General features: G+C 42.3%; 1 protein-coding gene across 1 annotated transcript; it reads right to left on the reverse strand.

Annotated features, from left to right (window-relative positions):
• Positions 1–8,214: 8,214 nt before the first annotated feature.
• On the reverse strand, positions 8,215–50,833 carry LOC129702605 (male-specific lethal 3 homolog). The gene is given in 13 exon segments (XM_055644410.1): positions 8,215–8,795; positions 9,114–9,198; positions 10,635–10,734; positions 14,603–14,703; positions 15,319–15,584; positions 23,006–23,161; positions 24,011–24,160; positions 26,126–26,268; positions 26,825–26,952; positions 33,564–33,664; positions 34,676–34,771; positions 48,144–48,226; positions 50,648–50,833. Coding segments are annotated over 13 exon segments (1,608 nt in total). The 5' UTR covers positions 50,747–50,833; the 3' UTR covers positions 8,215–8,695.
• Positions 50,834–72,089: the final 21,256 nt, after the last annotated feature.

Here is a 72,089-nt window from a genome sequence, read left to right on the forward strand (position 1 = left end):
AAAGCGAAATTATGTCTTTAAAACCACAGGATTCGAGACACTTACTAAAATTCCCCTTCAAAATTGCAACAGAAAAATTCAAGTATCTGGGTATTCAAATTACGAGAATACACAAATCATTATTTAGTGCCAATTTTATACCACTATTAAATAAACTGAATGATACGATTAAATTTTGGAAAACGCTTCCACTCTCATTGATAGGTAGAATTAACGCTATAAAAATGACTTTCTTACCACAATTATTATATTTGTTTCAAGCGATCCCAATATATATTCCAAAATATTTTTTCAAAAAGCTAGATTCCACTATCACTAATTTTATATGGGACTACAGAACACATAGAATTCAACGAAAACATTTGTGCAAATCTAAAGAAGTTGGGGGTTTATCATTACCTAACTTTATGTGTTACTACTGGGCAGTGCATATTAAGAACATAATGTACTGGCTGGATAGTTCCACTCAGCAGTTTGAGTGGATAAGAATGGAGAAAGAGGAGTGCTATCCGCACGATATAGGAACGATCCTGCTCTCACCGATAAAATGGAATAGTATAATATATAAGAACCCAATTATTCACAATATAATAAGAATTTGGAAACAAATAAAAGTATCCTTGAAATTAAATAATTTATCAGTACTAACCCCGCATTCAAACCTTCTTTCATCGACAACACATATCAACAATGGAATAGACTGGGGATTAGGAAAGTAGCGGATATGTATGAAGTGGGCAAACTGTTATCATTTCAACAATTAAAATTAAAATTTAAATTGAAGGATAATCAATATTTTAAATATATACAGGTATGTGACTTTATGAAGAAATATACACATAGATTTCAAACTATATTTTTAGACCCTTTAGAAGAAGCAATGAATATTAAGGCTGATTCACAAAAAATATCATACTTTTATAATAATATATTAAATAGAGAATCACCCTCAACAGAAGCACTAAGGGAAGATTTGGGAACATGAGCTAATGATAAAGATCTCGAAGGATAGATGGGAAAAGTATTTGATGAATACACATAACTGTTCTATTAATGCAAGACATAATTTAATTCAATTCAAATGATTACATATACTATATTATTCAAAAACAAGATTGGATAAATTTTATCCAAACGTCTCTCCCAGATGCGATAAATGTTTGTTTCAAAACGCTAATATAACACATTCATTTGTAGGATGTACAAAGTTGAATAAATTTTGGAGTGATATATTTGATATATTTACAAAGCTTTTCAAGTCAAGAATAGAACCCAAAACGGAATGGATTATATTTGGAATAATAGGAGAAGATACCAATTTAAATAAAGACCAAAATGTTTTTTTTAATTATGGGTTAACAATTGGAAAGAAATTGATACTTAAATTTTGGAAAAATACAACCATACCAACTGTTAAAATGTGGATTAGGAATATGATGGACATAGCACGCCTTGAAGAAATGAGACTCCGACTAATAGATAAATATGACCAATTCTTAAGGAGTTGGTCTCCTTTCATCGACTTTTTGGAATCATGTGATGCAGTGGTACCGTAAAGATTGCTGATTTCAGTTCATGATGCGGATAGATCTACATCTCCGAATACAGATTTGAAAAATTCTCTTTTAAGGGGCCTTCTCTTCTATTTCTACTTTCCAATTTTTCTTTTTCTTTTTTATTTTTTATATACACACTTCAAGTTTTTCTACTCTCTACCATCTATTTTTCCATTTTTTCCTCTTTCTATTGTTTTCTTTTTCTTGTCTTGCTTACTTCCTTCTCATAACATAAAACTAGAGGTTGTACATAGAATGGATTACTGTATTACATAGTTGGCACCTAAAATTAGGTTCCACTGTACTGTTTTGTACTGTATTAACTTCTAATAAAATAAAAATTAATAAAAAAACATCCAAAAAATTGTTCCAAGATTATGTCAAACACCTCCATTCAAAGACAGTAAGTTACCCAATCAAATAGACACAGCCAGTTACATTTTCAGCATTGTTCATTGGAAACAAAAAATCTGATACGCCACAAATCTGAATGAATGAATGCATGATTGAATGAATGAATGAATACGTTTATTGTCATTGCATAATACTGTGCAACAAAATTCCATTGCATCTCCTCAGGTTAAAAAATACAAACACGACAACCATTGACACATATGTACACTTATTAGTAAAAATAATAAATAAGTATTTAAAAAGAATTTTAAAAGAATGTTGCATTTCTTGGAATTACATTTTGCTTCCCCAGTGTTCTCTGTTGGAATTAAGCTCTTTTATCGCACATGGGTGGAAACTATTTTTTAGTCTACCGGTGCGAGCCTTCAGAGACCTGAATCGCCTCCCAGAGGGTAGCAGCGTGAAAAGGTGGTTGGCAGGGTGGGATGTGTCCAGCTTGATGTTTGTGGCCCAGCGCAAGCATCGGGCCCTGTATATATCATCCAAGGAGGGCAGTTGAGCGTTTGTAATGCTCTGTGCAGTTTTTATAACTCTCTGCAGCGCCCTCCTCTCAGCCACAGTACAGCTAGCAAACCACACCAGGATTCCATAGGAGAGGATACTTTCCACGGCGCATCGGTAGAAGGACAACAGCAGCGGCTGTGAGACGTTTGCTCTCCGCAGAGACCTCAGGAAATACAGCTGCTGCTGTGACTTCTTCACGAGAGTGACGGTGTTCATTTGCCATTTGAGGTCCTGGGAGATGTTTATTCCCAGGAACTTAAAGCCAGTGACTCTCCACCATTTCTCCTTTGATGTATAAGGGGGCAGGTTCCTCTCTGCTCTTCCTCCTGAAGTCAACGACCAGTTCTTTTGTCTTTGACGGGTTGAGTACCAGGTTGTTTTTGGTTCACCAGACAGTCAGTTTTTGGGCTTCATCCCTGTAGGCAGACTCGTCGTTGTTGTTTATCAGTCCCATCACAGTCGTGTCGTCCGCAAACTTGATGATCCTGTTTGTACTGTGTGTTGGTGTACAGTCATAAGTGTATATTGTATACAAGATGGGACTCAGCACACAACCTTGTGGCGCTCCTGTGCTGAGCATCAGGACTGGGGAGTAATTGGACCCCATCCTGACAGTCTGTGGGCGGTCTGTTAAAAAGTCCTTAATCCATCCGTATGTGTTTGCATTAACACCCAGATCAGACAGTTTGTCCACCATTCTGCTGGGGATGATGGTATTAAATGCAGAACTAAAATCTACAAATAACATCCTCACATATGAGCCAGGGCGCTCCAGATGTGTCAGTGCAGAATGTAGAGCTATGTTGATGGCATCCTCCGTTGACCTATTAGCTCTATATGCAAACTGATGCTGATCCAGGGTGGATGGGAGTGAGGACTTAATGTGGGCCAGGACCAGCCGTTCAAAACACTTCATCACCATTGAAGTGAGAGCAACAGGTCTATAGTCATTCAAGCTGGTAATAGATGTTTTATTGGGTACAGGCACGATTAGCAGTCTTGAAGCATTTAGGGACAGTGCACATTGACAGAGAGAGGTTAAAGATGTCACTAAAAACCTCCGCCAACTGGTCTGCACAGTCTCGCAATACTCTCCCTGGGATGCCATCTGGGCCAGCAGCCTTCCTGGGGTTGACCTTGCGGAGTGTTCTTCTGACGTCCTCCGTACTCACAGTGAGTGCCAGGTCGTCAGTGCTGGGTGCGGCTGCAGATGCAGGCTCGCCTCATTCAGCTCAAAACGGGTAAGTTGCTGAATGCCCTGCCAGCCACGCCGAGGGTCCCTCTCGTTAAAATACCCCTCTAACCTTCTTCCATAGGCTGTCTTTGCCTCTTTAATGGCTCTCTTTAGTTTAGATCTGGCAGTGCTGTACAGTTCATCACTGCCAGATCTAAAGGCTGAGTTGCGTTCCCTCAGCAGCTTCCTGACATCCCTGGTCATCCATGGTTTGTTGTTTGGATAGCACCTGGCCTCCCTGTCGACATTGACGTTGTTGATACAGTTCTGTATATAGGATGTGGATGTGTATTCTTGTATGTCCTGGTTTGCAAAAAGGTCCCACTGGGTGCGCCCAAAACAGTCCTGAAGTTGGGTGGCAGTGCCCTCGGGCCAACTCTTTATGTTTCTCACACTGGGCTTGGTTCTCATAATTAGAGGTCTGTATGCTGGGGTGAGAAAGAGTGATAGATGGTCAGACTGGCCGAGGTGAGGGAGAGAGGAGGCTTTGTATCCATCCTTAATGTTGCTGTATACGTGATCCAGTGTATTTTGACCTCTCGTCGGACACGTGACATGCTGGTGGAATTTAGGGAGGACAGTTTTTAGATTAGCCTGATTGAAGTCTCCAGCCACGATGAAAATCCCATCAGGGTGCGCAGTCTGTAATTTGTTGATTGATGCTAGCAGGGTGTTCAGTGCTAGCTTGACGTTAGCGCTTGGTGGAATATAAACAGCCAGAATAACGACAGCTGTGAACTCCTGCTGCAGATAGAAGGGTCGACATTTCAATGTAATAAACTCCATGTTTGGTGAACAATGTCTCTCGACAACGTTTACATTTGTACACCATTTGTCATAGGAGTAAATACATAGGCCCCCTCCTCTGCTCTTACTGCTCCTGTCGGCCCGGTGTGCTGTGCGACCTACCAGACTGATGGCCTCGTCCGGGATCCCAGCGTGAAGCAAGGTCTCAGTTACCACCATAATCGAACAGGTTTGCACAATTTTATTTCCTTCATTGATCAGCTCCAGCTCGTCCATCCTGTTGCTGAGCGATCGGGCGTTCGTCAAAAAGATGCTGGGTAGCGCCGGTCTGTAAGGAGCTTCCTTTAGCCTAGCATGAATGCTTGCTCGACAACCGCGCTTCTGCCGCCTCCGTCTGCGCCGCCTCCCGCACCGTCCGTTCGGTATGGTGATCCACTCGGACTCCGCTGGGCGGGTGATTTCTGGCGGGATATAATCGTTGTGGGAGCTTCTTACGGACTCTAGTTCGCTACACAGCGTCCCAATCCTTAGAAGGTCCTGCCGGTTGTATGTCGAGTCGCAGGTCCACAGACAGACGGACAGAACAGACAAAAACAACAACATCCACACGGGGGAGAGCAAAGCCGCTGCATTCAAGTGCGCCGCCATTTTCCAATACAGCCATTAATTAAATTGCATTCATTAAAAATGCAGATTTTCTTTTTAAAAGTTAATGAAATCATATTGAAATCTTTTCCTGATCACAAAAGGACTAGCTTTTATGTGATAAAGATCATGATATTATACCACAGCCATTTTAATTACTAAATGTTCAATAAAGTCAACTGCAGATTCCAGATTTTGTATAACTACACATTATCAACTGACAGTTGATGAAATAGTTCATTTAAATTTCACAACAACCTACAAGCTTTCAAAAGACAAGGTAATAATGCATTAAATATCTAAGGGAAATACATTAATTATTGATAGAATGCACTTACTTATAGAATTAGTGTAACTAATTGATAAATCAGCTCTGATTCCTGAGGTTGAAAGTTCAGTATCAACTCAGCACATCAGATACCCCTTTCCCAACCTCAAATGATGGCATTAGCATCAAACAAGACAAGCCAATGATTAGTTAAGAGTTTTATAATTCTGCTAATGAAACCAAATGTGTACTCACACAGCATGGAAATGGGCCTTTCAGCCCAACTTGCCCACGCCGACAAACATGCCCCATCTACATTAGTCCCATCTGCCTACGTTTGCCCCACATCCTTCTAAACCCAACATCCATGTACATGTCTAAATGTTGCTTAAACATTGTGATAGTACTTGCCTCAACTACCTCCTCCGCAACTTAGTTCATATACCAACCACCCTTTGTGTAAATAGGTTGCCCCTCAGGTACCTCTTAAATTTTCCTCTCCCCCACCCCCCTCCCTCCCTCACATTGTGTTGGCATTTGAATTTTACCACAATTAGCATCACTATGAAAATTAAATTCAGCAAATAAGAGATAGGAACAAGGATTTTTTTTAAAGAAGCACACAGAGGAATAGCAGTGGGAAGCAATGGTTATCAGAAATATCACAGTCCCAAATATGGTTGCAACCTATTCAAGGAACTTCGAATGTGTTAACAATATAAATACAAACAAAATGCCCATCTCCCGTTATGACAATCAGGTAACAGTAGATATAAAAAACATCTTGCTTGCCATTCTTCCTCAGTGTTTTTCATAAGCTAAGGGGCTTTGGCTTTGTGGGTGGGTAGGGATGAGGGAAACACACTGGCCATAGACAGGTAGACGAGGGAAGATGGAAGGACGTTACCAGAAATTAAAAAGCAAAATATAACCAATCTCACTTAGCCCTGTACCTCATCATGGTTGCAATATACTCCTACCTTTCACATAGTGCCTCATATAAATGCTTCAAGCTCTGACATTTTATCCCTAAAACTGACTGGTGCTCTAGCTTTGTGAGTTGCTCCTTGAAGTCCATCTGTTGCAGGTATCTTTTTGAAGATAAGTTGGTGACAACTTCCTCTCAAGTGCCCCGAGACAGTTTCACTATGTGAAAGACAGATACAAAAGCAGACACTGTAATCAGCAATGCCCTTCACTATCCAATATTACTTTTAGAATGAGTATTAGAATATTTTTATTTTTTAATATTTGCAATTAAAGGGACAAGGTTCTGTGGGACATAGGAAAGAAGTTGACCTACTCTTAAGTGAGTAGTATTTACCAACAACCCGATAAGTGACCTTCTTTACTCCAAGTGTTGGAATGAATCCAAATACACAACAAATGCACGGTATGTTATGCAGATTTAACTGTTCCTTCTATACAACCATGTAAAAAGCAGAAGAATGAGGGGGAAAAGGAAAGATGCATCAGGCATGATTGAATGGCGGAGTAGAATCGATAGGCCAAATGGCCTAATTCTGCTCCTATATAAAGCAATTAATCTTTTATTTTCTCTGTTATTGTGACTTCAGACATCAATATGGGATTTCATATTTTCCAATGGTTTTTTAATAGAGACAGCAATGAATAAAATAAAAATAAAAAGATCTTTGCATGGATTCAAGTGGATGCTTTAAAAGAAAAAAAAAAACAGAATTTGAGAAATGCTGGCAAGGATGATCTTTATTGTCCCTCCCTGATTACCCTTCGAGCAAGCGGTGAGAACCAAGTGGCTTGCTTGGATATTTTGGAAGGCATTTTAACTAATCAACCATAAGGGAGTGGCTTGGATTCATATTTTGGTCAGATCTGGCAAGAACAGCAGATTTCAGTGATTTCCTTCTCAGAAAAACACTAGTAAAACAGTTAGGTTCTCACTGACAATCTGGTCACTTTTCTAATCATCAGTACAAAGATCAGTTATTTCAAGTTCCAGTTTATTTACTGAATTTATGAGAGGGATGTGAACTGATGATGCAAGCCTCCAAATTATTAAGCAAAAAACTATTGGTACTGAAAATAAAACTATTTTGACACTCACCATTAACCAACTATTTACACAAACCCGGCAATGATCCCATCTTTTTTGTTATTCTCTTCTCATTCTCATGAACTCTCCCCAGATTCTACCATTCACCCATACACGAGAGGCGATTTACACAGGATATGGGAGAAAACTAGAACACCTGGATGAAACCAGAATAGTCACAGGGCGAACATCCAAACTCCAAAAGCAAGTTTGAATCTCCGTACTGCAAGAAAATGGTTCAGAGCTGTACCACTGTGCCATACCTATATATCAGTATTTTCGAACTAATATTTTAGCAACAACATTTATTGCACATATAACTGCCAGATTAGGCTTGGTCTCGAACCATCTGTTAGTATTATGATTTACAATACGATCAACCAAGTACTGCACAGGGATAAATTACAGATGTTTTAATTAGAAGTCGAACATGGTCATCAAATTTCCTGCCAAATATCATACATCATATAGCCTGAAGTGCTATATTGTCATCGTGGGTGGAAAACCTTCCCTGGAATATTCAGTGAGAAGTAACAAGAACCACCTTTCACCTTGCTAAATCAGTTTCACTTCAATAATCACGAATCACAATGATGCAACCTGTACACTTGCCAGAGTGAGACAAAGGAGATGTGGTTCTAAAGAATACATTTAGAACTTTTGTGACAACAGCACAGTTGAAAGAAAAATACAAATAGTGGTCTACCATAGAAGAGCACTCAAACAGTAATTCAAATTTGAATAGCAACATAACCAACATTAAAATAAAATATTACCACACAGCAAAGATTTATTTCTAATCAGTAAAGGAAACATTCCTGCAAATAATACATTGTTTTCAATGCAACGTTTTAGAATCTCACATTAAAATGTAGTTCCTTATTACTTTCAGACGGACATCAAAACAATTTTGTGCAGAAATGAATCAAGCCTTGTTCAATAAAGGCAGCTTGTATTTCAGAATGCATTTAGTCTGTTTGCAGGAGACTTCAATTTGCAGTCATTTGATTCATCAAAGGAGAACTGGATGACATGCACAATGTCAAGCAGAGATGAAAGCCAAATTGGCAAGTTCAAAAAAAAGTGGTCCATCTCCACATTGTAATGTCAACAGATTTCCAGTAGGCAGCACCACGTAAGAGAACATAAGCCCTCTTTTTGTTCTTAGCTGCTGAAGATCATTTACTTTCTTTAATCTGTAACCACAAGGCTAAAAGTGACTACGAAGGTTAATTCACAGTTCTGTTAATGCTTCAGTAGATAGCCTGAGGACGTTTGGTACAATAGTAAGCTTCTGACGCAGCTACATAAGCAGATTCAGGGAAAAAATCCTCTTGGTATTCAGCCAAAAACCTAGATATAAAGATACAAAGTAAGCATCAAATCATTAAAATGTCGAGTTTTAACAAGGCTGAACAAATACTGAAAGATCTTTATTATTACTACTATAAACATAAACCTTCTAGTGTCAATATTTTATTTGCATGTCTGCGACAGGATCCGAGACAGTCCTAACATTACATCTTGCACAAAGATCATGATGCCATTCTCCACTTGTGATTCCACCTGTATCTTGGACCATGTTTTAACTAAAGTTGGTCGATTCCTAATATGGTGCAGTTAATTAATGCAAGCTCTGTAAAATTCTACGAGCACATTTTAAAATCTTACCGAAGAAACAACTTGAGATGCTTCACCAAGACTTTCAGGTTCCTGTCAGTAATTAACATCTTGCCCAACAGCTCTGGCAGCTTCACTATACAAAACAGAAGACGATAGAATCAATTTAATAAAGAAACAAGGTCTAAACATATTCATACTACTTCATTTTCCAGAACTTGCTGGGAAGACCAACAAATCAACACCTTTTATTTATTTTCACATATGTTGTGGCGGGGATTGGCAGGAGTCCAGCCAAAAACTAGTCGGACACAAGTTGTGTGCACTAGACGTGTTTATTCTTCTCCAATACTACTCCTCACCCGCCCAGAGCTCCCGGAGATTCTTCCGAACCGAGCAAGCCCCCGGGGCGCGGTATTGTATCTACGCGTTCAGGCCGCCTCGTGCGATGTCCTGTGCGGTTCGGTGCCTCTGGTTCTGGGGGGGGGGTGGTCATGTGGCGGCACCCTATAGCAACCCAAGGTCACGACAAACCATTGGCACTAGAGGGCGGCGTCTTGGTGGGGGAGGCGCGAGTCATGGGGTCGGTATCCGAGTTGTTATTTAAGGCCGGGCAACACCCATGTCAGGTGAGGAGTAGGGAGCTGTATGCAGAAGAATAAACACATCTAGTGCACACAACTTGTGTCCAACTAGTTTTTGGCTGTACTCCTGCCAGTCCCCGCCACAATGTATTCATAATTCCATATCCTGATACGATTTGTAATATTTACTGAAGTGCTCAGGCAACAACTGCCGCAACAGAATACCAGCAACCGAGGTTCAGTCCCGATCTCCAGTATGGTCTTAGTGGAGTTTGCATATTCTCCGTGTGATCACATGAATCCAAGAGTTCTGGTTTTCTCCTAAAAGATGTGGGTTGGCAGGTGAATTGGCTATTCATAAATTATAGGCACATAAGTGAAGCAGGGTAGATTTACAGTAAATGAAAGGGATTGCATTTACTGGGTATCCTTTCAGTTTGTTTGGATCACACTTAGTCAGCAAACTAATCTCTAGGCATCATGATGCTGCAATGACTGCTGGGCTTGATGGCATTTTATTGTATGCGAGCAATGCTTCCTAGAACATTGCTGTAAGATGCTGCAATTTTTATACAATGTTTTAATCAGTATAATTGGTTTTCAATGTTAAGTTGAATGCATTTTTAGGTTGGTATGGTTCTTTATTTATCACATGTACCGAGGTACAGTGAAATTCATTTTTGTATTGGTTAGTTATAAGCTGAATGTACTTTATAGAAAAGGCATTTCTATTGCAAAGTGATGACACCTTCAATTACTCTTTGAAAGGACCACTTAATCAATATTATTATTCTGCTGTTTCCCACAACTATCTAAAATTTTACGAGATTAGAGGTTTCATGTCATTTTTTAATTTAATTCCTTACATTGATTGCATTCTATTCTGAAATTTAAATATAGATTATTTTTCCACTTTGAACAAACATATATTGAAGTTTAATACATTTTTTCATCCAATTTCACTGAATATAAAATCTGTAAATCGTACCAAACAGTCGCAAAAGATGCTGAGCTCCATAGATGTAAGAGGGCGCAGGAGGTTGTTCAGTTAATGGGTAATTATCTGGCATCATTTTCCAAGATAATACCTATTAAACCCAATATGAAAAAAAAAAAATCACAATCACATGCTTTTGCTGATTCAATTTATTTTTTAAATTACAAAACCACGTCACTTTTCATTCCTGCAATTGTAATGTAGTCACTGGCGGTTTTCTTTTCTGTTCAATCATCCACAGGATATGGTCCTCACAGACAAGGTTGACATTTATTGACCTTCCCAATTGCCTCTGAACAGAGCAAACAAACGTGACTGTGGAAGGGTATCGACCCGAAACGTCACCCATTCCTTCTCTCCAGAGATGCTGCCTAATCCGCTTAGATACTCCAGCATTTTGTGTCTGCCTCTGAACAGAGATGGCACTTAGAAGATAAATGCAAAAGGGATGTGGTCACATTTGGCAAGCTGGATAAAGATGTCAGATTTATTTTCCTGCAGCACATCAGTGAACCAGATGGGCTTGCAAAGGCTGTCAGTGCTGGAGTAACTCAGCAGGTTAACTCAGCAGATAGTAGCAGCTTCATGTTTTACACTGAAACTAGCCTTCATTTTTAATTGCAAATTTAAATTGCTTTAATGTAAATTCCTCATGTGCAATGGTGGAACTGAAACTCACATCTCTAAATCATTTATATTAACCACAGGCTGCTGAGTCCAGTAAACTAAACACTACACCACTCTGTACATCATACTTTATGCCCAAATGATTCATAATTAATTATGTTCAAGGTTCAGTTCACTTAGTCCTAAACATCAATGCATTGCCATATGTAACCTAGCATAAGAGTTTGGTCTTTAATGCAGAGAAAATAAACTTTAAAAATATTGTAACAGTATTGGGGACTGTTCTGATGGGATGGCCGTCACTTGAATTGAATTTCACATGCAGGTAGACTGCGAAAATTAGGTTGTTACTGGATTCCGAGAGGGAATTTGTCGAGTGTCTGCAAGACAGTTTCTTAGAGTAGCAAGAATGGGATATTGGGCCGCTGGAAAATTATGCAGAATTGATAATGGGGAATAAAGAAATGGCAGATGAATTGAATAAGTTGTTTGCATCAGCCTTCACAGTGGAAGACATCAGTAACATGCTTGAAATTCGGGGGAGTCAGGTGGTGGAAGTTATTGGAATGCCTATGGAGAAGGTGCTTGGGATGCTTAAAGGCCTGAAGGTGGAAAAGTGGGAAGATGGGCTGATTGCTTGGGTACTGAAAGAGGTGGCTTTAGAGATTGTGGAGGCATTGGCTGTAATCTTTCAAGAATCACTAGAGTGAGGAGTGGTTCCAGACGATTAGAAAATTGTAAATATAACTTTGCTGTTCAAGAGGGAGTGAAGCAGAAGAGTGAAAAACAATAGTTGGTAAGATTTTAGAGTCCATTATAAAGCATGAGGTTTGAGTACTTATAAGTACACAATAAAATAGGTCGAAGTCAGCATGATTTTGTGAAAGGGAGATCTTGCCTGACGAACCTTTAACTTGGAATATTCTTGATTAGTACGGGTGTCAAGGGTTATGGGGAGAAGGCAGGAGAATATGGTTGAGAGGAAAAGATCGATCAGTCATGATTGAATGAGTAAACTTGATGGGCCAAATGGCCTAATTCTGCTGCTAGACCTTAAGTAACATTTTCAAATAGTTGTTCTTCTGCAGAAAAACTAAATAGCAATACTATCCAGAAGGACTTAGAAACATAGAAATTGTGTTCAATTCTGCAATTTCCCCAACTCCAACAGACATACTTAAAAACAAATACAGGTGCACAACCTTTTATCCGAAAGCCTTGGGACCAGCCACTTCTCGGATCTCGGAATTTTTCGGATTTCCGAATGGAAGATTTTTAGCGTAGATTAGGTAGGTAGCACAGGCGGAGCTGGGGAGTCTGGAGCAGCTGCCTCCTCCCCGGAGACTGGGGAATCATTGTAAATCATTGCTTAAATGTTAGTCAGTTCGTTTGGAGGGATTTTATGTGGTGGGGGGGGGGGGGGGGGGGGGGGGGGTGAAGGGGGAAACTTTAATTCTTAGTCCCCTACCTGGTCGGAGAGGCGGGGAGCAGGCAATGCCTTACCGGGTCGCCGTGCAGTAAGCTCCGGAGCACTGTGGCCGCCGACTCCCAACATCGCGGAGCTGGGGCTGCGGGCGGCCGGCCGCGGGCGGCGCTGGATTTGGAGCACCGCGCAGCCAGGGGTAGAGTTGCCAGGGTCGGAGCTACAACCGGCGCCGCCCGCGGCCAGACGCCCGCAGCCCCAGCTCCGCGATGTTGGGAGTCGGCGGCCACAGCGCTCCGGAGCTTACTGCACGGCGACCAGGTAAGGCATTGCCCGCTCCCCGCCTCTCCGACCAGGTAGGGGACTAAGAATTAAAGTTTTCCCCTTCACCCCCCCCCCCCCCCCCTTCACATAAAAGCCCTCCAAACTAACTGACTAACATTTAAGCAATGATTTACAGAGGTTTAAGTGTCTCCCCAGTCTCCGGGGAGGAGGCAGCCGCTACAGTAGTACAGACCTGGGTTGACCGTGGGTCGTTTCGGGTCAGGTTTGGCGCCAAACGCGAGCTTTGGTGTGCAGACGACATCCTGGGAAAAATGTCCGGTTTTCGGAGCTTTTCGGTTTCCGGAACTCCGGATAAAAGGTTGTGCACCTGTAGCACCAAAATGTATGAAAATTATATGAAATGCTAGCTTTAGCTAATTTATACTTGCAGCCACATCTCTCCATTCAAATGGAAGAAGGTTAAATAAATTCTACGCAGGGAGCATAAAAATGTAAGAGATCTGTTGCAACCTTTTCTCTCACCAAACATGAAGAGTCCAGTATCAAAACAGAATCTTCAAAATATATCACAAAAATGTTGACCTTGTTGATCATACAGAAATTCCTATTAGCACCTAACTGGCAATACTTCCCTGAAAATGCTGAGTTACACTTTATAAATAAAAATAGAGACATCACAAAATCCAAATTTCAGTATCACAACACACTTACATTTCTGGTGCATGTAACCAGGTTTCAACACGTTCTTAATTCCCAAAGAATCCATTACAAAATTATTGTCACTGTCCACTAATGGCTCCATGCCTTTTTACTCCCTGAACACTGAACCTTCATCCAGCTACAATTCCTCCAAACCCTCTCTGCTCTTCAGACTCAAGGCCCACTTCTTATCCTACCTTCTGTCCCACAAAAAATATAGTTGTGATTAAAATTTAAACCATCTCAGGCTATAATTCAGAATCATCTTCATAACAAAGTTCCTCTTCCAGGGTTTAACCTCAAAGTTCTATTCATGTACTCAACATATCTGTGGATTGGTGTTTTTCCAAAAATACTTGAGTACACCCGGAAGGCAAATCTTCTCTCTTATCTCTATAGCAGATCCTTGTTAGTTGCAGATAAACGTTCCGGAATTTGACTTTTAAACAAAGCATCTTAGTGTAAGCTTATGATATTGTTGGCTTCTGGTAATGGGATTGAATTGAAGGATGGATTGTTTCAAAGGGAGAAGGAATACGGCAAGTTTGAAACAAGGTCCGTAGTTTTACTTTAAATACGGCAAGATGGCGCCCAACGCAGGTGATTATTTGTGTGCTAGTCACAGACGTGTATCTGCAATCACACATTATAAATCGCTCCACACTTGCAAATCTCTACCCCAACAGCAACATTTCTTACTTTTGGACTTTACTGGCTTTATCTTGAACCAAACGTTTTTCCCTACTCATGTATCTGTACACTGTGAATGGCTTAATTGTAATCATGTATAATATTTCCGCTGACTGGTTAGCACGCAACTAAAGCTTTTCACTGTACCTCGGCGCACGTGACAATAAACTAAACTAAACCAACAAACTATTGCGTGCATTTACCAAGTCAAGATAAAGACACAAATGAACCATACCTCGTTTAATTCATTACTTCTTCTGCCATCAAACACTGCAACACCTTCTTTACTGGGTGTGAGGGCGACAGGAGATGAACTCCCACTGTGGACAGGAGTTTCTTTAAAATACATTCAAACAAAACAAATATTAAGTAGTATTTCTTCAAAAAATACCACAAAGAGAAATTATAAACTATTTTCATGCACAATCCTTCAGTTACTCACAACCCTCCAGTTTAAATGCACAATTTCCAGTTAATACATCCCATAGAAGAAAATGACAAAATATTATTTATATTATATTATTTAAATAAAATTGTCAAATATACGTCAGAAAACAGAATTTAACTCATTCACCACAAAAAGCTACACCAGCGATTACCTATTGGAAAAATATTACATTTTCATCACTATAATGCTGTTCAGCCATGATAGTCATAGCTGATCAAGCAGACCATTCAGAGTACTATTACAGGTAAATGAAAAGAAGAGTTGCTTCCATCATTCTGGACTAGATTCAAATCCATTAATCTGACACTGTTGTTTAGTTCTGACCCAACCTAAAATAATAATTCACTACAATGTTGCAGGTGTTAAAATCACTTAAATATTTATACATTATCTCTGCCACCAGTAGGGACATTTCATAAATGAATGCACTGTCCTGCTAACACAACAATATTCCTGTGTACATCGAGAAAATTAGTTTCTAGATTAGAATACAGAATACTTACTTTTTTCTAAATGTAAAAGTAATCTGGGCATTTGAGTAGCAGTTTCATAAAACCGGCGTTTTGATTGAGGAGATGCACTGCTTTCAGACAATCTATCACAGCCTGAAGCATGCCTTGTGGATCGCCTCAACGAATGAATGGATTCAGGATCAATCCTCCGTCTCTTTGGTGTTGAAGAGTCTCCCAACAATGGCTGGCTGTCTGTGGATTGAGGTGTTGATGGGTTCAGAAGAGGAGGGGGGCTCGGTGAATGTTCCTTCGGAGGTCTAGAAAAATAAAAATACAGTGAGCGACTTATCATTTGATATCGAACACAAATTATTTCAGTGTTAAAAGCATCACAAAAAATAAAGTAACAAGACAGACAACTTAATGGAGATCGTCAACAGTACGCCTTGCTGGATTATGTTTACCTCAAATTAAGACGGAATTATTATGCACAACCTTAAAAGTTCCTAAACAAAAAATCCCTGCTTGTGACTTTTGTTCAGCCAAGTTGTTTTCCTACTGTTTAACAGTGAAAAGTCCAGCTTTTCTTTATCCAAATCAGAGTAAAAATGTAACCTACCTGAAAAATTTGAACTGAATGCTTCTACTGCCCTATTCCCTTTCCACAATCTCCACTCCTCCCTGGATGGAAATATTTGTGCAATTTGCCATTAAACAATATGACAATTTTTGTTTGACCCACTGTGGCAAAGCACACCTATCTCTGAATACAAGAATAATATCGCATAACTCTACCCTCTTTAAAAATGTTAATGATTCTTCATCACCATCTGACTAACTGTAGGAAAGATTGCTTCCATACCTGCCTTATCAAAAAGGCTTCTTTCTAAAAAAGGTTCTATTGCATCTTCTTGGCTTTTACTGGAACATTGATTAATAACCAATACCCTGGCACTGTCACTTCTGGAATCAGCAGCAAAATAAGCTTTTAAATATAGATTTTTTCTGAAAACATACAATTAAGTCATGTGATAGGAGCAAAATTAGGTTATTTGGTCCATCAAGTCCACTCCACAATTCAATCATGGCTGATCTATCTCTCCCGTCTAACCCCAATCTACCCATAACCCCCGTCACCTGCACTAATCAAGAATCCATCTATCTCTGCCGTAAAAATATCCATTGAATTGGCCTCCACAGCCTTTTGAGGCAAATAATTTCACAAATTCATCACCCTCCGACTACAGAAATGTTTCCTCATTTCCGAAAGGAACGTACTTTAATTCTGAGGCTATGACCTCAAGTCCTAGACTCACCCACTAGAGGAAACATCCTCTCCACATCCATCCAAGCCTTTCACTATTTGGTAAGTTTCAATGAGGGCTCCCTCATCTTTCTAAACTCCAGCGAGTACAGGCAAGTGCCATTAAATGCTCATATGTTTACCCACACGTTCCTGGGATCATTCATGTAAACCCCCTCTGGACAGTCTGCACAGCCAGCACACACTTCCACGGATATGGTGTCCAAAATTGCTCACAATACTCCAAATGCAGCCTGAGCAGTGCCTTACAGAACCTCAGCATTACAGGCACCAGCAATGTGCCTGAAATTCAAGAACCAGGGGGTGGAAGTTAGTATTTTAGCCCTCTTGAAATAAATGCTAGCATTGCGTTTGCCTTCCTCACTACCGATTCGACTTACAAATTAACTCATTAATTAACAAGAGAGAATCTTGCATTTGCACTCCTTTTGTCCTTTTGCACTTCCGATTTCTGGATTTTCTCCACATTTAGAAAATAGTCTGCACCTTTGTTCCTACTACCAAAATGCATGACTCCACACTTTGCCACACTATATTCCATCTGCCACTTCTGTGGCCACTCTCCCAACATGTCCAAGTCCTTCTGCAGAGTCCCTGTTTTCTCTACACCACCTGCCCCTCTACATATTTTCATACAGTCTGCAAACTTGGTCATAAATCCTTCAAACCTGTCATCCAAATCATTAATATACAACATGAAGAGTAGCGGTCCCAGCACCGACCACTGCAGAACTCTGCTAGTCATTGGCAGTCATCTAGAAAAAGCCCCCTTTATTGCCTTCTGCCATCCAGCCAACCTACTATCCATGCTAATATCTGCCCTTCGATACCATCTTCCTTAGCCGTCTCACGTGTAGCACCTCATCAAAGGCTTTCTAAAACCATATGCTGGTTTAAGCCAAAAAGCTGGAGTAACTCAGCGGGAGAAAAGGAATATGTGACGCTTCGGGTCTAGACCCTTCGTCAGAATGCTCCTTTGTCTGTCCTGCTATTTATTCTTCAAAGAATTCCAGATTCGTCAGGCAAGATCACCCCTTCACAAAACCATGCTGATTTCGGCCTATTTATTCATGAACTTCCAATACTCTGTAATTTCATCCTTTATAATGGACTCCAAAATCTTACCAACCACTGAAGTCAGACTAACCGGCCTATAGTTCCCACTATTCTGCTTTGCTCCCTTCTTGTACAGCGGGGTATTATTGGCAATATTATCCACTCCTGACTCTAGTGATACTTGACATAGTACTATCAATGCCTCCACAATCTCTAAAGCTGCCTCTTTCAAAACCCTACGGTGCTGTCCATCCGGTCCAGGTGACGTCCACCTTTAGCCCTTTCAGCTTCCAAGCACCTGCTCCCGAGGAATAGCCACTCGCTAACTTCCACCCCCTGGCTCTTGAATTTCAGGCACATTGCTGGTGTCTTCCACTGTGAAGACTGATGCAAAATAAATATTCTATTCCTCTGCCATTTCTCTATTCCCCATTATCACTTCTTCTGCATCATTTTCCAGCGGTTAAATGTCCTCTTAATATCTGAAGAAACTCTTGCTATCCTCTTTTATGTCATTGCCTAGCGCATCTTTCATCTTTTCTCCCTGTATTGCCATTTTAGTTACTTCTGTTGATCATTAAAAGGTTCCCATTCCTCTGGCTTCCCACTAATCTTTGCAAGGTTAGAAACATTGAAACATAGAAAACAGGTGCAGGAGTAGGCCATTCAATATGATCATGGCTGATCATCCAGAATCAGTACCCCGTTCCGGCTTTCCCCCCATATCCCTTGATTCCCTTAGCCCCAAGAGCTAAATCTAACTCTCCCTTGAACATATCCAGTGAATTGGCCTCCAGGCAGAGAATTCCAGATTCACAACTCTATGGGTGAAAACGTTTTTCCTCATCTCAGTCCTAAATGGCCTACCCCTTATTCTTAAACTGTGACCCCTAGTTCTGGACTCCCCCAACATCGGGAACATTTTTCCTGCATCTACCCTATCGAATCCTCTAAGAATTTTATATGTTTCTACAAGATCTCCTCTCATCCTTGTAAATTCCAGTGAATACAAACCCAGTTGACCCATTCTTTCATCATCCGTCAGTCCCGCCACCCCAGGAATTAATCTGGTGAACCAACGCCGCACTCCCTCAATAGCAATAATGTCCTTTCTCAAATTGAAGACCAAAATTGCACACAATACTCCAGATGCGGTCTCACCAGGGCCCTGTACAACTGCAGTAAGACCTCCTTGCTCCTAAACTCAATTCCTCTCGCAATGAAGGCCAACATGCCATTAGCTTTCTTCACTGCCTGCTGGATCTGCATGCTTACTTTCGGTGACTGATGTATAAGCATACTCGGGTCTTGTTGCACCTCCCCTTCTCCTAATCTGACACCATTCAGATAATAATCTGCCTTCCTATTCTTGTCACAAAAGTGGATAACCTCACATTTATCCACATTATGCTACATCTCCCATGCTTCTGCCAACTCACCCATCCTATCCAAGTCACCCTGCAGCCTCATAGCATCCTCCTCGCAGCTCACACTGCCACCCAGCTTTGTGTCATCCGCAAACTTTGAGATGTCACATTTAATTCCCTCGTCTAAATAGTTAATATATATTGTAAACAATTGGGGTCTCATCACCGAGCCTTGTGGCACCCCAACTAGTCACTGCCTGAATTCTGAAAAGGACCTGTTAATTCCTACTCTTTGCTTCCTGTCTGCCAACCAGTTCTCTATCCATGTCAATACCCTACTCCCAATACCATGTGTTCTAATTTTACACACTATCTCTTGTGTGGACCTTGTCAAAGGCTTTTTGAAAGTCCAGATACACCACATCCACTGGCCCTCCCTTATCCATTCCACTTGTTATATCCTCAAAAAAATCCAAAAGATTAATCAAGCATGATCTCCCCTTCATAAATCCATGCTGACTTTGACCGATCCCCAAATGCGCTGCTATAACAGCTTTAATAATTGACTCCAGCATCTTCCCCACTACCGATGTAAGGCTAACCATAATTCCCCGTTTCTCTCACTCCTTTCTTACAAAGTGGAGTTACATTGGTTACCCTACAGTCCACAGGAACTGATCCAGAGTCGAGAGATTGTTGAAAATTGATCACCAATGCATTCCACGATTTCTAGGGCCATCTCCTTGAGTACTCTGGGATGCAGACCATCATGCCCTGGGGATTTATCTGCATTCAGTCCCACCAGTTTACTCAACACCATTCTCTAACTAATGTGGATGCCCTTCAGTTCCTCCCTCCCACTAGATCCTCAGTCACCTAGTATTTCTGGGAGATTATTTGTGTCTTCCTTAGTGAAGACAGAACCAAAGTACTTGGTTAACTGTTCTGCCATTTCTTTGTTTCCCAATATAAATTCACTTGTCTCTGACTGCAAGGGACCTACATCCGTCTTCACTAATCTTTTCCCATTTTACATACCTAAAGAAACTTCTACAGTAACATTTTATATTCCACGCAAGCTTTCTTGCAATGCTCTTTGTTGCCCCTTGTTGATGAACCTCTTTGTCCTCCTCTGTTGAGTTCTAAATTTCTCCCACTCCTCTGGTTTCTGCTTCTTCTGGCCAATTTATATGCCTCTTCCTTGGCTTTAATATTATCCTTGACTTCCCCCGTCAGCCACGGTTGCGCCGCCTTCCCAGTTTTATTTTTTCGCCAGACAGGGATGAACAATTTCTGGAGTTCATCCGTGCATTTTTGAAAATCTTCACCATTGCATCTCCACCGTCAACCCTTTAAGTATAATTTGCGTCTATCCTTGCCAATTCCCATCTCATACCTTCAATGTTTTCTTTATTCAAGTTCAGGACCCTAATCTCTGAATTAACCGTGTCACTCTCCATCTTAATGCAGAATTCCACCATATTATGGTCACTGTTGCCCAAGGGGCCTTGCACAACAGGATCGCTAACTAATCCTTCCTCATTACACAATACCCTGCCAGTCAGTTCCCATACATATTGGTTTAAAAATCCATCCCATATACATTCCAGGAAATCCTCCTCCTCAGCACTGTTACCAATTTGGTTGGCCCAATCTATATGTAGACTAAAGTCACCCATGATAACTGCTGTACCTTTGCTACACGCATCCCTAAATCCTGCTTGATGCTGTCCCCAACCTCCCTTCTGTTGTTTGGTCGTTTGTATACCACTCCAACAAGTGGTTTCTGTCCTTTGCTATTTCGCAGTTCTACCCATACCGATTCTACAGCATCCAAGCTAATGTCTCTCCTATTATATGCGTTCTCTTTAAGTTTTATGCTGCCCTTGACTTCCCTTGTCAGCCAGTCGCCTCATTCTCCCTGATGATCATGCATCTTCCAAATTATTCCCAGAAATTCCTGCCATTGCTATTCCACTGTCATTCCTGCTAGGGTCCCTTTCCAGTCAACTTTGAACAGCTCCTCTACTATGCTTATATTCATTGACCTGGGCGATGAAACAAAGCATATCATAAGCCTTCTTTACCACTATCTGCTTGTGCAACTCAAAGGATAGAATACTATATTGTTGGAGATATCATTCAACGTTGAAATATTAAAGCATTTAGTTGTAATTAAAGATTTGATGGCACTATCTGAAGTAGTAAATCTTGAGTATTAAAATTAAAATGGAATCAATATTGACACCGTTTATGTAGGTGATGCAAGGGAATCTCATTGAAACATTTAAGATTGGTAAGGGTTTGGATACGCTAGAGGCAGGAAACATGTTCCCGATGATGGGGAGTCCAGAACCAGGAGCCACAGTTTAAGAATAAGGAGTAAGCCATTTAGAACGGAGACGACAAAACACTTTTTCTCACAGAGAGTTGTGTAGCAATGTTACAAAATTTTGAGATTTTAAAAATCATGTCTTTAATTTATCCCATCAGATAAAGCATAAAAATAGGTTAAATTTGGCACCTAATTCACTTTCATATCTTCAGTATTAAAAAAGTTATGGCCATTTTCATACTCGGAAATTGGCAACTTGTTCCCTATTGCTTTTTCATTGACAAAAGCTGTGATCGAGAACATTTAAAAGGCCATAACTTTCTTAAAATTTAAGAGAACTGAAAGAAATTTTCAATTATAGATAGAAGCATTCTGAAACAAATATGAAACAATCTTACTTAGATGACTTGAAATTAAAGCATATAATTAATTAGTTACCTAATTGTAGCTAATTATAAAATTAAATTACTAGATCTAAACATCTAACCATTTCTTAAGAATAGATTAACATTTTTATATAGCCTAAGTGTCCAAATAACATTCACACAAGAATTCAGAATATAACATGATTTTTAAATCTCATTGTCATGGGTTTATAGGCCAAATGGAAGGAATTTAATGTTTAATACCTGTAAATTAATGGCCATTTAAATCAACTTGCCTGTGGGATTTTCTGGAACGGGACCATTTGGAACGTTGAGGATGCGGTGATTTAGTTCCCATATCTGCAGCAAATGCACTGCCGGTTCTTCGGGGAAAAAAATCACCGTTTCGCAACTTAAAATGTGAATTAAATGCATCTTAAGAAACACTTTTATACATAAAAATAAACTACTTTCTTTTACCTGCCCCCTACATAAAATCCGGCCCCGTTGTCGGCATTGACGGCCTCAGAAACTGATTTTAAAATCACTCCAGCGGTTAACTTGTCGGGCGAATTTAAAACAAAACCACACAGAACGGCCGTCGGAACGATTCTTTAGCAACATCTTGCACTCCAACAAATATAATCCAGGACCAGGTCGAAAAAAAACCCAGCGTTTTAAACCCCCCCCCTCTCAAACGCGCCAAAATCGCGCACACGGCCAGTGGCAGAATTGCAGGGCCGCTGAAGGTAAGTATTGTAACATACCTAAGTTGTGAGTGTGGAATTCTCTGCATCGGAGGGCGGCGGAGGCAGGTTCTCTGGATGCTTTCAAGACAAAGCTATATAGGGCTCTTAAAAATAGTCAAGGGATATGGGGAGAAGGCAGGAACGGGGTCCTGATTGGGGATGTTCAGCCATGATCACATTGAATGGCGGTGCTTGTTCGAAGGGCCGAATGGCCTACTCCTGCACCTATTGTCTATTGTGACCTGGTTACATTTCAACCACTATTTATGACCAAGATGCACGTTAACAATCTGCTGCATTTGTGGACAAATAAGCATACATTTCAAAAGGAACTTACTCTCTCTAAAGTGCTTCAATAGGGAATGTAGAAGCACTAAAGAAATATGGTTGCTGCTTTTTAAATAGTTTTTTTAGGAAGCCTGGCAATATAGCTCAGATATAAATACTGCACACTGATGAATAGTTAATTTACTCCAAACATATTTAAATAAAAGGATTGTTTTAATAATAATGTTCTCAGAGATACAATCTGTTTTCCTTACCTAATATGTGACAATGTTTCCTTGATTGGAACATAAAATTTGGATGAAGTAATCTTCTTGAATTGTGCATGCTCATACTGATAGAGCAGAATCATAGGCAGAGAAAAGTCAAATGTGATTCTTAAACCGTCCACCATTTCTTTACAAAGTTCAACACTGCAAAGGGAAAAACAGCAAAATTAAATAACAAGTGTCTGCCTACAAAGTGTCCACCCACCCTTTGCTTTCTGTACATAGCATTATGCTATTTTAATTCATAGTTTCATAGAAACATAGAAAATAGGTGCAAGAGGAGGCCATTCGGCACTTCGAGCCAGCACCGCCATTCATTGTGATCATGGCTGATCATTCCCAATCGATAACCCGTGCTTGCCTTCTCCCCATGTCCCTTGATTCCACTAGCCCCTAGAGCTCCATCCAACTCTCTCTTAAATCCTTCCAGTGATTTGGCCTCCACTGCCCTCTGTGGCAGGGAATTCCACAAATTCACAACTGGGTGAAAAAGATTTTTCTCAACTCAGTCTTAAATGGCCTCCCCTTTATTCTAAGACTGTGCCCCCCTGGTTCTGGACTCGCCCAAAATTGGGAAAATGTTTCCTGCATCTAGCTTGTCCAGTCCGTTTATCATGTTATATGTTTCTATAAGAATCCCCCTCATCCTTCTAAACTACAGTGAATACAAGCCTAGTCTTTTCAATTTTTCCTCATATGACAGTCCCGCCATCCCAGGGATCAATCTCGTGAACCTACGCTGCACTGCCTCAATCTGAATCAATAGTCCCAGCACCTCATTTAGATTCACCAATTGGATTGATGTACGCAATGCGTTCTGCTCTTAAGATCCCAGATCGCTACAGAGAATGGATTTATCAACCAGGGCTTCAATGCACAAGCCCATTTGAAGATGGTGGACATGTTTAAGTGCAATGAATGGCTAGACTTAATCTTTCACCATTCATAAAATCGAGCGCATTTGGAATTTCAAAAGTCATTAGTCACACTTACTTCTTCTCAGGTGGGATGTAATGAGGATTCATTGGAATCTGAGTGTTGCTTTGATGATGCCGAGATCTTTCATTGGCTGAAAAAGCCGCATTAATCGCAAAATGTTTCACGTAGGATTAGAATTGGCAAAATAAGAAATCAGACACATTCCCTCTTGTCTGGGAATGTATAGAATGGTGAATGCAAACACAACAAAATTAAGATAGATAAGGAAGCGCGGCAGTCTGGTTGAAAGATGAGAACGAATAATATCAAGATGCCCTTGGATTATGTTTGACGTATTAATCATCTGTTGCTGAGTAAGATTAACATAAATAAAAAGTACATTATGAGTAATTAAATAATTAATACCCATGTGGTAGATGGTAGTTATAGGAAAACATATAGCCAAGGACGGAATTTATTTTCATATAGTTGTATCTAACAAAAAATAATAGTTGTTTACTGCACAGTATAACTGTCGGCTAATTCTGCTGTGAAGTCAGAGAACTGGTGAGCAGTTCACTGCCGCCATCTCTCCATGAAATCATGCAATAAAATCTCTTGAAGCAAATCTCAAAGTCTCCACTTTTCCTTTCATTTCCCTCCAATTTATTTCTTTATTAGTATTTAAAACATCATTATAAACTGTGGTACAATGTACAAAATAACCAATGTCGATTTGAGTCATATCGACAATAGACAATAGGTGCAGGAGTAGGCCAACACTGCCATTCAATGTGATCATGGCTGATCATCCCCAATCAGTACCCCGTTCCTGCCTTCTCCCCATAACCCCTGACTCCGCTATCTTTAAATAGACAATAGATTCTGGATTAACCAGCTGTTAATTATGCAAGATTCTGGATTCACCAGCTGTTAATTATGAACTCAAAAAGAAACAAAAATGTAACAAGATATGCAAAGAATTTAATGTTACAGTACATTACAGTTTTGCCCAAAGATAAGATAATTCCAGATTTACAATATTTTGCTGTCATCAAATCCGCATAATACAATGCATATTAGTTCGACCTTTTCTCAAAACCAAAATACCTTGGATGCTGCAAATCTGATATCTTTTTTTTTTAAATGCTAAATACTTTCATAAGGTGAGGAATTACAAAAGGAGAACCATTTCAGAACCATTTTTCATGAAGCCCAGGAGAAGGATAAAATGGGTTAAGAAGGGTGGGAGGAGAGACAACAAGAGTTGGTTAATGACAGGATAGAGGGCAGCGCAAAGAAAATGGTAAACGAAAATGCCAATGGGAAAACCAGAATGATCTGAAATCATGACACCAATATAGAATAAATATTGAAAATGTAGATTACGTGAAATCGTAAATCTAAAAAGATGCAATATTTCAAAGAGCAATATTGGAGGCTAATGTGCTCAGTGAAATGGGGAATGGCGGCAGGCGCGGGCACACCGCGACGCCCTGTGTCTCCCTTTCAAGGGAGATGCTAAAAATGCATTTCGTTGTCTCTGTACTGTACACTGACAATGACAATAAATTGAATCATTTCGAATGTGATAGGTGACTGGCAGTTCAGGGTTAAGTTCAGAATGAACAGTAGTAATATGGTTGTCCAATGTATTAATTTCCCCCCAACAATCAGGAGGAGCTACCAACGCAATATACCAAATTGGAAACATTACAAGTAAAACACTTAATTCGGGAAAGTTTATGGGGTACTTGCAAAGGAATCGGATAGACGTTAAGGGGCAGATGCAGCACTCCATTGTAACATTGAATGGAAACACCCATGAAATGGTTTTCTTTCATTTGTTTTCTTAAAATAAAGAATCCAGAATTGAAGCTCTTTTAAAATGCAACAAATGACAAAAAAAAGTTGCTGCCATCCCAAAGATTAGTGGGAGATACTGCCTGTCCTGCTGAGTTACTCCAGAATTCTGTGTCTATCTTTGGTGTAAACCAGCATTTACAGCTCCTTCCTAAAGATCAGTGAGAACTGGTCCCTGTTTTAAAAAGTGCTCTGATCACTGAAAATTACAGATACAAATGAATAAACGCGAGTGCTTTTGGCAAACTTTACATTTCTAACACATCCCTTCATCATTCAAACTTGCCAAATGGCAACCCAAAAGTAGTTGCAAAAACAAAATGTCATATTTCACAAGTAAGTCTTACCTTTTTCCTTTTGTTGATATAATAGCAATCATCCTCTAATTTCTTCTTCAAAATTTCTGGAATTTCTATATTTATGCTTTTTTCGTCCATTTCTTTTTTCGAGCAAGTCTCTTGATCTTCCTTCTAGAATTTCAAGAAACAAGTTACATTATTTTAGTGCGATTCTTACAACTTCAAAGTTATTAATACATTAATCACTATAATCTTTGTATTTTCCTTAAACCTTGGTGAAGGATAGTAATTCATGGATACGGATTTTTAATTGCAGTTGCATTAAGCAATGTTGAATTAATGTGAACACCACCTTCTGAGCTTCAGTTTACTGGCAATAATCAATGGAAACCAGTCCACAGATAAAATAATTTGTGCACGAACATGTTGGATCTAACCAATTACCCACAAAAGCAATTGTGGGAATAATAATACGATTAAATTATTTTCAATTAAAATTCAATTACAAATGCATTCAACTTACAACCAGATGGCGAAAAACCATATTTCCAGATTTTTAATAAAATCTCCAACAAGTATTTTGTAATGTTCTGGAATGGATGGATAAAATTTACCAAATTGAACACCTTTCAGGCTGGTGTAAAGACCCATATCAATTACTCTGGTTCACACTCCATAGAAACAGTAATAGCTGCTGAGCACTTCCAATATTTACTTTTCTATTTACCATTTCTATTATCTCGTCTGGTTCACTGTCATCTTCACAGTCTAATAATTCTTCATCTGAACCATCTATATCGTCTTCATCGTCATCACCATCGTCCTCAACCTCATCAATTGAAGTAGCACTTAAAGCTTCAAAAGGGAAAAATATTCTAATGAAATCGTCAATCATATACATACAGGCCGTTAGTAAACTCAAGCTCAGAGTTTTAAATGACAAACTTTGCTTTAGGAACTCACACCACTGCTCTAGGAACATGTCCCATTATGAATAAAAGTCTGGCAAGATGCAATGAAAACTGATCATTACTCACAAAAAGCATAAATAGATTCATTTTATTCTCCAAGAATGCTCTAGCTTTGGCACCAAGTTCAGATTTAAGGTCCCTGAAGGTTGTACATATAAAGTTTATACTCACGACACAAGTCCATTCCTCATTTTCATTGAAATAGATCTGGCAGATAATATTAAGGATCCAAAATCCAAAATGATTTTATGCACATTAAATCAAAGAAGGTAATTAGAGAAAGAATAGAATTCCTCAGAAACCTAAGCGCTCATCTCTATGTGGAGTCACAGGAGATGGCAGGTCCTCAATGAGTATTTCTCCTCTGTTTTTACCATGGAGAAAGACATGAAGGTGGGGAACTTGGGACAGTTAATAGATATGTCTTGAGGAGAGTCATAATTTCAGTTAAGGTGGTACTAAGGCATATGAAGATAGATAAATCTTCCAGGCCTGATCAGGGTGGCTGAGATATACAAATCATCCTTGGACACAGGTGAAGTGCCAGAAGACTGGAAGGTGGCTAATGTTGTGCCTCTATTTACGAAGAGCTGCAACGGAAATCCAGGGAACTATAGACCAGTGAATCTAACATCTGGGGTAGGCAAGTATTCAGAGGGATAATATATAGGTACTTGGATAGACAGTGGTTGATTAGGGATAGTTAGCATGGTTTTGTGCATAAAAGATAGTATAATACAAAACCGGTTATATTTTTTGAAGTAAATTAAAAAGGTTGATGAGGGCAAAGCCGTAGATGTTGTCTATATGGACTTGAGCAAGGCATTTGGTAAGGTTTAATATAGTCGGCAGCTCTGTAAAATTAGATTGCATGGGAGCCAGGGAGAAAGAATTGGCTTCATGGAAGGGAGCAGAGGGTGATAATAGAAGGTTATTTTTTAGACTGGAGGCCTGTAACTCGTGGTGTGCATCAGGGATCCATTCTGAGCTCATTGGTGATTGTGGTTTATATCAACAAATTGAATGAGAAGGAAGATGGCAGACGACTCTAAAGTCATAAATAGTGAATTTTTTTATCAAAAATTACAGCAAGATCTTGCAGTCAGGCACATAGGGTGAAGAATGGTTAATGTAGTTTAATGCAGATATGTGCAAGACAGGCATTTTGAGCAGTCAAACCAGGACAGGACCTCCACATTGAATGACAGGACCCTGGGGAATGTTGTGGAACAGAGGGTTTTAGATTTTAAAAATTTAATAGGAACCAGAGGGTCAACTTTTTCCACACAGAGGATGGTGGGTATATGGAAAGAGATACCAGAGGAGGTAGTTGAGGCAGGCACTATAACAACATGTAAAAGACATTTGGATAGGAAAGGTATATGGATAGGGAAAGTTCAGAGGGATAGGGCCAAACGCAGGCGTGGGATTAGTGTAGATGGGCATCGTGATCGGCATGGGCAGGTTGGGCCGAAGGACCCATTTCCAAGCTGTGACTCCATGAAATCATGAAACTGTAGTCATCGAGTACAAGGCAGCAACTCATCTTCTTCCTCTTCTTCAAACAATCAAAATAACAATGAGATGAGAACGTACATGGCATGATTAGCAAGTTCCTCGGAGGTGGCATTACAGGTAGATAGGGTGGTCAAAAAGGCTTTAAACACATTGACCTTCAGTCAGAGTACTGAGTTTAGAAGTTGGGAGGTCATGTTGCTGTTCTACAGGATGTTGGGGAGGCCACATTTGGAGTATTGCATTCAGTTCTCAGCACCAAGTTATAGGAAGGATGTTGTAAAGTTGGAAGGGGTATGGTGAAGATTTACAAGGATGTTGCCAGGACGCGAGGGTCTGAGCTATGGGCAGAGGTTGATCAGGCTGGGACACTATTCCTTGGAACACAGGAGGATGACAGGTGATCTTTTTAAGGTGTATAAAATCATGAGAATATTAGGTAAACGCACAGAATCGCTTGCCCAGAGTACAAGAAATCACAAACCAGTGAATATAGATTTAAGGTGAATGGAGATTCAATAGAAATCTGAGGGGTATCTTTTTTTGCACACAAAGGCCAGTGGGTTTATAGAAGTTACCAGAGGTAGCCGAGGCAAGGACTATCGCAATGTTTAAGAAACAATTAGACAGGTACATGGATAGGACAGGTTTAGAGGGATATAGGCCAAATGCAGGCAGGTGAGACTCGTGTAGATGGGACATGTTGGGCAAAAGGGCCTGCTTCCACACTGTACGACTAACAAAGGCTAAATTATGTATTAAAACAAAAAGATCACTGAGCTCAATTTAATATTTCTAATCTTTGATTCTCCTTGCTGTATAGATTTTAAATGATTAATATTTCATAGAGATTACAGATTTAACTTTCATTGAAATGTGTTTTATTGTATTTTTAAATCTACAATGGAAAATGGTCATTGAAGCAACTTAATAAAACTGATTTTCTTTGTGTGGAACGAATGTTCAAAATCTTCAATTTTGGGGATTAACACCGAAAAAAAAATTAATGGCTTTTGAAGCTTTTGCCTTGATGAATTCCGATAGTTTGATAAAGAGAAGGTGAAAGCGGTAGAGGCAAGAGGTAAAGAGTGCACTCATTTTAACATAATGTAGTACCAATTTTGGGGAACAAACCCGACAAAATCAGTCTCTACTCGACAGAGATTAGCATTTATAAAATTTCAGCCATGAAATACCAGGATATTTACACCAGGGTTCCAAAAGCTCTGAACAAATGCAGGTCATTTTCATTTGGGATTTTCATCGTTAGAGTTGTTGATTTCTATCGTTAAAATGTAATAGTAGAAATTCACATGTCGGTCACTAAATCAGCTGCTCGCATCACACATGCACCAAGGAGTCTGAAATTAGCATTAAATCACTCTCTTAGTTGCCAGTTGTACTTAAATCAGAATGTTAAAAGATTTTGTGCAGTTGTGCCACTAATCTACTTGGCTAATGTGCATCCCCGGTCAATTAAATGTAAACTACACCACCGGCCAGCACTTTTAAGCAAGTTAAGCACTTCACTCCAAGAGCTGACAAACGTGCACTGCTTCAATTCTAAATTAAACACTGCAGGTGCATGACATCCAAAGTAAAAAACAGTAAGTACAAGAAACGCTCAACAGCTCACATACTTGAAGCATTCTTCGTTTTGCTCCCTGCAGATGTTCCTTGACCGAAGATATTAAGAATATTTCCAGTAACTTCAATTTCAGTTGCCTTTCAGCTTACTTTACATACAGTGCCCTCCATAATGTTTGGGACAAAGACCCGTCATTTATTTATTTGCCTCAATTTGAGATTTGTAATAGAGAAAAAAAAAATCAGGTGGTTAAAATGCACATTGTCAGTTTTTATTAAAGGCCATTTTTATACATTTTGGTTTCACCATGTCGAAATGACAGAAGTGTTTATACATAATCCCCCCCATTTCAAGGCACCATAATGTTTGGGACACATGGCTTCATGGGTGTTTGTAATTGCTCAGGTGTGTTTAATTGCCTCCTTAATGCAGGTATAAGAGAGCTCTCAGCACTAGTCTTTCCACCAGTCTTTCCATCACCTTTGGAAACTTTTATTGCTGTTAATCAACATAAGGACCAAAATTGTACCAATGAAAGTCAAATAAGCCATTGTGAGACTGAGAAACAAGAATAAAACTGTCAAAGACATCAGCCAAACCTTAGGCTTACCAAAATCAACTGTTTGGAACATCATTAAGAAGAAAGAGAGCACTGGTGAGCTTACTAATCACAAAGGGACTGGCAGGCCAAGGAAGACCTCCACAGTTGGTGACAGTATAATTCTCTCTATAATAAAGAAAAATCCCCAAACACCTGTCCAACAAATTAGAAACACTATTCAGGAGTCAGGTGTGGATTTGTCAATGATCACTGTCGGTAGAAAACTTAATGAACAGAAATACAGAGGTTACACTGCAAGATGCAAACCACTGATTAACCACAAAAATAGGATGGCTGGGTTACAGTTTGCCAAGAGGTACTTATAAGAGCAACCACAGTTCTGGAAAAGGTTGTGGACAGATGAGACAAAGATTAACATATCAAAGTGATGGCAGGAGCAAAGTATGAAGGAGACTATCCGGCCCAAGATCCAAACCATACCACTTTGCCTGGACTGGGAAACACGTTGATGGGTGTTATGGCCTGGGCATGTATGGTTGCTGAAGGTACTGGCTCACTTATCTTCATTGATGATACAACTGCTGTTGGCAGTAGCATAATGAATTCTGAAGTGTATAGACACATCCTATCTGCTCAAACAAATGCCTCAAATCTCATTGGTTGGCAGTTCATTCTACAGCAAAACAATAATCTCTAACATACTGCTAAAGCAACACTTTTTCAAAGCTAAAAAATGCTCACTTCTTGAGTGGCGAAGTCAATCACCCAATCTGAACCCAATTGAGCATGTCTTTTATATGCTGAAGAGAAAACTGAACGGGACTTTCCCCCAAAACAAGCATAAGCTAAAGATGGCTGCAATACAGGCCTGGCAGAGCATCACCAGAGAAGACACCCAGCAACTGGTGATGTCCATGAATCGAAGACTTCAAGCAGTCATTACATGCAAAGGATATGCATCAAAATACTAAACATTGCTACTTTCATTTACATGACATTGCTGCGTCCCAAACATTACGGTGCCCTGAAATGGGGGGGACTATGTATAAACACTGCTGTAATTTCCACATGGTGAAACCAAAATGTATAAAAATGGCCTTTATTAAAATCTGACAATGTGCACTTTAACCACATGTGATTTTTTTTAATTAAAAATCTCAAATTGAGGAGTAGAGGCAAATAAATAATTGATGGGTCTTTGTCCCAAACATTATGGGGGGCACTGCACATAAAAAGTAGACTATCCGGCCCCTTGAGTTGCTCTTCTATTCAATAAGATCATGGTAACTATCAGATCAGCCAAAACATTCCTGTCAAACAAGATAGACACAAACAGCTGGAGTAACTCAGCGGGATCAGACAGCATCTCTGGAGAAAATTAGTATTCTTCTTCATACTGAGAGTCAGGGGAGAGGGAATTTGAAAGAAATAGAAGGTCCATAGAATTAAAATTCAAAGAATCTGGTTTCATTACCATTTCAGTCGAAGTCCCAAAGGTCCACAAACCCAAATTTTTTTTACCTCCCTTTAAATTTTTAAAAAGTGAGTCAGGGTTTTTTCACAAGACAAAGCATCCTTTCAATATCCCCCCCCGTCAGGACACGTCAGGACCTTATAAATGTCAATCAAGTCCCGTCACATTCCTAATTTCCAGCAGATATGAAGCACCAATGTGCAATCTTTCCTCCTAATGTCAACTTAATAATCCAAACAGATATCTTCACCGATTTAAATAAAACAAACGTGGGGTGCTGCGACCCCAGTTATTTACAATATATATTAACGACTTAGATGAGGGAATTAAATGTAACATCTCATAGTTGTGGATGACACAAAGCTGGGTGGCAGTGTGAGCTGCGAGATGGATGCTATGAGGCTGCAGGGTGACTTGGATAGGTTGGGTGAGAGGGCAGATAAATGGCAGATGTTTTAAAATGAGGATAAATGTGAGGTTATCCACCTTGAACAGGAAGGCAGATTATTATCTGAATGGTAGTAAAAGGGGAGGTGCAATGAGATCTGGGTGTGCATGTACATCAGTCACTGAAAATAAGCATGCAGGTGCAGCAGGCATGTTGGCCTTCATTGCAAGAGGATTTGAGTTCAGGAGCAAGGAGGTCCTACTGCAGTTGTAAAGGGCCATGGTGAGAGCGCTCCTGTAGTATTGTGTGCAATTTTGGTCTCCTAATTTGAGAAAGGACATTATTGATATTGAGGGAATGCAGCGTAGGTTCACCAGGTTAATTCCCGGGATGGCGGGACTGACATATGATACAATAATGGGTCGACTGGGCTTGTATTCACTGGAATTTAGAGGGATGAGAGAATATCTTATAAAAGCATATAACATTTTTTGAGGGATTGGACAGGCTAGATGCAGGAAAAATGTTCCTGATGTTGGGGGAGTCCAGAACCGGGGGGGGGGGGTCACAGTTTAAGAATAAGGGGTAGGCCATTTAGGACTGAGATGAGGAAAAACGTTTTCACCCAGAGAGTAGTGAATCTGTGGAATTCTCTGCCACAGAAGGCAGTGGAGGTCAATTCACTGGATGTTTTCAAGAGAGTTAGATTTAGCTCATCAGGCTAAAAGAATCAAGGGATATGGGGAAAAAGAAGGAACGGGGTACTGATTTTAGATGATCAGCAATGGCGGTGCTGGCACCTATACTCCTGCACCTATTTTTCTGTTTCTAAGTTTCTAAGGAACACAACCTGAAGTCACCGATTCCTTGTCTCCAGAGCTGCTGTCTAGTCCACTGAGTTACTCCAGCTTTTTGTGTCTATCTACGCTTTAAATAAAACAAATTTTGTTTGGCAAACAGATACTCACAGTTTTCATCATTCTCTTCTTTTTCATCAACAGGAAGACATTTTAGCACTGAGTCAACACCAGGCAGCCGGCAACGACGTGTCTTTTTCCCTTTGTTTTTCCTAATTGTATGAAAGTTAACATTAAACAAATCAGTCTAATTAATTCCATTAGGCTGTAGTTTGAAGAGTCCAAAGGTGTTTGTGGCATCAGATGTTAAGACATTGAAAGACTCACAAATGATGCACCTCTGAATTAAACAAACATAGCTATTACGGCACATAGTCAAACTTTTAAAAACAAGAGCACGATACAAAGGAATGATGCACATCCTTGATTGTTAAACTGTATTTGTTATACAAACCATGTTGTTTTTTTTCTCTTTACCACCTAGACACCAGTTAATATTTTTTATTATTATGTTTTGTTAACCTAGTTAACGTTTCTCATCAGTTGAATTCCAGCACAATGGCAGCTACATAAAATATCATTTATTTTTGGTGAACACTTGCATTGTTGCACACAGTTTGAAGAAAACTTTGGGAAAGTGGCGAGTGCTCTAAGGTACCCATTTCACAGCCATGTCGATGGGAGATAGAAATCTCTGAAGCAAGAGATTTCTGTATGCATGATGTAGTGAAGTTTCTGTTTCTGGCATTGCAATCCCTCAGGTGAAAGATTTATGAGGTATCTGACCAAGCAATTTGTCTTGAAAGATAAATGATAATTAATCTCTAAACAAAGCATTATTTGTGCAAAGGCCTTCAGTCACAATCAAACAAAAGAACTTTCATTAAATACTTTTGAATAATTCATGTTGTGGCTTTGTGCCGACTAGTTGCTACAAAGAGCACATGTACTCACCTTTTAAGCCCATTCTTACTGGGGACCAATTCTAATGCACTATATCTATGCCCATGGCAACATGTTGTATTGGAAATAAGCAGGGTAACACTTCATTCGTTTCTCAAACTTCAGTTCATTTATCCTTTAGACGGAACCTTGGAACCTCATACCAGATTTTTGATTAAAGATTTATTCAGTTATCTGACCAAGCAGCCTAGTATTTTCTATATACTTTGCAAATACTTTGGGGTATGTAACGATGCTTACATCACGTAAATTATTCTTACATGCGAGCCACAGCTTTCTTGGCCAATTTACGCTGTAATCTGCGATTCTCATCCGTGTCACGAAGTACATGATCTTCTGCTGCCCATCTATCCCAGCTAAAGACAGGAGGATAAAGACAGATACAAATAAAAAGGCAACAAAAAAAATCAAAAAGTTACAAAACTAAAATAAATTAACCCATTTAATACCATAAATCTATTATTAAATACAATACTGTAATTAACTTGGTTAGTTAAAGCATTAAAAGTGCAATTTGCAAAAGGGCTGCTCCTTTAGGATTAAAAACAATATGCAACACTATTTCAAGAAATTAAAAAAAAATTGATATACAATTGATAAAATATTAATTCAGTACAAAAGAGGCAAGTGTAGAAAAATATAAAACATTAGTTAAAATTTTATTTTCAAAATATCTTTTGCACTTTCAAATAATAATGTGCTCTATCCAAAAATATTCCAACAGAACAAAATCGTGGTCATCACGTCAGAATATACAGTTCATACAAAAAAACCCACACTGATTTGTCTTTTTTGATACACAGCATAATCTTTAGATTTCAACGCAGCCATTACAATTGTTCCAGATTCTCGTGAATCCACAGTACTGTTTAGAAACCAACATTGTTTTAGTATGTTCAGATGTGCAAAAAAATTCTAAAAGGCCTGTCCCATTTAGCCGTTTTTTTAGGCGACTGTCATAGTCGTAACAAGTCATCGAAAAACCGGCGACTGGACCCCCCCACGACAATGTCTACGCCAACCTACCACCTAGTCGACGCCAAACCACAGCAAGCTACCGACAACCGGCGACCCAATCGTCGCGACTTAGGACGTCCACCTACAACCCGCGACAAGCTACGACCCTGTCGGCGACAACTGAAGACAATTCAGTTGTCGGTGCCTGTCGCCGGTTGACATAGGTAGTCGCCAATGGAATTCACCAAAGTCAGCACTGGTGACAATCTGCATCACCTGGCGACAACCTGCATCACCTGGCGACAACTTGCATCACCTGGCAACAAGCTGCGACAGCACCTACGTCTGGAGAAGTCAAGCCATGCTCGCTGGCTTCAACCCACTGTCACCAAAATTTTTTTAACATGTTGAAAATCCAGCAGTGACCAGAAAGACGCTACAACTCTTTGGGCAACTGAGGAGACTACTCGCCACCATACAGGCGACACCCCGGTGGCCATGTAGTCGCCTAAAAAAGGTACTAAGTGGGACAGGCCCTTAAGACTAATAGAAAGATATTTATAATTTTTTGGATTAAAAAAAAAAAAATCAAAGAGCAACACCAATATCCCGTTTATAATTTGTAGCACAAATTCTCCAAATTATACAAACTGTCCAAACATTAAACTATCTAAAAGACTCTGAAATGCCAACATCAGCCTCTACCACCACCCCTGGCAGCAAATTACAGCCACTCACCAATTTAAGTGAAAAAAAGTTGATGCCTGATACTTCAAACAAGTTGAAATTCCAACTATTCATTAATTAACCAGCTTGATTATTTATTTCACCTGGACTTTATTGAAAAAAATGACTTAAACAGGAAATGATCCGTAATGAATAGAATAAACAATGTCAGATATAAACTGCATATGACTTCAACATCAAATATTCAAAACGCATCAATTTCCCCAATATAGGCCATGTACAATTTTTTTTAAAGAATTTATGCAAAAGAATCTCACATTAAAATGCCGGAGCGGATAGACTTAATGAAATTATGTCAACTAGCATCAGAGTGATCAAATTTACTTCCAATAATTGCCTTTAATATAGGTATGTTACAAAACCTACCTGAATCGCCATTGGGAATCTGCCCACTGCCAGGTCCGCGATTTTGGCGCTGTTTGGAGGAGGCGGGTTTAAAACGCGATTTTTACTAGGCTGTACTAATCGCAGATGTTCAGCCTAGTAAATCATTAACGAAAAATCGCTGCAAGACCCGGTCGCAAAAGGTATTATTAGTTTTATAGGCCTCGATAATATAGTTATTAATAGTTTAAAATTACTGTCTCATTCCGCAACCTCTCGCAGCCCCAGGGTTTTATAAAGCAAACAATTAAAGGTATGTACTGTAGTGCGTGGGTCTCAAAATGAGGCAAGTAGTCCGAAGTTTGAGAAGCACTTTACTTTATTTCCTCCCGGTTCAGGGGAAGACGAAACCAGGTAAAGATGGCACCCAAACCCTGCCTTTTATACCCTCCGGCTAAGGACCGCCTCCGGACTGCACCACTCCTGTGCCGAGGGGTTCGGCAGTATAATGGGACGACCCTTAGGAGCCGCCACAGGACCCCCCCCCCCCCCAGAACCAGAGGCACAAAATGCACCGGCGGGCGCACGACCCGGCCGGCCCGCGTGCGGAAGTCAGCAGATCCCGGGGCTTGCGGGGGCGTAGGTGGAGGGACAGGTCGAGGGACCGGCGGGAGGACAGGTGGAGGGACAGGTGGAGGGAGTCGTGAGGGGGGACGCCCTCGGGGCCGAGGTTGAGCAACCAGCACCGGCTGGTCAATGTCCAGGTGCGGCGGCTTTAAACGGTCAATCGACACGGCCTCCGGCCGGCCCCCCATGTCCAGGACAAAAGTCGACTGCCCGTGTTCCAGCATCCGGAACGGGCCCTCGTACGGCCTCTGGAGTGGCGTCCGGTGGGCATCACGGCGCAGGAAGACGTATGGGCAGTCCGTGAGGGCCATTGGCACGTGTGGGCGAAATGTTCCATGGCGGGACGTCAGGACAGGTGCGAGCCGGCCAACACGCTCGCGAAGGTGTTGAAGGGTGGAGGAGGGCGTTTCCTGCTGCTCCGGCGCCGATGGCACGAACTCCCCGGGCACTGTGAGTGTCGACCCGTACACCAGCTCCGCCGATGATGAGGCCAAGTCCTCTTTGGGAGCGGTCCGGATGCCCAGCATGACCCACGGCAACTCGTCCATCCAGTCCGGGCCGGTGAGTCGTGCCTTCAATGCCGCCTTCAGCTGCCGGTGGAACCTCTCCACCAGACCGTTAGCCTGCGGGTGGTAAGCCGTGGTGTGGTGCAGCTGCACCCCCAGCAAGCGAGCCATGGCTGACCACAGCTCGGAGGTGAACTGTGGCCCCCGGTCGGAGGAGATGTGCGCCGGCACCCCGAAGCGAGCAATCCAGTGCGCGGACAACGCACGAGCACACGTAGCCGATGAGGTGTCAGCCAACGGAATGGCCTCCGGCCACCGCGTGAAGCGATCCACCATGGTCAAAAGGTGGGTGATGCCCCGGGACGGTGGAAGGGGCCCCACAATGTCCACGTGGAGATGGTCGAACCGCCGGTGAGGTAGACCGAACTCCCGGAGAGGTGCGCGGACATGGCGCTGGATCTTTGCTGTCTGGCACGGGATGCAGGTGCGAGCCCAATGGGCAACTTGCTTGCGCAGACCGTGCCACATGAAGCGAGCTGCCACCAGTGCCGTTGTCGCCCGGATTGATGGGTGAGCCAGTCCGTGGATGACATCGAACACTCTCCGGCGCCAGGTGGCAGGGACGATGGGGCGCGGCTGACCGGACGACACATCGCACAGGATTGTCACACCCCCAGGACCGAGAGGGACATCCTCAAGACGGAGGCCGGAGATGGCAGTCCGGTAGGTGGGCACCTCGTCGTCCGTGAGCTGTGCCGCCGCCAGAGCAGAATAGTCCAATCCGGGCGCCACCTCGAACACGGCATTTACAGCAGGGCGGGACAATGCGTCGGCCACCCGGTTCTCTTTCCCCTTGACGTAGCGGATGGCTGTGATGTAAGCCAACTGCCGCTGCTGACGTGCGGACCAGGGGTCGGAAACCTTCTGCAGGGCGAAAGTGAGCGGCTTATGGTCGGTGTAGGCGGTGAACGGGCGGCCCTCCAGGAAGTAACGAAAATGGCGCACAGCCAGGTACAGAGCCAGGAGCTCACGATCGAACGCGCTGTACTTGGTCTGCGCGCGGTTGAGGTGCCGACTGAAGAAGGCCAGAGGCCGCCAAACTCCGCCAGTCAGCTGCTCCAGTACAGCACCAACTGCCGACTCCGAGGCGTCCACAGTGAGAGCAGTCGGGGCATCTTCCCGCGGGTGCACCAGCAGCACGGCCCGAGCAAGGGCCTCCTTCGCGCCATCGAAAGCTGCCTCCGCCTCGTGGGTCCACTCAACGCTCTTCTGCTGCCCACCCGCCAGAAGTTGATACAGGGGCCGCATGATGTGGGCCGCGGATGGCACGAAACGATGGTAGAATGCCACCATGCCGACAAATTCCTGCAGGCCACGCACCGTGCGTGGGCGGGGAAACCGACGGACGGCGTCAACCCTGTCAGGTAGGGGAACCGCGCCTTGCGCAGTCACGCGGTGGCCGAGAAAGTCAATTTCGTTGACCCCAAAACGGCACTTGTCCAGGTTGATGGCCAAACCATGCTCGCTGAGCCGCTGACAGAGCTGTCGAAGGTGAGCGCAGTGTTCCTGCTGCGAGCGGCTGGCCACCAGGATGTCGTCCAGGTACACGAACACGAATTCGAGGTCACGACAAACCCCGTCCATGAGGCGCTGAAAGGCCTGTGCAGCGTTTTTGAGGCCGAACGGCATCCGAGTAAACTCGTAAAGCCCGAATGGCGTGATGATAGCCGTCTTGGGTACGTCATCCGGGTGAACCGGGATCTGATTATAACCCCGTACCAGATCCACTTTTGAAAAAAATGTGGCCCCAGCCAAATGGGCCGTGAAGTCCTGGATGTGGGGTACGGGGTATCGATCCGCTGTTGTTGCAGCGTTCAGCCGTCGGTAATCCCCACAAGGTCGCCAGCCCCCGCTTGACTTAGGGACCATGTGGAGTGGGGACGCCCAAGGGCTGCTCGAAGGGCGGACGATCCCCAAGGCCTCCATCGTGCAGAATTCCCGCCGTGCCAGACGCAGTTTATCTGGTGGCAGTCGTCGTGCTCGTGCATGGAGGGGTGGGCCGGTAGTCGGGATATAATGTACAACTCCGTGGCTGGGGGTTGCTGAATGAAACTGCGGAGTGAGAATGTCCGGGAACGCAGCCAAGATTCGTGCATATCGGGAGTCCACGGACGCCAGTGGCCGTCCCACCGGTTGACACAAGCGCAACGTGATCGGCTCCATTGTAGTGGCGTTGACCAAACGCTGACGCCCGACGTCCACCATGAGGGAATGCGTCCGGAGAAAATCGGCCCCGAGCAATGGTTGGGAGACGTCGGCAACAGTAAAGTTCCATGAAAAAAATGCAGGAGCCGAGCACGATGGGAACCATGCGCAGTCCATATGTGCGGATGGGGCTGCCGTTCGCCGCGGTGAGGACGGGCCCCCGCTTACCGGAACGAATGTCGGCCAGCGAAGGGGGCAGGACGCTGAGCTCCGCTCCTGTATCCACCAGGAAGCGGGTCCCGGAGCGCCAATCCCAAGCGAAAAGGCGGTGAATTTGGCCGGCCACCGCGGGGATTATTGGCAGCTGGCCCAGGCGTTTCCCGGGAACGTGCACGGCTGGCGGCATTGTCGTGCTGCAGCACCCCAGCGCTGATGGAAATAGCACCAGCTCCTTGTGTTTGTGCTATTTTGCGCTTGCCTGCCCCTGCTGGTGGTGCCTGCAGCTTGCTGGCGCTGGACTGCAGGTGCAGTACCCCTCACTGCCGCTGGGGGCAATCGAGCGGGCCGTCGGGCAGGAGCTGTCACTCCTTCCACAGCTCCCCCGCCCCACCGGAGGAAATCGGGAGCTGCTGAGGTGACGTCATCGGTGTGCCTGCCGACGGCCAGCGTGTTGACGTCATCGGCGTGCCTGCCGACGGCCAGCGCGTTGACGTCATCCCGGCGCGTCGACCTCAGCGCGACCTCGTCTCTGCTGACGCCCAGCGCGCTGACGTCATCAGGGCGCGCCATCCACAAGGCGTCGGCGCGCCTCCCGAGGGCCCGAAGGTCGGCAAACGAGGCGTCGGTGAGCTGCAACCGAATGTAGGCCGGCAGCAGATGCAGGTAAGTGTACTCGAACAACAGGCATGGCGTGTGCCCGTCTAATAACGCCACCATTTCCTTTAGGAGGGTAGATGGCCACCGGTCGCCCAGGCCACCCATATGCAGGATCCTACCTGCCCGCTCCATCCTACTTAGTCCGTAAATTTGGAGCAGGAGCTGTTTCAGGCCGAGGTATTTGTTATTGTCCGGGGGGGCTGCGAGGAAGTCCGATACTTCTTCCACCGCATCCTGGTCGAGGGCTCCCACCAGTTAATAGAAACGGGTGGCATCGACTGTGATGCCCCGCAGGTTGAACTGGGCCTCCGCCTGCTGGATCCAGATGAGCGGCCGTGTGGTCCAGAAGCTGGGCAGTTTTACGGAGACCGCGTCCAGAGACAGGGTCGGGCTGGCGTGTGAGGAGGTAGGGCTTTGTTCGGTCTCCATCATGATGCCAATGGAGCGTCGGGGTCACCAATGTAGTGCGTGGGTCTCAAAATGAGGCAAGTAGTCCGAAGTTTGAGAAGCACTTTACTTTATTTCCTCCCGGTTCAGGGGAAGACGAAACCAGGTAAAGATGGCACCCAAACCCTGCCTTTTATACCCTCCGGCTAAGGACCGCCTCCGGACTGCACCACTCCTGTGCCGAGGGGTTCGGCAGTATAATGGGACGACCCTTAGGAGCCGCCACAGTACCTTATTTTTACATTAAATGGGGCATATATATAACCCTATATATCAAGTTATCTATAGCGAGTAGTTCATTTTCGGCTTTTTATATCCCGCAGTATTTTTCTCGGCATTTGAGGGCACTAATCCAGCGCGATGTCAACATTCTAAACCAGCGCGTTCACATGAACCCACTAGAAAGCCGATTTAAATGGGCATTTATTTACAGCAATTGAACACTAAATTCCTTCCATTTGGCCTATAAATTAATGTAAATTAGATATAAAAATCATGTTATATTGTGAATTATTTGTGAATAATCTTTGGACACTTAGGCTATTTAAAAAATGTTAATCTTTCCTTAATAAATGGGCTTTTGACTATTAAAGATCACAGCTTTTTTGTAATGTCCATTGAAAATCAATAGGGAACAAGATGCTAATTTCCGAGTATGAAAATGGCCATAACTTTTTTAATACTTGAGATATGAAAGTGAATTTGGTGTCAAATTAAACTTATTGTTATGCTTTATCTGATGGGATAAATTGCAGACTTGATTTTTTAAATCTCAAAATTTTGTAACATTGCTATTTAATACTGTTAATAAATCTGTACACAAGAATACCAATATACTTCAGGAATGCATTTAAACAGCACAGGTCCAGTGCATGTTCAATGATTTGTTAGGAAAATAATTCAACAATAAGCGAGTTTGGTATCCTAAAGTGCAACGGGCCGGTGTCCTGTCAGTCCAGAGCTGTCGGTTAACCCGGCGGGACAGGCAGAGTTGAGCTGGAGATAGCGCTTCTTCTCTGCGCTGGCTGGAAGCCTGGGCCGGCACTGCAACGGGTCGGTGTCCATCAGTCCAGTGTCACCCCGCATCTCCGGCCGCCCCTGGACAGGGATGGGACACTCGGGAGGGGACGGTCCAGGAGATATTCAACAGCGCTTGCAGCGCCGGAGCCCCGGGTTCAATCCTCACCACGATGAAACGCAGGTCTGTATACATGCAGAGACACAGTTGCCGAGAATGTTTATCGCGAGTGACCTTTGACAAATCCCATGATTCCTTGCATTTTTCACAATACCGAACTCGCTTGTACACACAACATATTGAAGAATTTGAAAGACAAAATTGGAAAGTCTTCTCATTATAATCAGTTCACAATGACTCACCTGAACAATTTAGCTCATATGTGAAAACATAAAACATACCAAACATAGAACAGTACAGGAAAAGGCCTATCAGTCCACAATGTCCGTGCTGAACAGGATGTCGTTAAACTGATCTTCTTTGCTAATATCACTCCTTTCCCTGCATATCCATATCTCGTATATGCCAACATCAGCCTCTGTCACCACTCCTGGCAGCAAGTTCCAGGCACCCACAAATCTCTGTAAATAATTAATTGCATATTTCCTTTAAATTTTGTCCCTCTCATCCGAAAGCTATGCCCTCTAGACTTTGACATTTCCACCCTGGGCAAAAGGTGCTGACCGTCTATCTTATCCATGCCTTTCATCATTCTATATACCTATTGGATCTCCCCTCAGGCTCCCATGCTCCAGATAAAACAATCCAAGTTTGTCCAACCTCTCCTTGTAGTTCTGGTAAACAACTTCTTCACCCTATCCAAAGCCTCCATATCATCCATTTTATGGGGCAACCAGAACTGCACACAATACTCCTAATGTGGCTTAACCAAGTCCTGTAAAGCTATAACATGACATAGTTTAGTTTATTGTCATGTGTATCGAGGTACAGTGAAAAACTTGAGTTGCGTGCTAACCAGTCAATGGAAAGACCACAATAATTCAGCACCAACTTCGATGGACTGGCCATGTCATCCACATGTCCAACATGCGTCTCCCTAAACAAATCCTGTACTCCCAATTGAAGGAAGGTCGGCGAGCCAAAGAAACGCTTCAAGGGCAACATCAAGAACAGTCTGAAGAAATTCCACATCACATCGAGCAACTGAGAGCACATTGCACTGGACAGGCGCTCCTGGAGGAAATCCACGCAAGAAGGAGCTGCACGTCAAGGCCAGTCTCCACTGCCCACGTTGCACCAAGGTGTGTGGATCGTAGATCGGCCGCTACAGACGTTTGCAGACCCACAAGTAGACAACCCTATGGAGAGGAGATGACAGTCATACTCGTTTCGAGTGACTGCCAAAGATGATGATGGAAAAGTATACCATACACCTTTGTTGCTACTTTTTCTACTTGCATTGCTACTGTCAGGAAGCCAACTTGAACCCTAAACTCTCTGTATACATCAATGCTGTGGCAGGTCTTGTCATTAACTATATACTTTTCCCTTACATTTGACCTCCTAAACTGCAACAGCTCGCACTAGCTCAGATTAAACTCCATCAGCCATTTCTGCAGCCGATCTATGTCCTGCTGTACACTTTTACAGCCTTCCTTACTGCAAACTATTGCTTCCATCTCTCAAAGATTTGAGGTTATGACAAAGTGAAACAAAAAGATTTCAAGAAAATACAAACCATTGTACAATGATAAAGCAGATATGAACTCTGGTTCAAACATATGCCAAGGAAAGTGATCAGTTTGCAAGATAAAAACATCTCCAAGTATCTACCTTGGTTGAATGCGAAAGTGTTTAGAAAATCCAAACATAACCAATTCATGCATAGAATGAGTCAAAACCCTTTTTTTTGCGCATTATTTCAATGAAGGCCCTGCAAGATCCATGTAATTCAGAAAATGAAGAACACATGCCATTAATACAATTTGTTTGAGATGTGCCAAACAGACGTTGTGTAGCTCCTGGCTGTTTATGTCCAATTTCTTATCATAACACCTCTGATCGGTATTTTAGAAGAATATATCAGCATGTACAATGTATACACACCAACGTTATTTTAGATTATATCAAAGCAATAAATGTTCGAAATACACCAAGAGTTTACATTTCTTTCTTGTATAATTCCAAATAGATACAGGACTCAATAGAAAATGCAACGGCATTAAGGACATGTTGAATAGAGAAGAAAATTAAGAGCAATATTTATCTGTAGTAATAATGTGGCAAGAATCATTAAACAAAGCTTCTTCATGAATCACCAGAGGGAAAGGTATGGTACACAAAAAGTTACAATAGGAATTAAAATTTGCATTTCAATTGGACGTTCCCAAATAAAATGGTGAAAAGCCTGTTGAATCACTCAGGAAAACAGATTTATACAAATCTGCAAATAATACAGCTTGGATTAAAGAGATGAAGATAGATCTTTGTTAAATGCTAATAAGGGAGTATTACTAGCAAGTGAACAAAATTAATTGTTACCTTTTCACTTACTGGGACGTGCACAATTTACAGATTGTATCAGAAAATAATGATACAAAAGCATAATATACGCAGAGTATGAAAAACATCATTGGGGAAACAACTTTAGCAATGTGCATCAGGACACAGCATTTACTAATGCATAAGTTGACACCAAAAAGCAGGGCATGGGGATTTCCAACATGACAAAGTAAACGATTAATTCTGGAGCTGGCCAACACCAGACACACATAATCAATAATGTACAATATCTGAAATTTCATCAACTTCAACATTTGGTAACTGATCTAGTAGGGTTTGTACACTAATGCATATAGAAGAAAAAGACAAGAACAAAAGCACACACACTTCTTTAAAACGTATTCCAGTGTTAATAAAGGATGGGTTTGTTTTGTTTTTTTTTTTAAATGGTATATAATTCTGAATTAGCATTCTTTTTAAACAAACTAAACCAATTTGCATGGCACCGATTTATCTTGTTGCTAATTCACTAATTTGCTTTACATTTTCAGTATTTTGTTTTGCTTGACTATTTCTCTTGTCTACAGGGAAAGTTTGGGTAGGCTAGGACTATGTTCCTTGGAGCGCAGGGGTCTGGGATAAAGTTATAGGATTGCATAAAATCATGAGGGGAATAAATAGGATGAATGCAATCTCTTACCCAGGGTAGGGGAATCAAGAACCAGAGGACATAGTTTTAAGGTGAGAGGGGCAAAGTTTAATAGAGACCGGAGGTGCAACTTTTCACTGAGAGTGTAGTGGGTATGGAGTGAGCTGTCTCAGGAGGTAGTTGAGACGGGTACTATAACAGTATTTAAAAGACACTCGGACAACTACACGCATAGGAAACACTTAACAGGGATGTGGCCAAAAATGGCATTGAACCAGCTTAGATGAGGCATCTTGTTCGGCACAGACGAGTTGAGCGAAAGGGCCAGTTTTCGTGCTGCATGACTTTATCAATATTTAATTTGGTGGATTTCCTTGTACATTGTACAAAGTCCACCCTAATGCATTGTGATAGTTCTCCCTTTGATTCAAAATTCATTTTTGCTCTGATCATATCTCTCCAAAGTTTGGACTTATTGTTACATTAAAAGGAAATGTATAAAGCGAGTGACTGTTTAAGGTTTTCTGAAAGTTTCACCGTAAGAGTAGAATCCTCAAGTTGAATAAATTTTGGAGTGATATATTTGATATATTTACAAAGATTTTCAAGTCAAGAATAGAACCCAAAACGGAATGGATTATATTTGGAATAATAGGAGAAGATACCAATTTAAATAAAGATCAAAATGTTTTTTTTAATTATGGGTTAATAATTGGAAAGAAATTGATACTTAAATTTTGGAAAAATACAACCACACCAACTGTTAAAATGTGGATTAGGAATATGATGGACATAGCACGCCTTGAAGAAATGAGACTCTGACTAATAGATAAATATGACCAATTCTTAAAGAGTTGGTCTCCTTTCATCGACTTTTTGGAATCATGTGATGCAGTGGTGCCGTAAGGATTGCTGATTTCAGTTCATGACGCGGATAGAGCTACATCTCCGAATACAGATTTGAAAAATTCTCTTTTAAGGGGCCTTCTCTTCTATTTCTACTTTCCTCTTTCTCTCTTCCTTTTTTTATTTTTTATATACACACTTCACGTTTTTCTACTCTCTACCATCTATTTTTCCACTTTTTCCACTTTCTATTGCTTTCTTTTTCTTGTTCTGCTTACTTCTTTCTTATAACATAAAACTAGAGGTTGTACATAGAATGGATTACGGTATTACATAGTTGGCACCTAAAATTAGGTGCCACTGTACTGTTTTGTGCTGTATTAACTTCTAATAAAATAAACCAAAAAAAAAAAAAAAAAGAGTAGAATCCTCAAGGAACAAGCAATTGGGTACTATACAAGAATTTGTGGAATAAGTCACGAATTGCTTCTTAGTCACCTTCTTCAACTTAAATAAATGCAATTATAATGCTTTGACAGCAGAGATTTCCAAGGTGAAATGTAAAAATAAGATAGAAGACAGCTCAGTAGATGAACAGTGGCACATATTAAAGTAGTTGGTGCATTACACTCAGTAAGAACATTTCCAAACTAGAAAGAGAAATTCCATGAGAATCTTGTAATTACAAAGGAGGTCAAGGATAATGTGTTGAAAAACAAGGCATACAATGTGGCAAGGGCTGGTGGTATGCCAGAGAAATTGGATGTTTTTGGAATCCAGCAGCGATAGTTCAAAAGATCGGAAAATAAACTTTCTGCAATACCAAATCAAGCAGTTATTGTGGATATATGAATTAGTCGGGCAGCTAAACAAAGCATGGGATCTCCAGAGAATGAGGGTGGTCAATTAATAACAGGAGACAAAGAAATGGCAAGTTTTGTTTTGCATCAGTCTTCACCATGAGAGTTGCTGAAAGAGCCTCAAAATAACATATAGGCTAAAGCACAGGAAATTATAAAAAGACCAATCACAGGGGATAAAGTATGAGGAAAACTAAGGGCTAAAGCAGACAAATTGCCTGGAACCAAAGGTCTGCACCCAAAGGTGTTAAAGGACGTAGCTGCAGAGATAGAGAACAGAGATGGAAATTCTTCGTAACTTACTACATTCCAGGGACACAAAGACTAGAAAATAATCTTCCCTAAAAAGGGAAGACAACAGAAGACAGGGAACGACAGGTCGGTTTGTATAATATATAATATTGGCAAAATGCTAGAGACAAAAATTAAATAATTAATCAATTAGAAAAATTGAATATAACCACTCCTAATCAATGCTATTTTGTGAAAGGTAAATTGCGCTCAACAGGTTTTGTCATATTCTTTGAGGATGTGACTGGAAAAATTGATATAGGTATCCCTGTGGATGTAATGTGTTTAATTTCCAAAATATATTTGACATGGTGTCAATGAAGAGGCTGGTGCTAATTCGGTAGTAATAGGGAGGTTTTAGTGCAATTATGGCATTGATGAAACCAAACCTGGAAGTGTGCATAGTTTTGGCATTTTCCTAAAAAATGAACATTGTAGAATTTGAGGCAGGCCAAAACTAAATTCACCAGATTCATTCTACAAGACAGCGTTCAGGAATTAAGAAAGAGCTTTGTTGGAGTTCAGATGTCAGGAGATGACCTTATTTAATTATACAAGATTGCAATGGAGCTTGATAGAATTGAGGTCCGAATATTGAGGCCAGCATAGATTAGCCATGACCATATTGAACTTAGAGACAGGATAGAGGGGCCTTGTGGCTTTATCCTGCTCTCATTTTCTTGTGTCAAACCATCATATCTCTGCCATTCAGTGAGAAAGTGGCATGAACATTCTACACCACTGCGGCATATTTAATCCTGCAACTCCATCTTTACTATACGCTATTTCATATTTATCATGTGCTGTTGCTTCATTTTTTTTTAGAAAATGGGCCAAACTTGTCAGAGCAACTTATGCATTAACAAACAGATGACAATGTTTTTGTTTGAAAACACAAAAAAATTATCTTACCTTCTGTTCCAACCATTAAAATGAATCAGATATTCTGGGATTTTTCGGTCTTTCTCATCTCTACCAACTTCTACATCCACAATCTGTAAATGAGAAAATAATCAAAAAAGGGGAATTATTTTACATAGCAAGTAATTACCCGGAAACTTTAACTGTTTCTCCCTTACTACAGATGCTGTCAGATTGGCTATTTCTACCATTTTGCTTTTGCAGCTCCATGTACAACTGCCGATTAAAGCAATCATCCTCATCCCTGTAGCCCAAGATCTGCTCCCCAAATCAGCATGGATTACAATTTTGTAAGCACAATATTCACTACTCATCGATTCTAAGAAATATGGAGAACAAAATCAATTAATATTTACTAACCTCAAGAAAGTCTGACTTTATCAAGAGAAGGTCGAACATCTTTCACAAACATGATTGTTCAAGAAATTCATCACCATGTTATGACTGCAAGATTACAACATACGAGCTGCAGTCTTAACCAATGATCCTCAACACTGCCTATCCAACTGCAGACAAATGTTAAGCCAGATTCCATCCACACTCCACAATAATGTTGACATTTCTCACTGTACAGTTGCACCATGTATCCTTTGACCTTTTGCTGAAATGGAATGACCCTACACAAAGGAGAGACTGTTCAACCTATTCCAGAAACAAAAATCACCCCACCTTCAGTGAGCTGCTATACTTAGGATTTAAGCATGTAAAGAATGGGCCTTATGCATAATAAGCAGGAAACAGAGATTTCTAGCCATACAACTCTTTCCTCCAATATTAATAATTCATAATAACACATATTTTCAAGTTGATGCTGGTGTGAGGAGGGATTGATTGTTAGCTGGGTGAAGTAACAATGGTTAGAGGAGAAAAGGAGGCAACTGGTTGTCAGATAAGGAGGTTGTGAAATGCAAAGCTGGAGGGAGGGGACAGGTGGAGGAAAAATAAAACGGAATTTGGGGCTTAGGGATGGAAGATGAGCATATGAAAGGAGCAGGGTGATGGGTGGGGGTTTACGGGGAGCACCAGGAGATCGGGAGCACAAGGATGGGGAAGGGATATTACTTGAAGTTGGAGATTCCAATGTGCAAGAACATTGCATTCGCCATCTTCCAATAATTCCCTCCTCCTCCTCTACTTGAGATGCCACCAAATTGATCTGGACAATCTACTGAAGGATCCCCACCAATCTGTGTGGCGTCATATCGCCAAGAGCTGCATGGGATAACCTAAGATTGAGGACTTAAAGTCAAAATTGCTTTATTAGTTGATACTTTATTGTCACGTGTACTTGGTACAGAGTAATTCTTTGTTTGCATACAATATAAAAGCCTCTCTTCCTCATCACCCCACCCCCTTCCAGCCCATCTTTGTTCTCTCCCCCTCTGGTCTTTCTGTTCTTGGTGGACCCCCACGCCGGGTCTATCCTTGATCTTGGTGGACCCCACGCCGGGTCCCGCTTTTAGTCTTTGTTCTTTGCGGCATGCCCCGACCGACCACCGGGACTCCCGTGTCCCGTCCTCGGTCGACGGGCGCCACTCACACGGTGGATATAACCTAGCTCTCCGATAGCCTTCTTCACTCGGCGATATAACCTCCTCGCTCGGCTGCCAGGCTCGTCCTTGTTCCCGGCGGCAGCCGCTGGCCGAGTCCAGTCTTTCTCGGCTCCGTGCCGGCGGCTGGGTTGGCTCCAGGCAGCACGGCTGCACATCCTCTCCGGGAGCCCCCCTTCTGCACTGCCGCAGCGCTCACCGGGAACTGCCTCTTTAGCAAATACTCACAATGGGAATGTTGCGGACTCTGTTTCAGAGAGATATTATGCCTTTCGCTCAGCTCTAAAGACTCAGCCCTCCAGTCTGAAGTTTTCTGGATCCATCACTTGGACCGGACACCATCAACAGGAAAAGGGAGAAGCAGTGTCATCTGCCGCATAGTGCTGGGACATGGATGTCTTGTCCAACTCCAGCTTCCCCCACCTGAAACATCTAGCAGTGAAGACCTGTTCCTCTCAAGGGAATTCATCTCCAACATCATGACAGCAGTCTGGATCCTGCCACAGGCAGCCGTTCAGCGGGCACTTGATTATATCGAGCGACGGAGGAGAAACTTTACAAATGCTTGGACTTGACAGAATGGGCGATGCCGGCCCAGCCCTCCCGCCTCCCAAAGATCACTACATCCCAGGAATATCTACAACACCCGACATATCACCACAGAATCATCCCTCCACCCACCCTACCCCGGGCTTGGCCTCCCTCCCACCCACCCCGGGCTGGGCCTGGCCTCCCTTCTCCAGGCCTGGCCTCCCTCCCCGGGCTTGGCTTGCCCACGGGCCTGTCCTCCCGCCCCCGGGCCTGTCCTCCCCCCCCCCCCACCCCGGGCTGGGCCCGGCCTCCCTCCCCCGCCCCCGGTCTCCCCCGTCCCCGGACTCGGGCCTGTCCCGTCCCCGGACTCGGCTGCCAGCCTCGGGCTGTTCCGCCACCTAACCGGGCCCCTACCTTGGCGTCATATAAAACCTTGGCTTTAGTTGGGTCTGGCTCGAAGCAGAGAACTCGTTCTCCTTTACGGAATTTTAATTTCATTCCCCGCGTGTTCATCTGGTCATGGTGGAGCTTGAGCAGCAGCCGCCAGCCCCCTCCCTCCCTCTCTCGCCGCGACCGCAACCACCCGGCACCTCCCCGAACTCTGTCCCAGCACCCACACACCCACACACCCACTCACTCACTCATTGACGCACTCACTCACGGAGACACACAGGCACACTCCGAGACACTCAAAGAGAGAGACCAGACACACACTCACTCACTCAGATACACGCATTCATAGACACACACACTCACAGCCACACATTCACATAGACACACATTCACATAGGCAGACACACACTCTCAGACACCCTCAGAAACAGAGACACTCAGAAACAGAGACACTCACACACCCCCACACTCAGACACGCTGAGATACACACAGGCACAGACGCTCAGAGACACACTGGCGGACTGACCCTGTGCGGCTCCTACCAGGCTGCCTGCGGTGACCAGCCGCTGTGTGTGTAGACGGGTCTGTGTGTGTATGCATGTGGGGGGGGGTGTATGGGTCTGTGTGTGTGTGTGTGTGTGGGGTGGGTGGGGGGGGGTGCGGGTCTGTGTGTGTGTGTGGGGGGGGGGGGGGGTGTGTACGGGTCTGTGTGTGTGTGGGGGCGCGGGTCAGTGGGGATTCCTCACGGTGTCTCAGTGGGGATTCCTCACGGCTCTCGGGTCTTTGCCGGTGGCCGCCTCGCTGCTCGGGGGCTGTAGTCCATTGTCTCCTCACGGCGGCGGCTGATTGGATGGAGTGGGGAACTACAGCTCACGACGAGCACTGCGTCGGGAGCACGAAGTACTTCCGGCGGCGGCGGCTGCGGCGGAAACGCTCGAGTATCTTTGGGCGAAACCAAAGATCCTAGAGGAGCTTTGGGCGAAACCGTCGGATATTCCCACCTCCGCTCAGTCCGCCGGGGCCTACCTGATCTCCAAACACTTTATCCCCCTCCCTCCCATTCCCACACTGACCTTTCTGTCCTGGGCCTCCTCCATTGTCAGTGATGCCACACGCAAATTGGAGGAACAGCACCTTATATTTCACTTGAGCAGTTCATAACCTAGCAATATGAACATTGACATCTCTAACTTCAAGCAACCTTTGCTTTCCCTCTCTCTCCATCCCTCCACATCCTGATTCTCCGACTAGTTTCACCGTCCTCCTGATCAGTTTTACTGTTTGTGTGCTTCGTTGTCACCTTCCCCTCAGCCAACAATGAACCATTCTACATTTCCAAGAACAATGTCTGCTTTGAACTGTCCTTTTTCACACCTTACCCATTCAATATCCATTTTCTCCCTCTCCCCTTATGTTCACTGCATCTATATGTAGACCAGTATGTGATTTTAATGTTGTCCCTGGACAGCTGTAACTAACTAAATATCTTCACTTCTAGAGTTTTATTTTAAATCCCCCATTGATATATCATTCAGTATCCTTTAATTGAACCAGCACAATGAACATTTTATGTGCCTATAAAGCTGCAGCATGTAACAATTGTATTGTTTTGATTCATATCCAGTAAACATAACGCATCAACACCACTATTTCATCCAGATTTTATTATTACTGTTGGCAGGATAGAACCTGAGTTGTCGGACAGCTCCAGCAACTCGGGTTCAATCCTGACCTCTTGCAATCTGTGAGAAGGTTTTGCATTCTCCCTTTGACCGTCTGAAGAAGGTTTCCGACCCAAAATGTCACCTATTCTTTTTCTCTAGTGATGCTGCTTGACCTGCTGAATTACACCAGTATTTTGTGTCTATCTTTGGTATAAACCAGCATCTGCAGTTCCTTCCTACACACTCCCCTTTGACCACATAGGTTTCCTCTCATGTCCCAAAAAATGAGGATTGGTTGGTGACTTGTCCATGTGATGGCTGGTGATTCTGTGGTGAGTTGATGAAAATGTGGGAAAAAATAAAAAATATATATTGTGTTAATGGGTATATGATGGTCTACATAGACTCCATGGGTCAAAGGGCCTGATTCTGTGAAGTATCTTTCTATAAATCTATTATTTGGGGATGATAAAGTTCAATGAACTAGGTTGATACAAGGAACTGCAGATGCTGGTTTACACACAAAGTGCTGGAGAACAACGGATTAAGCTTGTTCTGCCAAAACCTACTGGAACTCTTAGTTGCGAACCATTTTAACTCCTAAACATTTAAACCATTCCCAAACTGACTTGGGCCTCCCTGATTGCCAGAGTGATGGTCATTTGCAAAGGAGAGGATCACCTCATATTCTGCTTGGAGAACTTACAGCCCAGTAATATGAACATTGAATTCTCCAATTTTATGTTACTACAAAACCCTCCCCCTCCTTCCCCAAATCCTCCCCTCTGCCCCACCTGGACTCGCACTTATTTGTTCAGTTCCACTTACATTCCTTCATCTCGCTTCACAATTTGCAATTCTTTAAAATAGGATCTTTGCTTTAAACCTTTTGTTTCACCACCTTCCATCTTTTTATCCTGGCCTTTGTCCATCGTCAGCCGATCAAATCCCTCCCATAGCTGTATCAACCTGCCAGGCTTTGTCCTGTACCTCCTCTCTTCCAGCTTTCTTCCATCCCCCCTACAAACAGTCTGAAGCAAAGTTCATAGATCCGCTGTAAGATCTTTGGTCTGAAAACAGGCCCGACCCAAAATGTCACCTGTTCTCCAGAGATGCTACCTGACTCGCTGAATTACTCCAGCACTTTGTGTCTTTTTCAATAGATTGGCCTATCAAATGGAATTGTTACAAAAGAGGAAGAGACTTATTACTAGCGAAGTACCTTTGAAATGTTGCCATTCCAGAAGCATAGAAAATGGGGCTCACAATTGATGCATAGCAAGTTCCCACAAATAGTATTGCGATAATTACTGTAGTCTTCTTTTCCATGCGTGCCAATAAACTTAGGAACAGCTTCACCCCCTCTGTTATTGGGGTTCTGAATGGTTCGTCCATATGCCAGTGTACTGTCCAAGTCACCTTTACCCCATTGCAAACATTGGACTTTCTCTATAATACTGAGAACTATTTTCTGCACCCTTTGCTCTAACTATTGTACTTGAGTTTGGTTTGATTGTATTTATGTATAGTATTATCTGATCTGATTGGACAGCATGCAAAACAAAGCTTTTCACTGTACCTCGATACATGTGACAATAATAAACCTAAACGTAAAAATGAGATTTACAAAAGGACACAAAGTGCTGGAGTAACTCAGTAGGTCAGGCAGCAACTCTGGAAGACATGGCTTGGTGACGTTTCTGAAGAAAGGTCCCAACCTGAAATGGCACCTATCCATGTTCTCCAGAAGTGCTGCTTGAAATGTCACCTATCTATGTTCTCCAGAGGTGTTGCCTGACCTACTGAGTTACACCAAAATGTTGGGTCTTTTGCTGTATTAACCAGCATTTGCAGTTCTTTGTTTCTACAAGGAGATTTATGAGGCAAAATTCTGGGGATGAGTAGGTTGTCATAAGAGAGGCTAGACTATTTGGGTTCTATTCCTTGGAATTTAGAAAGATGAGGGCAACCTCATTCAAACATATAAATCCTAAGGGGCCTGATAGAGTAGATATTTAATGTTTTCTTTAGAGGGAGAATCTCAAATAAAGGGGCCAGTCATTTAAGTGTGAGGTGCACAGAAATTTCTTCTCTCAGTGGGTAGCGAATCTCTGGAATTCTCTTCTCTGACGATACTGCAGGTTTGACCATTAAACATAATTAAGGTGGAGATAAATAAATGTTTGAAAGATGAAAGAATTGAGGTGACGGGGAGCAAGCACAGGAGCAAAGTAGATATACCTAAGATCAGCCATACTGAATGGCTTTGCAGACTTGAGGTGCCATGTGCCCTCTTATAGTTCCTATTTTTTTGTATTCCAATGACAGGGCGGCATGTTGGCACAGCAGTAGAGTTGCTGCCTTACAGCGCTAGGGACCCGGGTTTGATCCTGACTATGGGTGCTTGTCTGTACAGAGTTTGTACGTTCTCCCCGTGACATGCGTGGGTTTTCTCCAAGATCTTTGGTTTCCTCCTACATTCCAAAGATGCGCAGGTTTGTAGGTTAATTGGCTTGGCATAATTGTAAATTATCCTTAGTAGGTGTACGATAATGTTAGTGTGCAGGGATCGTTGGTCGGCGTGGACTCAGTGGGCCCAAGAGGGTGTTTCCGCACTGTATCTCTTAACTAAACTAAACTAGACAGTACAAATCACATTTCAAGAAAGGTGAAATTTCTTTGAAAAGAAGGTTTATTATTTTGCCAGGACTTGACAATTTTAGCTATAAGGAGAGATGGGATAGGCTGAGACTGAATTCCTTTGAACAGAAGTGGCTAGGTGATGATTTAATTAAGTTCTATCAAATTAACCAGGGCCGAGATAAATAGGGTCCACCTGAGTTGTCCAAAAAACAGGGCAGAGATTTAAAATAAATCACAGAACGATTAGGGAGGAGGAGAGGACAGATTTTTTATCATCCAGATGATGGCAGGATCTGGAATTCATGACCTAAAAGGGTGATGGCAGCAGAAACTGTTTTGACATCAAGATAGCACTTGGTTATGTATTAGAGAAGCTGTCAACTGCAGGGCTATTGACCTTTTGCTGAAAACTGGGATTATACCAGGTAGTTTTTCTATCAACTGGTGCTAACAAGATGGCTTCCTCCTTTTGTAAATACTCATGATTCTATATTGTCAGTGACAGGATCCATAAACAGCAATACAGGATCCATAAACAGCAATATAGAATCTGCTTGGCTTTGAAAAAGAGCATTTTGACTCTATCTCCAATTGTAACTAATTTTGCCCACAGACTGGAGGTTGCGCCTCTTTGTGATTCACATTACAGATTAATAATAAGAGTTTTTCTTACTCTTTGAAATGATTCAAAGCCTATTACCATAGTTACAGATGGGAAAAAATAACCTTGTTTGGCTCAGTTCTAATTAGCACCTTTCAAAGATTGCAGAAAGCAATTGTTGAGTTACCCTTTGGTTTGTTCCATTTTGTCTCTAATGTTCAATAGCACAATGCAAGCCTGTCCGACAGAATGAAAGGTCACCGTTGAGTCAGATCAGTTCTCAATGCATTTGTATCCAATTGAATAACCGTTTCAAACTGGAAATTATGCACTAAAAAAATGCATGCTAATAAAAGGCTCTGTCACCTCTCCAAACGATGTAAAATAATTTATGGAATCAATTATGATGAGGAGCAAAATTTCCATTTCGGCACCATTGATGCTGGTTGAGGCATCTGCTCTGCTTCCTGAAGTCGATTACTAGCTCCTTCATCTTGCTAGTATTGAGGGAGAGGTTCTTGTCCTGACACCATATTACTCAATTCTCCAAATCCTCCCTGTACTCCGTCTTGTCATTGTTCGTGATCTGGCCCACCACCGTGTCATCTGTAAACTTATATTATTATTAATTTATTAAAGCTTTATTTCAGACACAGGTCCATATACACATCAAACAGTACAAAGAATTACAAAGATACATTAAGAAATTGCATATTAGCCTAAAATATATACAAGCTATTGGACCAATGCCATCTTAGCCTAGAAGTGAATCTATAGCAGCTTTTCAGAGGGCTGACTAAGGCTTCAATTATGTGGTTCTCTGACTTGTCCAGGCGACACATAAAACTAGACATCAGCTGTCTTAAGAGTGCCTCACAGGTTGGCACTCTCGTGGACACAAACAATTGACTGGCACTATGCCACCTAGGGACACGAAGTAGCAACCTCATTGCATCATTGTATGCTACCTTAAGCCTCTGCATACTCTTTTTCTTATACTTAGACCACAATTCATCAGTATATAACGGTGTGATGTAGGTTCTGAACAGGGAACACTTCACATGGTCAGAGCACATATAAAACTTCCTTATAAGCATGTTGGCTTGAAGATAAATTTTACAGCGCTGTTGGTGGAGGTCTTTGTCATCCTTCCAGTCATCAGAAATGACATGACCTAAGTATTTAATTTCCTCACACACTGCAAGATGGCTGTCTGACAAATAAAAGGTCGGAAAAGTTGATTCCCTGTCCTCAGCGCTTCTAACTACAGGTGCACAACCTTTTATCCGGTGTTCCAGAAACCGAAAAGCTCTGAAAACCGGCCATTTTTTCCAGATGTCGTCTGCGCACCAAAGCTCGCGTTTGGCGCCAAACTTGACCCAAAACGACCCACGGTCAACCCAGGTCTGTACTACTGTAGCGGCTGCCTCCTCCCTGGAGACCGGGAGACGCTTAAACATCTGTAAATCATTGCTTAAATGTTAGTCAGTTAGTTTGGAGGGCTTTTATGTGAAGGGGGGTGAAGGGGTAAACTTTAATTCTTAGTCCCCTACCTGGTCGGAGAGGCGGGGAGCGGTCAATGCCTTGCCGGGTCGCTGTGCAGTAAGCTCCGCAGCGCTGTGGCCGCCAGCGGGCGGCGCCGGTTGTAGCTCCGACCCCGGCAACTCTATCCCTGGCTACGAGGCGCTCCAAATCCAGCGCGGCCCGCGGCCCGCGGCCGGACGCCCCAGCTCCGCACCAGCGGGGTGCGGGCAATGCCTTACCGGGTCGCCGTGCGCCAAGCTCCGGAGCGCTGTGGCCGCCGACACACAACATCGCGGAGCGTCGCTGGATTTGGAGCCGCGCAGCCAGGGGTAGAGTTGCCGGGGTCGGAGCTCCAACCGGCGCCGCCCGCGGCCGGACGGAGCCCCCAGCTCCGCGAGGTTGGGAGTCGCCGACCAGGTAGGTAGGGGACTAAGAATTAAAGTTTCCCCCTTCACCCCTACACCACCACCACCACATAAAATCCCTCCAAACTAACTGACTAACATTTATGCAATGATTCTCCGGGGAGGAGGCAGCTGCTCCAGACTTTTCAAGCCGCCCGCGCTACCTACCTAATCTACGCTAAAAATCTTCCATTCTGAAATCCGAAAATGTCCGAAATCCGACAAGTGTCTGGTCCCAAGGCTTTCGGATAAAAGGTTGTGCACCTGTACCATTATGCGGCTTTTCTTAGCGTTATACTTTATGTCATAATCAAGGCCATACTGAGAGCACACCTTCAGCATCTGCTGCAGCCCAGCACTATATGGACAGAGCAGGACCAGGTTGTCTGCATACATCAGATGATTAACAATAATGTTGCCCACAAGACAGCCAGTTTTTAACCTATTTAACTGATTTGACAATTCGTCCATATAAACATTAAATAAAATTGGAGACAAAATTCCTCCTTGCCGTACTCCGTTACTAACGCTGAATGGAGCAGATACAACATTGTCCCATTTAACCTGAAACGTTTGATGGGCATACCAAAACACTAAAATTCTCACTAAGAATTTAGGGGCACCTCTATTTAGCAATTTTACAAACAATCGTTCATGATTAATTCTATCAAATGCCTTGGACGCATCAATAAACCATAAAAATACAGATGAATTCAGGCTCGAGTACCTGAACACAATCTCTTTAAGAGCATAGATACACAGGTCAGTTCCATGCTTTCTTTTGAACCCAAATTGATAGAGTTAAAGCCAATTTAGCTGTACATTCATGAGTATATAGGGAGAAATATATAGGGATTTATATAGGGATATAGGGAAAGTATATAGGGAGTTTGGATGGGATTATGGTGTTGGAGGTGGAGTTATATTTGATAAATAGGAATCTTATGTCAGAGTCTCTGGTGTCTATGTGTTCTAGAGATGACCTTGGGGTCAGTGAGATGACGTCTGCTGTGGATCTGTTACCACAGTAAGCAAATTGAGTGGATCAAGATTGGCTGGGAGGCTGGAGTTAATGTGTGCCATGACCAGTCTTGTAGCACTTGACGTTAGTCATCAGGGCATGCTACCTACCTATTTTTTGGCACTGGAACGATCGTGGACTTCTTGGAGCAGATAGTGAGAGAGTAAAGTTTGTGAATACCTCTGTCAGCTGGTCCATGCAGGTCCTGAGGACATGGCCGGGAGTCCATGAGGACTAGTTGCTTCCTGCAGTGCACTTCCAGGAAGGCCGAACTGATGTTTGTTATAGTAACCGTTGGTATAGGCGTACCGAAGACTGGAGGGGTGAATGACGTTCCTCCGCCGAACTTCTGTTCAAAGCGGGCGTAGATTGCATTGAGTTTATCAGGGAGGGGCCCATTGTTACCACCGATACTGCCTGCCTTCACCTTGTAGCCCATTATCGCGTGCAAGCTTTGCCACAATCTGTGGGTATCTGTGTCAATGACACTGGACTCCTGCTTGGTCTGGAGTTCTCCCTTGACACCCTTAATGGCTCTGCGAAGGTTGTGGATAGATTTCTTATACAGCTCGGGATAATTGGACTTGCATGCTGCAGATTTGGACTTCACCCGAGGGAGACTTTGTGGTTCATCCATGGTTTTTGTTTGGAGAAGACACATATCGTCTTATTTCATTCATAATTCTCTGCACATTTGCTGATGACGTCTGTGACAGCATCTAACTTAGCTGCAGGGTCCTTGAATATGGACCAGACCACCGACTCAAAGCAATCACATCGATCTCATCTGTTTTCTCAGATAGCACCGCACGCCTTTCTGCTCCGGAACCTCCCGCTTCAGTTTCTGCTTGTAAGTGGGGAGTAGAAGAACAGCCAAGTGATCAGATTTATCAAAGTGCGGTCTGAGAAGGGAACGGTATTTGCACTACCTCTGATGTTGATGTGTCTTTTTTTGGAAAGGGAATGAAAACTTCAAGTGGCCTCCAACACCAATTTTAACAAGACTATTCTTAAACTCCAACCCTTTCGCAACAAAGCACAAAATGCCATTTGCCTTCTTAATCACTTGTTGGATCTGCCTGTTGAATTATTGTCATTCATGCACGAGAGCACCTCGATGCCCCTGGATTTCATTCTCCCTATCTCCCTATTTAGATAATCCGTCTTTTAATTCCTCTATCAATGTGCATGATCTCACATGGCCCCTCATAAATTCCATCAGCCAGGTTTTCTCCTGGAGTTATCATTACTGTTGTGTGCAGCTCTACCAGAACAACCCTTCTGTATTATATTCCTCAGTTAATAAAGGAAATCATCCCGTCTATGTTTTATTTACATTGTTGACCAGTCCTGTCACCGTGAGGGTATCCAAGGCCCATCTGTTTTCTGTATATATTTTCTAGTATCATTTCATTTATTGTGTATTTCCTTATTTTACAGCACTTGGGAGATTGCAACCTTCACATGGTCCACCCTGTTTGAACGATTGCAATCAACCCGGCGTGCACAATCAAATACGATCAAATAGAACAAGTTGTCCTACAACTTAAGGCTGTGCACGCCATACGCAAGAAGAGGAAGACAGCACTTCCCAGGGTACCTCCTTGACACTCTTTTTGCGGTGAATTCAACACAGCCGACATGTCCAAGACTAGATTTCAATTGTCACTGTTTATAGTCATTCAACAGATACAGCAAAGGAGTTTTGTAACATCAAAATAGATTTTCTGCACCCAGCCAGCTTCTTCTTCTTCGTGCTTACAATACAATACAATTTATTTGTCGTTTGGACCCCTTTGAGGTCCAAACGAAATGTCGTTTCTGCAGTAATACATACAAAACGAAAAAGACCCAAGACACAACACAATTTACACAAACATCCTTCACAGCACATCTTCTCCTCGCTGTGAAGGAAGGCAAAAAAAAACATATCTCTCCCCTGCACTCCCCTCTCCCCCCCATGTCAGAGTCAAAGCCCCCCAGCGGGCGATGTTAAATGTCCCACAGCCATTAAAGCCACGCCGGGTGATGCAAGGCCAAGCACCGGGTCTTGGTGTTGGAGCCCCGGCGGGCTCTTGGTGCTGGAGCCCCGGCGGGCGCTCGCAAAGTCCCACGGCAATTCCAAGCCGCGCGGGGCAGGGATGTAAGGCCCCACTCCAGGTAATCTTCAACCCCGCAACTTGGGCGGGAGAAGTCGCCGTTGCGGAAGCCCCGAAAAGCAGTCTCCAACCAGTATTTCCGTCCACAGACCTGCGGTAGGAGCTTCCGAAACTCCGAGGGTCGGGCCACAGCGGCGCTCCACCCGCTCCGGACTCGGCCAGCTCCGTGAAGGTGAGTCGTCCGCAGCTCCGCGACTGGAGCCCCAGGTCGTTCCTGCTGGAGGCCGCTCCACGTAGCAGCCCCAACGACAACGGAGACCCGACAAAGAAAAGGTCGGGTCTCCCGTGCAGGGGAAAGAATTTAGAGTTTCCCAAACCCCCGCCCCCCACACACATACCCCGACAAAAAATAATTAAAAACTACATTTAAACGAAACAGAAAATAATAAAAAAACAGACGGACTGCAGAGGCCGCTGCTGACGAGAGTCGCGCCGCCCACCGAAATGGCATGCACAGCCTAAAGTTGCAGGACATCTTGTTCTATTTGATCTTATTTGATTGTGCCCGCCGGGTTGATTGCATTCGTCGAAACAGGGCGGACCACGTGACGGTTGCAATCTTCCACCCTACCCAGCCGGCAATTCCAGGTTAGGAGACAAGGCCAAAAATATCTGCCCAATATCTTCAGGCCCCTGATTTGATTTAGAATACAGAGTTTTATACTGCAAAGTGTTGGTTCTGCAACAGAGCTGTGTTTCTAGCAAGGATGTGTGGCATTTCTGTGATATTTGCATGACATGCATTGTCTTATTTTATTGTAAATAAGTTGGGGCTCATTCGAGCATCACTGATTATGTTTACAAGCTACTTTTAATAACTTCAGCAATAAAAATATTTTAAGCACTCTACTGTTTTAGTGCCTTCAACTCTGATCTCTGGAAATTCCACCCCTGAGCTCTCCTCCCCAATAATTCAATCACTTTGTGCTTTCCATTTCCTGACAACATAATTGAAAAACACATTTAGGTTGGAATGATGTGACAATAGCCCCTTCCATGCAGTTTAGCATCTGCACAGGTATATGACTGATAATTTCAAACACGAGTTACAATTTTCACATCAGAAGTACATTATGCAAGGTTATCCCCCATGCAAGTTGGCATGTTTCATGCTTTGCAGATAGCAGCGCTCTGAGGTAAATGCCATGTAAAGCATAATTTTTTGTTCAAACATAAACACCAGGATAAGCACTCAACCATGAAAACCAAGCCTAATCCCAAAGTAGAATCTAAACTGGTTATACACACATGCTAAAAGACAATTAACTCCATATTCAGTAATAAACTATCTACACATTTACAAGCACACAAGCTAAATGTTTAACCAAGAAACCCAATCCCAATGCCGCATGAGAATCTTAGATGCCTTTACATAGTTAAACTATGGGACAACACAAACTAGCCATGTAGATACAAGTATATCATTGGGATTATCAAGCGGGCACTTGCCTTCACTGGTGTTTCATTGAGCTAGTCCCACAACACCTTAGGAAAGCTCAACATTTAGCTCTGGCATCCCAGAACCACCCACCTCAATACCTGCTCTCACCACCTATGCTCACACTATGATGCAATGTAAATATCAACTGTAAAATAAACTACACGCAATTAATTCAGCACTCGAACAATCACATCCAGTCTTACACTTATCCTAACGCTCCATCAAACAATCGGAGCACCACTAAAATCACATAAAACCGGAAATACTTTTCCTTTCTACCCCCAACTGACAATGTTCCTTATCCACAAAATTCACTTGCTGCCTTTCATTGCTGCCTCTGACATCTCCTTTACGGACTGACACAAACTATGTCTGCAAATTCCTCGCTCTCCACTTTGAAACCTCTACAATCCACATCTACCGTATGTACACTTGCTTTCCAACTTCCCTACTTCTGCTGCCAAATCTATGTATCTAAACATTTTCCTTTCATAAGCCTAATCCACCAAGTTCTCCCATCTGCTGACTAACTGACCAGAATACTATATCTGGCCTCAACCAAATTATTTTCTGCGGAATGACAAGCTTTCCTCCCAAATCTACCTGCATTTCCCAATCATTTGCTCCCCTTTAGCTGACCTAACTCATGTGTATCTGAAAACTTTCCTCCTCTACCTTTCTCTCCCTCACAGACAAAATTAATAGCTGCACTCTCAGTCCTGATGCATTCTGAATCCGCCTGCACTCTCCTCTCAATTGCTGCTGCTATACCCTTCAAGACTTATATCCTTAACACCCTGCACCGCCAGCACCACAGTGCTGTTTGGCCAGTCACCATAATCACAGGCCATCCAGACCCACTCCTCTTCTACCTTGACTCCCAGATGTCAGATGACCTGACCCCTCGATTATGAAAAGATGAGAAAATAAACCTTGGCAACGGCCTGCTTTGCTGTAGCAAAACCTCAATCATTAATCTTCTCCAGAGCCTGGAGACTGTGCATATAACTGGTTAGTTAGCTCAGTTCTGCAAATGTTTGAAAGCAGTTGGTTTATTGTTCTATCTCTGCTATTTATAGGTGGGAAAGAGAAAATTGGTCAGGCCAGCAATCTAAATTATGCTAATTCTATATTGAACTCAACTTGTTCTAATTGGAGGGTGTTCCTTATTTAGTTACTGCACGTGGACATATGACTTTTAATGTTATTTGAAGAAGTATTACTTTAAGCATGTAATTAATTCTGGAAGAAACAAGTAATATTTCTGTTGAATATGCTGAGCCAAACATATATTGACATTTTTATATTTATTTGAAGGAGACACATGAAAATGGGATATTTTGACAGAATCGGAGAAACAATGAGGTAGCCTTGACAATGAGAGAAAGTGCTGGAAACACACAGGAATGGACTCAGCATGTAAAGAGGAAAGACAATTACAGGAAAAGCCTCCTGTGAGGTAGGAGGTCAAAATAAATGATTTTGCTCCTGAGCAATGCCATAAGCACATGTATTTCTTATAAACATCTTCACATAAGCTCTGTACACTTGTTTTATTAAATCAAGTGGCATAAAAACTTGAAAAAAGTACATCAGAAAATATAATCTCTTCTGAATGATGCTCAACAGAGGTTGTGAGCAAAATGATTAATCATTTCATGAAACCTTTTGTTAATACATTTTGTCATCTACATGTGTTCATCTGCATTTTGTCATCTACATAAATTATGCTTAATTTATCCACCATTAATATCTTCAATTAAATAGTTTTAACAATCCTTTTGGTTATCGGTTTCAAAATTAATTTAAACATCATAGTAGAGGTATGAATCAGAAATACTCCATAAGGTATCTCAAAATCACACTTCTAGTAAGGGTAAAAAGTTTGGTATCTTATCTCGAATGTTTTCCTTGCATTCAATTATGATGTATAATGTGTGATACAGGAAAACTCCTAGTTTGTACATCGTTTTGTTGGTGATAACTGGTCGTATCCTGAACTGTTCATGTCAGAAATGAACAAAAATACTATGTTGGGGGAGAATCACAAAAGCAGCTGTGATAGGAGAGTGAGCAGATGTGGGAAGAGTGGCTACCATCCTAGTTCAATAGTGCTTTATTTGTCACATATGCCACTGCACAATGAAATTATTTTTGTATATATTATACACATGTCTGCTGGACTAGATTCAGCCGCTGATTGTTGTGACTAAGGAGTGGGTTGGCAGACAGAGAAAACATGCAGAAATGCCCTGTTCCACCCAGCAGAAATTGCCTGCAACCCTTGTGCACCTGGAAATTCCACCTCGAGCAATCCCACTCTCTCCCAATGTTATTCATCTGTATGGGGTGTCAAAAGTCAGACATTCGTAACCCAGGAATGGCCTATACTAGATTATGTTTCTTTGATAAACCCAGTCAGATCTGTGTTATCAGAGGGTGGTGGAAGAACCATTTCTAACATCCTTGACCAAAATTCTATTTATTTTTTAAGGTAAATCAAGAAATTCCAACAGTTAATTTTCCGTGGAATATTTTTATTACTTACTTGTACACAAGAGGGCACTGTCGTCCAGCACATTATAAAACATCTCAATAGAATAAAATCCAATTGGCTGGAAAACAAATAATGGCAGCCATTGAGCATCATATCAATTTCCACGATCTTTCCATGGTCACAGGCAGAATTATATTGTCCAGTGAAAGTGGTTTCAAATAACAAAACAGTATTATTCTCATTTAATTTTCCACAAAAGGCTGGTTTATTTTCTGTGGCTGAATGGTCTTTTTTTTTTTTACCCTACTTTGAATTATATTACCTGAAGTGGATCTTATTTGTGAGGGAGATAAAATTACATTACATTAGTTTGAATAGCTTGCCTACAATTCCTGTATACTTGCACTTTTTCATTCAACATCTGTTTTACAAACACATTTTCGGTGTAAACACAGATTCATATGTAATCAATTGAATTGAAAGTTGGTCTTTTATTTTACGTAGATAAAGATAGGGTATATTCGGAGTAGATGGAGTTGGAAGTGAGAAGGTGGGATATAAGAGAGGAAGATTCGGAAGGATAGCGTGCTAATGGCGCAGAGGAGAATGTGAAATGGAGGGGAAGGGAAATGCCGACCGAGGGATCAAAAAGACTGGTGAGAATCTGAAAAATTAAGGGAAAATAAATAGGGTTGATGACAGGACAAAGGCATTTTTCACACAGAGAGTGGTGAATCTCTGGAACTCTCTGCCACAGAGGGTAGTTGAGGCCAGTTCATTGGCTATATTTAAGAGGGAGTTAGATGTGGCCCTTGTGGCTAAGGGGATCAGAGGGTATGGAGAGAAGGCAGGTACGGGATACTGAGTTGGATGATCAGCCATGATCATATTGAAATGGCGGTGCAGGCTCGAAGGGCCGAATGGCCTACTCCTGCACCTAATTTCTATGTTTCTATGTTTCTATTTCCCAGTAGATGCCCCAAGTTGGATCTTAGCTCAGTTGGAGTTGTGTGTGGACCAGAAATTGAGGGAAATTGGTCACATCAATGATCTTATAAAAAACTGTCAAATTGAGTTTACTTATTTCTCATTGTACCATACTTCTACTAAAAAAGCAATTAAGATTTAAAACAACATTGACATTCAATCATTTTGAGGAGGTAAGATGAGAGGTAAGGTTGTAAGAAAGTTAAAGAAACTATAAATACTGCAATTAAATCAGTTAATAACATTTATTTGAATTATAAAAAACACTTGAATATGTATATATTACAGTTTACCACTGCTCACATGGCACAACTATTATATTGTGAGGATTCGGTGAGTGGAAAATATCTTATTAATGTTTCAAAGTGATATTCAGTAACCAGAGTACTGCATTAAACTTTTAGAGTTTAGAGAGACAGTGTGGAAAGAGGCCATTCGGCCCACAAAATCCATGCCAACCAGCGATCACCCTGTAGACTAGCCCACACACATAAGGGATAATTTTACAACTTATCAAAGCCAATTAACCTTTAAAACCCTGTCCATGGGGGGAAACCAGTGCACCTGGAGAAAACCCATGCGGTCACTGGGAGAACATACAAACTCCGTACGGATAGCACCCATAGTCAAGATTGAACCTTCGTCTCTGGTGCTGTCAGGCAGCAACTCTACCGTCGCGCCACTATGCCGCCCCATTGTAGAGAGACCAAATATAGTTCTTCAAGTTTTCAAATATCAAAGACTGTCCCATTATTGAAATTGCAATGAGATAAATAAGATAGACAACAGACAATAGGTGCAGGAGTAGGTCATTCGGCCCTTCGAGCCAGCACCGCCATTCAATTTGATCATGGCTGATCATCCCCAATGAGTACCCCGTCCCTGCCTTCTCCCCATATCCCCTGACCCAGCTATTTTTAAGAGCCCTATCTAGCTCTCTCTTGAAAGCATCCAGAGAAACCTGTCTCCACCACCCTCTGAGGCAGAGAATTCCGCAGACTCACCACTCTCTGTGAGAAAAAAGTGTTTATTCGTCTCTGTTCTAAATGGCTTACTCCTTATTCTTAAACTGTGACCCCTGGTTCTGGACTCCCCCAACATCGGGAACATGTTTCCTGCCTCTAGCTTGTCCAAACCCTTAACAATCTTATATGTTTCAAACAATCTTATATGTTTCAAAATAAATCTAAAAGATCATGTATAAGCATGTGAGCTAAATCTTATTGGACTTTTGACAGGATTTTTTTGTGGAAAGATACCAGGTTACTGCAATATTTTAAATGCAAGTAGATGCCAAAATCAAGCACCCCTAAGTCCTGAGGGAAAAACAGAATTGTCTATTTGGAGCATAAATTGTCTTCCAACTCATGCACTTTTATGCAATTTAGTTGTTTTCATTTGGAAACAACACCAATCTTGAAGGTTATTCTTGCACTGAGTTTGACAAAGACTTGCAATAGTGTGATAAACATCAGGAATATTGAAATGTAAAACGATATTACGTACTTACCCTTCAATTAATTACATAAGCTTCCTTGACTTTTTTCATTCCTATTTCTCGCAAGAAGTTTCATTTCCAGTCATATGTTCCCATCCTTGCAACTTTGAATCAATACCATTCGAGATTTGTTTTGGCAAGTTGCCTCATGAACTTGCTGTTCATTGATTTCATTGTTATGGACAGATTACTCTTTCATCTGGATGATCTTTGGTCTATTATTCATCACTTTTTGCTAACAAACTTCCCTAACTTCAAGAGAACTGCAATTTCTGCAAATCTGAAATAAATGTATCATATGCTGGAATTACTCAGCAGATCAGGTATCGTCAATGAAAAGAAAAGCAGGGTTGATGTTTTTGGTCAAAGAACCATTGTTAGAAACGGGAAAGAGAGAAAATCGTTTTGGGGTGTGTGCAGAGGAGGACATGGAAGGGCAGGCGGGGAGGGGGGAGAGAGAGAGGGAGGTGGTAGAGAGGGAGAGGGGGGGGTGGGCGAGGGGGAGAGGAGGGGTGAAGAGAGGGGGAGAGGGAGGTTTTCTTTACTTGCACTGTGCACTTTATTTGTTGATACTAATTATGCCATACGACAATTTTCTTCTACATATAAATTGGATCAGAGCCATGTTGTAATAAACCAGCTGTACCACAATCAGATCATGGATCCTAAGGGCACTGTGACAGATGATGTGCCTTTTGTAATGATCAACAAATCAAATTGATCATGGGAGATTTTTTACATCTTGTCCTGTGGATATGTCTAGCTCAATGTAGATACGGAGAACCAAAGTGAGTGGCAGTGAATAAGGTTCATTTTTTGAACAAAAGGTTTGTATTCGTTCTCAAAATTACAATGCAAGGTAAAATCGCCCCCATGATCTTTCGGACTGCATTGGACCTGAATGTTTACAGATACAATGAGAGTTGCCTGGCAGCACGACACTACCGGTTGTCATTGTAGTTGAGAAAGAGCGTTTGCGAGCACTTGAAGAGGTTTTCCAGATGCTCGATGGACACATTTGCAAAATGAAACAGAACAGATTTCCTGCAAAAAGAGATTATGTAATGGATCTAGAGATGAATGGGAGTGGATTGCAACCTGTCAGAAAAGGTTTACACCAATACTAACCATCATAGATTGGCAAACATCACACGTTCAGATCCTTCTTTGGCAAGCCACAGTATCATTCTGAGTTGCTGCAGGTTCATGCCGCTGGTTACTGACAGATTTACCCTGGTATTAGGATGGAGAGCAACAAAGGTTACAGGATGTTACGTGTAAGGTAAGTCTTGATTGTGAACCAGTCTTGATCCAGTATGACACATGTAAGATACTGAGACTTTCCTGTCATGCCTCCAATTTTTGTGACACCACGAGCCACGAGTACGAGTTGTGAGCAATCTGTATCACGTGCTCCTCACAAGGTGGAAGATGCAAAAAGAAGCTGATTGAAACGCTGACAATACCTACGATCTAGCATGTGCCCTATCACATCCATAACAGATCACAAACTATTTTGGGTCGAAGTCAGCTATCCCTGACTGACAGAATCAAAATTATAATGATGGGTATTGTGACCCTAATGCGTGAGAGTGATGTTCAGTATTGCAATGAATGTATTCATTTGTGGAGATCATAAGGAGAATAAATAGGGTGAACACGCACAGTCTTTCACTCAGGGGTGAGAGAATCTAAAACCACAGGATATAGGTTTAAGATGTGAGGGCTAAAGTTTAATATGGACCCGAGAGGCAACATTTTGGATCAAGCTGCCAGAAGAATTGGCTGAGGCAGGTACAGCATTTAAATGATACCGACAGTACATGGATAGGACTAGCTTAGATGGGCTATTTTGGTCAGCATGGAAGAGTGTGCTGAAGGATCTGTTTCTGTGCTGTATGACTATGACACTATAGATGGAACAAATTTGATGTCAGTATCAGAGACAATTTGAGTTTCCATTGCTGAAGTCTTGACCACAAATTATGAGTGGGAACATTAGGTGGTTCTTCTTGGAGCACTTTAAGGGAAAATCTCAAGTGAGGCCGATGACCAGTGGGTTCTCATGGTGCTTATGAAGGTGGTGGCATGTGGATTTGTTTCTTGGCCTGGAGTAAGCCAAGATACTTGAAGACATGGTCTACTGTGTCCAACCTACCGAGATTGTAGGACCCACCCTCCAAAGCCATGGGGACATGGACATGGTTTGTGAAGTTAGTCCAAAGGGTGCATGTTGACAACTACCAAATATGAACTGCCAGCTCTCTCATATCAATTAGTACAAAGCCATTTTTAAGGTTTGAAAGTTAACCCATTTGGATATCTGCTCCAAAGGACCATCAATGGATAGTGGTCAACCTTCACAAAATATCAATTGGCAGAAGAACTAGAATGAGACGATGGGCCTCAGTGAGGAGTCTATGAACAGCAATACCATAAACCACATATCTCCATATCATTCCTTTTCAAATGGAGAAGCTGAAAGGTTTGTTCAGATTGTGGAGGAAGCTTTAAAAAGCACCAAGTAATATCCATGCAGCACAAACTGCAATCTCCCGGCCGATGTATGGGGCAGCGCTCCACTGCACAGGTGAACGCATCCTGGAGGACCTGTTGATGACCACCAGCTCACAGCAATGTAAAGCCAAATATAGGCAAATATCATCCAAAGAAGTCAACTCGCCTTAACTGGACTAGGAAGGGAGGTAGAGAAACCACAGTGTGGTCTTTGCCTCGAGATTCACGGAGAGCAATCGACTCGGACTGCAGGCTTTGGTGAAAAAGATTCAGGGATACTTGCTTTCATTAGTCAGGGCAGGGAATTTATGGTGCTGCTAGATAAAACATTTATAAAATGTTCTCTCAGCCACATCTGGAGTACTGATTGTAGTTCCGGTCAGCATACATTTGTAATGTGTGGCTGCATTGAAGAAAATGCAGAGGAGATTCACCGAGATGTTGTCCGGGGTGGAGCGTTTTAGTTAGGTGAGCAGACTGCATAGGTTCCTTGGTGAGGAGGAGGCCAATGGGTTGACCTGAGAGAGGTTTACAAGCTTACAATGAGCATGGAATGTGAGAAACTATTCTCAATAGCAGAGGTGGCTAAAATAGATGGCATCGGTTTTTAGGGTAAGGGGTAGAGGTTTAGAGGGAAACTGAGGAAGTACATTTTCATCGAAATGATGGTTGGAATTTGGAATGCACTTCCTGAGGAGCTGGTGGAGACAGGTGCTCTCAACATTTATTTGAGGTAACCATAGATGGCACAGCAGTGGAGTTGCTGCCTAGCATTGCCAGAGACTCGGTTTCAACCCTGATTATGGGTGCTGTCTGTACGGAGCTTGTATGTTCTTTCTGAAACTGCGTGAGTTAATTCCGGGTGATGTGTTTTCTTCCCACACTTCAATGATGTATGGGGTTGTAGATTAATTGGCTTCTGTACAATTGTAAATTGTTCCTGTTGTGTAGGATAGTGCTAGTGTGTGGGGTGATCACTGATCTCTTTCCACACTCTATCTCTAAAATCTAAAGATGATCACATGAATTGCCAAGGCATCGAAGGCTATGTGCCAGGAGCTGATAAATGGGAAAAGTCAAGCTAGGAGCTTGGTCATTGATGTGGATGTGGTGGCCCGAAGGGCCTGTTTCAGTAACAGTGATTCTTTGAGAATTGCAGCCAATTTACTAAGAAAGACAGATTTGAATGGGTATCAAAATGTGCAAATACCTGGATCGCCTGCCCAAGAAATAATGGATGGAAATTTTTGTTTGAAGATTAACAATTTATTTAAAAATTCATTGACTTTGTCATGTGTGTCACCATGGGAAACCCATTAGTAATGTATGAAGGAGTGTGGAAAAATAAATCCAGAGCATCACTCTGGACCAAGATGTAGTGTAATAAGGCATACGTTCTAAAAGGTGGCAGAATTTAAGACTAATTTCTAGGAAGAATACCCAAGTATGCTGCAATGGTTGCTACTTGGAATAATAAAACAAAAATGAATCATTCAGCAGTCAGCTGGTATCCATAATAGAGTATCTGGAAGAGCCAACACTATATATAAGATCTTCCCATTCGCGTTTATCTCTCAAAGGTCTCCATATAAAACTTGAGTTATTGATGGCAGAACACCACTGCAATTGTGACTGTGTGACATGCTGATTAGGTGCCTGACCAAATGGAGGGTCACCATTTTTTGTAAATAGCAGGTGTTGGCGAGGAGGTAAATAGAACTGAAAGCTGAAAAATAGAACTTTGGCAATAACTAGGTGAGTGGCAGCAAGCAAGTGCCAAATGAAATTATATAAATTCTACGTCAAGAAAGTTCAGTTGCTGGGATTCAACAAACATCTTGCTAAGTAAGCTCTTCAAAAATGCTTTGTTTTAGTAGTATCAATATCCGTATTGCCCGATCAATAATTTTAACATTGTGAAGGTCTAACAGCACAAAACCATAGGGAAATGTTGCAATTTTAGCATTTGAAATCAATTTTCCATCCTTTCCATTACGCAGTCCTTACTCATCATTGGAAGAGAATGGGATAATTGGAGAGAATTAGAGTGTCTTTGTCTGCAGCAGGTCATGTCTTACTAACAATTTAATTTTTTGAGGAGATGATGAAGGTAGTGCAGTGGATGTTGTCGACATGGATTTTAGGCGCGGCCTAAAATGGCCGTGGAACTTACCATCGCCCGCCTGGGGCTTCGACATCGGGAGAGAAATGGTGCAGGGGAGAGAAAAGACTTTGCCTTCCACCACAGTGAGGAGGAGATTCACTGTGATGGATGTTTGTGTAAATTGAATTGTTTGTATTTCTTGTAGGAATTGTCTTTGTTTGTATGGCTGTGGAAACAGAGTTTCGTTTGAGCCTCACTGAGGTTCAAATGACATGTAATAAATACTGTATTGTATTGTATTGTAGTAAGGCATCTGATAATGTCCTTTAATAATGATAGGCTGATCCAGAAGGTTAAGATGCATAGGATCCACGTGGACTTGGTTGTTTCGATTCCAAAGCA

The sequence above is a fragment of the Leucoraja erinacea genome, chromosome 13, assembly GCF_028641065.1.
Source record: "Leucoraja erinacea ecotype New England chromosome 13, Leri_hhj_1, whole genome shotgun sequence".
NCBI classification, from domain to species: domain Eukaryota; kingdom Metazoa; phylum Chordata; class Chondrichthyes; order Rajiformes; family Rajidae; genus Leucoraja; species Leucoraja erinaceus.